The sequence below is a fragment of the Oncorhynchus clarkii genome, chromosome 30 (genome assembly GCF_045791955.1).
Source record: "Oncorhynchus clarkii lewisi isolate Uvic-CL-2024 chromosome 30, UVic_Ocla_1.0, whole genome shotgun sequence".
NCBI lineage: Eukaryota > Metazoa > Chordata > Actinopteri > Salmoniformes > Salmonidae > Oncorhynchus > Oncorhynchus clarkii.
The window spans coordinates 27,732,354-27,793,301 of record NC_092176.1 but is presented as its reverse complement, the minus strand read 5'-3'; the positions used below and the strand labels follow the sequence as shown (position 1 = coordinate 27,793,301).

Sequence of the window (60,948 nt, the reverse complement as noted above, 5' to 3'; positions counted from 1 at the left end):
TTACTGTTGTTTTTATTTCTTTACTTACCTATTGTTCACCTAATATCTTTATTGCACTGTTGGTTAGAGCCTATAGTTAAGCATTTCACTGTAAGGTCTACAGTCGTGGCCAAAAGTTTTGAGAATGGCACAAATATTAATTTTCACAGTCTGCTGCCTCAGTTTGTATGATGGCAATTTGCATATACTCCAGAATGTTATGAAGAGTGATCAGATGAATTGCAATTAATTGCAAATTCCCTCTTTGCCATGCAAATTACCTGAATCCCCCCAAAACATTTCTACTGCATCGGGGCACCACCAGTACAGAGCTTGCTCAGGAATGGCAGCAGGCAGGTGTGAGTGCATCTGCACGTACAGTGAGGCAAAAACTTTTGGAGGATGGCCTGGTGTCAAGAAGGGCAGCAAAGAAGCCACTTCTCTCCAGGAAAAATATCAGGGACAGGCTGATATTCTGCAAAAGGTACAGGGATTGGACTGCTGAGGACTGGGGTAAAGTCATTTTCTCTGATGAATCCCCTTTCCGATTGTTAGGGGCATCCGGAAAAAGCTTGTCTGGAGAAGACAAGGTGAGCACTACCATCAGTCCTGTGTCATGCCAACAGTAAAGCATCCTGAGACCATTCATGTGTGGGGTTGCTTCTTAGCCAAGGGAGTGGGCTCACTCACAATTTTGCCTAAGAACACAGCCATGAATAAATAATGGTACCAGCACATCCTCCAAGAGCAACTTCTCCCAACCATCCAGGAACAGTTTGGTGACGAACAATGCCTTTTCCAGCATGATGGAGCGCTTTGTCATAAGGAAAAAGTGATAACTAAGTGGCTCGGGGAACAAAGCATCAATATTTTGGGTCCACGGCCAGGAAACTCCCCAGACCTTAATCCCATTGAGAACTTGTTGTACATCCTCAAGAGGCGGGTGGACAAACAAAAGCCCACAAATTCTGACAAACTCCAAGCACTGATTATGCAAGAATGGGCTGCCATCAGTCAGGATGTGGCCCAGAAGTTAATTGACAGCATGCCAGGGCGGATTACAGAGGTCTTGAAAAAGAAGGGTCAACACTGAAAATATTGACTCTTTGCATCAACTTCATGTAACTGTCTATAAAAGCCTTTGACACTTATGAAATTGTCACGTTCTGACCTCTATTTCCTTTGTTTTGCATTTATTTAGTATGGTCAGGGCGTGAGTTGGGTGGGCAGTCTATGTTTGTTTTTCTGTGTTTTGGGTCAGTTCTATGTTTTCGGCCTAGTATGGTTCTCAATCAGAGGCAGGTGTCATTAGTTGTCTCTGATTGAGAATCATACTTAGGTAGCCTGGGTTTCACTGTTTGTTTGTGGGTGATTGTTCCTGTTTTTGTGTTTGCACCAGACAGGGCTGTTTTGAGTTCTCACGTTTCTTGCTTTGTTTTCGTTAGTTTGTTCATGTATAGTGTCGTCAATAAATACAATGAACAACCACCACGCTGCGCTTTGGTCCGCCTTTACTTCACAAGAGGAGAACCGTTACAGAATCACCCACCACAACAGGACCAAGCGGTGTGGTAATGGGCAACGGAGAAAGCAGCAGCAGGAGCAGCGCGAGGAGGTATGGACATGGGAGGAGGAATTAGACGGAAGAGGACCCTGGGCTCAGCCAGGAGAATATCGCCGTCCCAAAGAAGAACTGGAGGCGGCGAAAGCGGAGAGGCGCTGGTATGAGGAGGCAGCGCGGCGTCGTGGATGGAAGCCCGGGAGTCAGCCCCAAAAATTTCTTGGGGGGGGGCTAACAGGGAGTATGGCTACGCCAGGTAGGAGACCTGAGCAGTTGTCCTGTGGTTACCGGGGGGCTAGAGAGACCGGGCAGGCACCGTGTTATGCTGTGGAGCGCACGGTGTCCCCAGTGCGGGTGCACAGCCCGGTGCGGTACATTCCAGCTCCGCGTATCGGCCGGGCTAGAGTGGGCATCGAGCCAAGTGCCATGAAGCCGGCTCTACGCATCTGGTCTCCAGTGCGTCTCCTTGGGCCGGCTTACATGGCACCAGCCTTGCGCACGGTGTCCCCGGTTCGCCTGCATAGCCCAGTGCGGGCTATTCCACCTCGCCGCACTGGCAGGGCGACCGGGACCATTCAACCGGGTAAGGTTGGGCAGGCTCGGTGCTCAAGAGCTCCAGTGCGCCTGCACGGCCCGGTCTATCCGTCACCACCTCCACACCCCAGCCCTCCGGTGGCAGCTCCCCGTACCAGGCTGTCTCTCCGGCCCATCCGTCCAGAGCCTTCCTCCTCTCCAGCGCTGCCGGAGTCTCCCGCCTCTCCGGCGCTACCAGAGCCTTCCTCCTCTCCAGCGCTGCCGGAGCCTCCCGCCTGTCCGGCGCCTCTGCCGGAGCCTCCCGCCTGTCCGGCGCCTCTGCCGGAGCCTCCCGCCTGTCCGGCGCCTCTGCCGGAGCCTCCCGCCTGTCCGGCGCCTCTGCCGGAGCCTCCCGCCTGTCCGGCGCCTCTGCCGGAGCCTCCCGCCTGTCCGGCGCCTCTGCCGGAGCCTCCCGCCTGTCCGGCGCCTCTGCCGGAGCCTCCCGCCTGTCCGGCGCCTCTGCCGGAGCCTCCCGCCTGTCCGGCGCCTCTGCCGGAGCCTCCCGCCTGTCCGGCGCCTCTGCCGGAGCCTCCCGTCTGCCCGGCGCCAGCGCCGCCCGTCTGCCCAGCGCCGCCAGCGCCGCCCGTCTGCCCAGCGCCGCCAGCGCCGCCCGTCTGCCCAGCGCCGCCAGCGCCGCCCGTCTGCCCAGCGCCGCCAGCGCCGCCCGTCTGCCCAGCGCCGCCAGCGCCGCCCGTCTGCCCAGCGCCGCCAGCGCCGCCCGTCTGCCCAGCGCCGCCAGCGCCGCCCGTCTGCCCAGCGCCGCCAGCGCCGCCCGTCTGCCCAGCGCCGCCAATGCCGCCCGTCAGCCAGGGGCCGCCAGTGCCGCCCGTCAGCCAGGGGCCGCCAGTGCCGCCCGTCAGCCAGGGGCCGCCAGTGCCGCCAGTCAGCCAGGGGCCGCCAGTGCCGCCAGTCAGCCAGGGGCCGCCAGTGCCGCCAGTCAGCCAGGGGCCGCTAGAGCCCCTCCGCCCGGAGCAGCTGCCCCTCTGTCCCGAGCAGCTGCCCCTCTGTCCCGAGCAGCTGCCCCTCTGTCCCGAGCAGCTGCCCCTCTGTCCCGAGCAGCTGCCCCTCTGTCCCGAGCAGCTGCCCCTCTGTCCCGAGCAGCTGCCCCTCTGTCCCGAGCAGCTGTCCCTCTGTCCCGAGCAGCTGTCCCTCGGTCCCGAGCAGCTGCTTCACCTCTGTCCCGAGCTGCCCCTCTGTCCCAAGCAGCCCCTCTGTCCAGTGGGGTCATTGAGAGGGGTGGGCATGGGGAGTAAGCCACGGAGGCGGACAATACGGCGGACTAAGACAATGGCGAAGTGGGGTCCGCGTCCCGCGCCAGAGCCGCCACCGCGGACAGACGCCCACCCAGACCCTCCCCTATAGGTCAAGGTTTTGCGGCCGGAGTCCGCACCTTTGGGGGGGGGTACTGTCACGTTCTGACCTCTATTTCCTTTGTTTTGCATTTATTTAGTATGGTCAGGGCGTGAGTTGGGTGGGCAGTCTGTTTGTTTTTCTGTGTTTTGGGTCAGTTCTATGTTTTCGGCCTAGTATGGTTCTCAATCAGAGGCAGGTGTCATTAGTTGTCTCTGATTGAGAATCATACTTAGGTAGCCTGGGTTTCACTGTTTGTTTGTGGGTGATTGTTCCTGTTTTTGTGTTTGCACCAGACAGGGCTGTTTTGAGTTCTCACGTTTCTTGCTTTGTTTTCGTTAGTTTGTTCATGTATAGTGTCGTCAATAAATACAATGAACAACCACCACGCTGCGCTTTGGTCCGCCTTTACTTCACAAGAGGAGAACCGTTACAGAAATGCTTGTAATTATACTTCAGTATTGCATAGTAACATCTGCCAAAAATATCTAAAGACACTGAAGCAGCAAACTTTGTGAAAATTAATATTCGTGTCATTCTCAAAACTTTTGGCCACGACTGTACACCTGTTGTATTCAAATGCTGTACCTAATAAAGCACTGCTCTACCTTCTTGACAGCACTATCAACAAGGAAGGCCCTACAGGCCTTGTTTTGTCTCATCTAGGCTACTGTTCAGTCATGTGGTCAGAAAAGGGGACTTGCAATTGCAATTGGCTCAGAACAGGGCAGCACGGCTGGCCCTTGGATGGACACAGAGAGCTAATATTAATAATATACATCTCTCCTGACTCAAAGTGGAGGAGAGATTGACTTCATCACTACTTGTATTTATGAGAGTATTGACATGTTGAGTGTGCTGAGGTGTCTGTTTGAACTACTGGCGCACAGCTTTGACACCCATGCATACCCCACAAGATCAAATCAAAAGTATTTATATAGCCCTTCTTACATCATCTGATATATCAAAGTGCTGTACAGAAACCCAGCCTAAAACCCCAAACAGCAAGCAATGCAGGTGTAGAAGCACAGTGGCTAGGAAAAACTCCCTAGAAAGGCCAAAACCTAGGAAGAAACCTATAGAGGAACCAGGCTATGAGGGGTGGCCAGTCCTCTTCTGGCTGTGCCGGGTGGAGATTATAACAGAACATGGCCAAGATGTTCAAATGTTCATACATTACCAGCATGGTCAAATAATAATAATCACAGTAGTTGTCGAGGGTGCAGCAAGTCAGCACCTCAGGAGTAAATGTGAGTTGGCTTTTCATAGTCGATCATTGAGAGTATCTCTACCGCTCCTGCTGTCTCTAGAGAGTTGAAAACAGCAGGTCTGGGACAGGTAGCACGTCCGGTGAACAGGTCAGGGTTCCATAGCCGCAGGCAGAACAGTTGAAAATGGAGCAGTTGGACTGGGGACAGCAAGGAGTCATCATGCCAGGTAGTCCTAAGGCATGGTCCTGGGGCTCAGGTCCTCTGAGAGAGAGAAAGAAAGAAAGAATTAGAGAGAGCATACTTAAGTTCACGCAGGACACCGGATAAGACAGGAGAAATACTCCAGATATAACAGACCGATCCTAGCCCCCCGACACATAAACTACTGCAGCATAACTACTGGAGGCTGAGACAGGAGGGGTCAGGAGACACTGCCACAAGAGGTCTCTTCACAGTACCCAAGTCCAGAACAGACTATGTGAGCCGCACAGTACTACATAGAGCCATGACTACATGGAACTCTATTCCACATCAAGGAACTGATGCATGCAGTAAAATTAGATTAAAAAAAACTGATAAAAATACACCTTATGGAACAGCGGGGACTGTGAAGCAACACAAACATGGGCACAGACACATGCATACACACACACAATAACATACGCACAATACACACACATACACATGGATTTTGTACTGTAGATATGTGGTAGTGGTGGAGTAGGGGCCTGAGGGCACATAGTGTGATGTGAAATCTGTGAATGTATTGTAATGTTTGTAAAACTGTATAAACTGCCTTAATTTTGCTGGACCCCAGGAAGAGTAAGCTTTCAAGCTTTATCGTGTTATCCTTGATGATTCTCTTAAATTGTACGTGGAGCGCCCCTTATGTACATGTATGTATTTAATAAAGAAAAGTATAATAAATTCAATCAATCAAATAGGGCTCCCCACCTCCGAATCCACGTAGTATTCCATGCTATGGGTGTACTGTATATACTGCATTATAATGTTTATGGATTTATTGGCCCAATGAATTAACTCAGATATGGCATGGTCATGTAATAAACAAAGAACACCCTGTATAACTGGTTCTCAAACCCTTCCTACTGAAGGTATGCTGTTTTAATGTCAAGCTCATCGAACACAATTGCAACCACAACACAATCAGAGAAACTTGGAGGACGCACTGTTTCCATGTTTATGGAGGAACCTCGCTCTTCATTCAATTGAAGGTAATACTAGATTTTGGTTATGCCAATTGACTGATAATAAGGGACTTTTCGTTAGGTAATTCTATTAGGCTAAATTAAGATTGGAATTTTTTGGTCTTGGTATATCATCGGATTTGTAAACTGCTGCACCACTATACAAACACTAAAGCTTAGAATAATTACATTAACTGATTCAAAACATAATCCCGATTTAAACAAAAACTACTTATACTTCTACTACTACTACTAGTTATACTACTACTGCTGCTAATATTATCATCATAATCATTCAACACATTGTCACTGTCATCATCATTATTATGATCATCATATGTTTGTGAATCTGTGACTCTCAGCAGGACATCAAGTGCCTGATGAACCATGGGGCCGAGGCTCTCTCATGGCGGTTGGCTGTGGGTGTTCATGTCCCTACTGGGTGCTGCAGACTGCACTTACCACTGCCTCAGCAGCAGCAGTGACACACAACCTTTCCTCTCCTTGACCCAAACTCAGACTTGGCGGGTGGAAAGCGATGGTGGTTGCCTGAAGCCCCTGTATAACTTTGCCAAGCTTTTCCTTGAGTCAGTACAGCCAAATCCTTTCCCGGAAGGTAAGCAAGCAACATTGATGAGGCTTAGCCTTACACTGTCTGTTGCACAGGGAATTGGGGCAACATTTTGAAAGCCCACATTCTTAGAACACACTGTGAGTTCGTTGCACTGTGAGTGACTTATTGTAAGCATTCTAATAGCTGTCCTACATTCTGAAGAGCCATATGATGTTAACATCTGCTACTTCCCTTTATTGACCCTGAAATGATACTACTTAGAAGAAGTATTGTGACACAGAATCAATATAACAATGGTTAGATGTCTTAAAAACTACCAGTTTCCCTTGGCTTAGTGCAAAAACAAAATCTGTATGATTTCTATTTTCAGATATCATCTCTACAGCTTTAAAGACTGAACAACTAGATATTCCACAGGTATGTGCTTCCTATGGTCTGTCTCTATGGTGTTCCCTGGCCTTATGTCTTTCAGACATATTCCTGATTTATATGTTGCATATTATACATTCATGGACAAGATGGTCTGCTATGCCTTTACAATCATATCAGCTCGATCAGATCATTTCAGATTCTCTGTCCCACACTGGTAACATTACTGGTTTGTGCAGCTGATTTCCTCCTCCTACAGTTTTTTTAGCAGACACTCTTATCCAGAGAGACTTACGGTTAGGTGCCTTGTTCAAGGGCACATTGACAGATGTTTCAGCTACAGAGCTCAGGGATTTGAACCAGGAACATTTTGGTTGCTGGCCCAACTGCTTAACCGCTAGGCTACCTACTGCCTCTTACTCTAAGGGATTATTATCTCAATCAGATTTTCGTCAATGGATAACACCATTCTGAACTTTATGAAGTATTTGCTATTTGAAATGGTTGTTGCTTATGTTGTAATCTTGGCGGTTTTGTTTCTGCAAAATTCCCCTCTTCCCTCTCAACAGCTGGTTCGGTATGAGGCTGGATATATAGTGTGTTTGCTCTTGGCTGTACTTTACCTGCTCGTGATGCCAGTTGCCGGTGGAGTTCTTGCTTGGGGGCATTTCCATAGTAGGAAGGTAGAGGTGAACAACACTCAGTCATCATCATTAGCATCCCTCTACCATCAGGACATCGGTGTGGCAGCTTCTTCAGTTCTTGTCACCATTTTACTCCTGTAAGAAAGTATGCACACGCACGTATGCACACACACAGGCACACACACGCACACACATGCACACGTATGAAGTTGTATAACTACTGTGTATGACAGTGTATAGGTAGATATTGTGTGACGTGTGATTTCTTCCTTGGTGTGTGTGTTTAGGACAGGGGTGATCTTGGCTTTCACCGTGAACAGTCGAGTCAGTGAGAACATGCACCCAGGCCTATATCATGTAGAGACCAGCGCCAGGATCATTGAAGACTCTCTAACTTCAATTACACAGGTCTGGCCGGCCACCATAACACATCATAACACTCTGTCTTCCTGGAATTTGTTTTTGATAGTTGGTTTGTTCTGGGAATTAGCATTTTGGAAATATACAGTTGTAGCCCTAATGCACTCTCTTTGCTTACTTTTTTTCTGTACAGAAAATTAAGGTCATTATGGAACAGTACTCCATTCCCAAAGCAGAAATCTCAAAGGAAATGAATGGTAAATAAAGTTGATAATAAAATGTTGCCTATTTAAAAGAAAAATGTAAGTATGTGTACAATCTGTACTTTACAGATGCTGACGACATCATTGGTGCAACAATCATCTCCTCTTTCAACACTGATGTCGACGAAGATCTCATAGACTTATCTGTCTCCATCGAAGGTGTGTTTCGCTACAATATTTTAAAAAATATATTACTTCACCTTTATTTAACCCGGTAGGCTAGTTGAGAACAAGTTCTCATTTACCACTGCGACCTGGCCAAGATAAAGCAAAGCAGTGAGACACAAACAACAACACAGAGTTACACATGGAATAAACAAACATACAGTCAATAATACAATATAAAAAGTATATATACAGTGTGTGCATGAGGTAGGATAAGGGAGGTAAGGCAATAAATAGGCCATGGTGAAATAATTACAATATAGCAATTAAACACTGGAGTGATAGATGTGCAGAAGATGAGTGTGCAAGTAGAGATACTGGGGTGCAAAGGAGCAAAATAAATAAAATAAATAACAGTATGGGGATGACGTAGTTGGATGGGCCTAGAGCGTGACAAAATTCTGCCTCGGGGAGCAGGTAAACTGTACTTTTCCTGCTCCTGATGGTACTTGCTGGAGGAGTTCTTGCTTGGAGATCTTTCCATAGCAGGAAGGTAGAGGTGAACAACACTCAGTCATCATTATCATCATAACTCTACCATCAGGACATCAGTGTGGCAGCTTGTCTTGTTCTTGTCACCATTTATTCCTGCAAGAAAGTATACACACATGCCCATGGACATACGGACATACACACACACACACACACACACGCACACGGACATACACACACCCATTCATATCCTATTCAAATGCTAAATATTTTGCTGAAATGCATTGTCTTACGCCTGACTTAAGACAAGGCAATACACCTTGTCAACTATTGTGACAGATATGATTGGTAAATTCAGTTCATATGTAAACCTGTTAGATGTTTTGTAGTGATGAGTTAGTACAATCCAGGGAGTGCCATTGGCTTGCACTCTGGCATACTTTAGCTACCATGATCGCAGTTAGACAAAGGTATTCATTGTCTCTCATCCAGAGAAGATATGCGATTACATACACAAAACAAAGTCCTGAGTCATGTCGTCTCAACAGACACAAAAACCAGGGTCTGTATTCATAAAGCAACTTAGAGTAGGAGTGCTGATCTAGGATCATGTTGTTGTTTTTTTTAGATCATATTGAATAAGAGGGGGAACCTGATCCTAGATCTGCTCTGAGACACTTTACGAAAAACAGGCCATGGCCACCAGTCAAAATCAGTATCTGCCACCCAGTACTTAAGCAGACATTGTTTCTAATGTTTTATTCAAGTACAGGATCTCACTGAGTCTCAGTGACTTTCATTTCCTTCCCAATGGGCCTGTGTGTCTGTCTGTATGGACACAGATGCTATTGGAACCTTTGAGAACCTGCAGCTGTATCAGACGACCAGGACAGACCTGCAGGCCAATCACACAACCCTGCAGAACGGCATCCAGGGACTACAGAGCCGAGTGGAGAGTCTGGGGAAATGCCCCACCTGTGACGTCCCCAACCCTAGCAACCTGACTACTGTTGCTAACTACTACCTGGTATGAAAAATGGTACACTTTTTGATATTTAGTGCAGTAGTTTTTGAACAGGGCTCATTTGAACAGGGCATCCAATGTGTCTTTCTCCAATGTTGTTTTCTTGTCTGTCAAAACCAAGGATATGATGGAGATCGATATAAAAAAAAGAACATTTTCCCAGTGCATGTTGTATAATATGTCTGGTGCTGAATAATGTTACAGTGTCTATTCTGTGTTTGTCATTGTAGATCCCCAGTGTGGATGGCAAGTTGAATGATATGCCTCCTGCATCCAGCCTCGCAGGCCTCATTGAACAGGTGGGCATACAAACAGGATTAATTTAATCACATCAGAATGGAAATGTTTGCAAAACTATTCTTGATATGTTGTTGCATTGAACTGGAGAAAATCAAACTGAAATAATGTTTTTATCGGCTGTCTTCTAGGGGAACCTAACCTTCCATGCCATTCCACAAAAGTGCTCAGAGCAAGTGGCTCCCACAATAGCAGGTGAATTTGAAGACGGCCTTCTTGTTCTTCATCATTATTTGCGATACTTAATTATGTCTAATGACCAAGTAAATGGCTGCAAGGCATAAATGTGCAATTTATCAAAACCTCTCTCTCTCTCAAATCAAAGTTTATTGGTTGCGTACACAGTTTAGTAGATGTTATAGCAGGTGCAGCGAAATGCAGGTGCAGCGAAGTGTTACTAGCTCCTGGCAGTGCAGCAAAAATGTGGAAAAATACACAAATAATAATGAAAACTAGAAACAAGAAATCACAAATGTCAGTACGAATCCATGTAACAACCCAAATAACACTGTATCAGTAATCTAATACAATCTATGTGTATATATACCACAAATATATACTAAGAATGATATGCACGTCATTAGATATATTACAGTGAGCTATGTTGAGAATTCGGTGTATAAATAAACAGTGGAACAAAATGCAATGTACAGCAGTAGATATACTATATATACACAAGTATGTATCCCTTCAAATTAGTGGATTCGGCTATTTCAGCCACACTCGTGGCTGACAGGTGTGGCTGTCAGCACACATCCATGCAATCTCCATAGACAAACATTGGCAGTAGAATTGCTTTACTAAAGAGCTCAGTGACTTTCAACGTGGCACTGTCATAGGATGCCACCTTTCCAAGAAGTCAGTTTGTAAAATGTCTGCCCTGCTAGAGCTGCCCCAGTATGTGAAGTGAAAACGTCTAGGAGCAACAATGGCTCAGCCGCAAAGTAGTAAGCCACACAAGCTCACAGAATGGGATCACCGAGTGCTGAAGCGCGTAGTGCATAAAAATTGTCTGTCGTCGGTTGCAACACTCACTACCGAGTTCCAAACTGCCTCTGGAAGCAACGTCAGCACAATAACTGTTTATCAGGAGCTTCATGAAATGAGTTTCCATGGCCGAGCAGCCGCACACAAGCCTAAGATCACCATGCGCAATGCCAAGTGTCGGTTAGAGTGGTGTAAAACTCGCCACCATTGGACTCTGGAGCAATGGAAATGTGTTTTCTGGAGTGATGAATCACGCTTCACCATCTGATGGATGAATCGGGGTTTGGCGGATGCCAGCAGAACGCTACCTGCCTGAATGCATAGTACCGACAGTAAAGTTTGGTGGAGGAGGAATAATGATCTGGTTTTTTTTTTCATGGTTCGGCCTAGGCCCCTTAGTTCCAGTGAAGGGAAATCTGAACGTTACAACATACAATGACATTCTAGATGATTCTGTGTATTCCAACTTGGCAACAGTTTGGGGGAAGACCCTTTCCTGTTTCAGCATGTCCCTGTGCACAATGCAAGGTCCATACAGAAATGGTTTGTCGAGATCGGTGTGAAAGAACTGGACTGGCCTGCACAGAGCCCTGACCTCCTTTGGGATGAATTGGAACAACGACTGTGAGCCGGGCCTAATCGCCCAACATCAGTGCCCAACCTCACGAATGCTCTTTTGGCTGAATGGAAGCAAGTCCCTGCATCAATGTTCCAACATCTCATGGAAAGCCTTCCCAGAAGAGTGGAGGCTGTTATAGCAGCAAAGGGGGGGCCAACTCCATATTAATGCCAATGATATTGGAATGAGATGTTCACGAGGAGGTGTCCACATACTTTTGGTCATGTATTGCATATTAGAATGAGCTATGTGAAGAATCTCTCTCTCTCTCTGTGTGTCTCTCTCTGTCTCGCTCTCTCTCTGTCTCTCTTTCTTTCTCTCCATCTCTGTCTCTCTCTCGCTTTCCTTCTCTCCTTGTCATTACTCTATTTATGAAACCTCCTGCCCTCTGTGTCTGGTTAACGTAGCTCTCATGTCAGTGCTGAATGAATCCCAAGAAGAGTTGCTGAACACCAGCCATAGGTTCCCCTCGCTGGAGTCTCTCATTGAGGCTGTGTCTGACTGTAAAACCACTGTGAGACGCTTTGCAGACCCAGTATATTACTACGACTTTGTCAGGTAACATTTTGCTGAGTTCCAAATTGTACCCTATTGTCTATATAGTAAACTACTTTTGACCAGGGCCCACAAGTTGTGCACTATGTAGGGGATAAGGTGCCATTTGTGATACAGCCAATGACTATCATGGAACATTTATCACCAGAGTCATAAAATCATATCAATGCTGTCAGTTGTTAATCTCTTGTGGACAGACTACGTAAACATAAAATGTGCCATAGATTTGTACTGTTACAACGGGATGCATGAGATCAGCAGCATTAGTTCCAGTGCTTGGGTTTTTCATCACTGGTTATTCAGACAAATCACAATGTGATGTTAGCATCTTGCGAATATCTGAAAGTTAAGGGTAATTTGGCCCATAGACTTGCCTGTAACGTTCAGAGAGAAAGGGTGGAGCTCTTTGTTCCGGTTCCTAACCTCGTACTATCGCTCCGAATGGGCCCACAATTTAATTGAGCATCTGACCAATTACGTAAGATTTTTGTTCTGGATTAATCAAGATTAGTCACTTGTTAAAGGCCCAGAGCCGTCAAATACAATTTTCCTGTGTTTTATATATATTTCCACACTATGAGGTTGAAATAATACTTTGAAATTGTGAAATTATGGTTATGTTGTTTTAGTGTAAGAGCTGTTTGAAAAGACCGCCTGAAATGTAAGATTATTTTGCATGGGTGGGTATTTGGACAGCTTGGTGACATCACCAGGAGGTAGGAAGTGAATAGACAAATAACTAAGAGAGTTTCAAACCTCTCTGCCAATAACAGCTTCTGTATGCATCTGTCCCCCTTGTCTTCCCCTATAGGGTCACATATTTTTCCATCATTTATAAGATAACGACATGTTGACATACTTTTTGCGGAAAGACAATGAGGTGGATTGACGCCAGTATGCTCTCTGGCGCGCTCTCCAGGTGGGCAGTGTCATTGACACTCTGCATGGTGATGCTGGTCATAGTGGTTCTGATGGTGGTTGCTCTATCTCTGGGACTGCCTGTGTTCTTCTACCCTACGATTTACTCCACATACCAAGATGCTCGACTGGAACACACAGCAATTGGCCTGTATAGAGCGTAAGTGAAGTATACCCGATTTAGCATATCATGGCCAGTATTCATGAAACGCCAAAGAGCAGGAGTGCTGATCTAGGATCAAATGAAGCCCACCCTGTCCATGTAATCATATTCATTGTGGTGTTAAAGCAAGAACTGATCCTAGATAAAATGTCCTTATCTGAGATGTTTTAAGAATACCTGTATCTTCTCACAGGTTACAGATCCAGTCCTGTCCTCTTCTGACATGGACCTGTTTTCTCCTGACGGTATTGACTGTGTTTTTCTTTAATTATGTTGTTTTCTGTCATCATTCCACAGAGCTGTAGTAGCGAGCTTCGTGTTTTCCTGGCTTTTCATCCTCTTGGTCTTTATTGTGTTGTTTTTCGGGGGGAATGCCCACACCCTGGGCTGCCGGAGCTGGACCCATGGACAGCTCTTTGGGGTCAGTGAGGGCCCCTATGGAGCAAATGGGAAATATATGTGCATAGGGAATAATCTGTGTGTAAAAAGCTATTTTAAAAACCTTATACTTATTTAACTTAAATTAATACATACACAACTCATTAAAATGATTCACTCCCCTGTTGTCATTTCTATCACAGTTCTTAGACCAGCAGCAGAATATTTTCAGCAGCCTAAACAACATCAGTCAAAGCTTCAACACCAGTCAAAGCCCCAACACCAGTCAAAGCCCCAACACCAGTCAAAGCCCCAATATCAGTCAAGAGACCAACTCTGAGACCCAACAGATTCAGCCCAGCACCTCAGCAATATACCAGTGAGCTCTCAATTGCTGCTCGATGAGCATCTGTCCTTTCATGTGCTACTGCCCCTCACATTCCACAATGATGCTCAGTCACTATCACATTGTCTCAGACCGTTAAACTGGATAACAGCTTTTGTACCCTCTGTTTCTGGGTTTGGTCATACATTTCTCTCTCTGTCCTCTTTGTTTCAGTGGCTGTAAGAGTGGACAGTCATTGTTCCACAGCATGCACATGGAGCAGCACTTTGATCTGGAGGACTTCCTCAATGCCAGCAAGGTGTTGCTCAGTTTGTCATCTTCATATTTAATTTATTTTCTGTTCTTTCAAAAATCACCCTGTGTGACTAAGGTACTGTTACTACAGAACCTTTGATTACAGTATATTTACATTTTCAAATGGCATATAATAATGATACTGTCTGTGCCAGGTATTTAATATGTGCCTGGATGTTTCTCCTCTCATTTGTTGTAGTACTTGGATGGATTCAATGAGACTGCTCAGAATATGTCAGTCAACCTGGATGGCTTGAAACTGCTAACTGACAATGGCAGACAGGGCCTACTGAGCTTTAAACAGTGTGGGATAGACAGCATCAACTACCATGAGCAATTACTACTGGTATACACAGGAGCAGCAAATTGTGTGTGTGTGTGTGTGTGTGTGTGTGTGTGTGTGTGTGTGTGTGTGTGTGTGTGTGTGTGTGTGTGTGTGTGTGTGTGTGTGTGTGTGTGTGTGTGTGTGTGTGTGTGTGTGCGTGTGTGCGTGCGTGCGTGTGTGCGCTGAGACGGTATACATCATATCAAAACAAATGAAATACCGAAAGGTGGTAATTCAGGGCCGTCACAGTGTGTGCATGTGTGTGTCAGAAAGCTCCATATTTATGTTGTCCATTTATCAATGTATTGTCTCTGTAGCTAAGCACACCAGTTGTGAAGACAGACCTTGGAGTATTTGCCAATCGTCAGAAGGATTATCAAGGGTTAGTGGTAACGGAGCAACGGCAGAGAAGACTGCCATATTTGAACCCCAATCATGTAACTTCGTAGCTTCTGATTGGAAGAAATGCTTCTTGCTCGGATTGTATGGAAACCAGTAGCAATTGTGTGCGATATCAATCTGGACACCACTGAAGTACATGAAATCAATTCCCAACACGACAGGAAAAGCAAGGTTCTTGGTTTGTAGGATCACCGAAGGAATCATATAGGAGCGGTTACACAGGCGGAACTCTACCTCACTCCATCCAAGGGGTCGTTTAGCCTCACCATCCGCCAGATAGAGTGGACCTTCTGTCCACGGCTTCAAGTTGTATTGCGGACCTTTAACCTCCTTCCACAGTTTCTCATTGAGCAGTGTGTAGGATGACCCGGTGTCCAGGATGGCTCTTCCTGTCCATGGGCCTATGGACATGGGTAACACCAGTTGGTGCGGTATGAACTGAAAGGAAGGGGATGTCGATGGGGGGGCGTAGGCAGTGACTCTTGGGATTTCAGCTCTGGTTAAAGCACCCAGAGAAGGATGGTCATTCCTGCGAAGAGAGTTAGGTGTGTTGGCCTGTTGTGATTTGTGGTTTCTGGAAGGGTTTTCTTGATACGGTCTTGGACATGTAGCTGAAGAATGTCCCTTTTGGCTACATCTCCAACAGAACATGAGAGGGGTCATGGCTTGAGACTCTGGCTGTTGTTGATGGTCTGTCTTGGGTAACGGTTTGGGTGTCTGTTTCTTTCTTTGGTCATATTGCTGTTGGCATTCTCTGTCCTTCTCAAACTGCTGTCCCAAGCGAACCAGTCCATCGACAGTGGTGACTCGTTCTCGGAGTTGACTGGCTAGTAGTGGGTTGATGTTCTTCAAAATCAATTTAATGACCTCTTCCTCCTCAATGCCAGGTTTCCACCTTCTGCACAGGGAGTGGTAACCGTATGCAAAGTCACGGATACTCTCTTTCTCTCTTTGTACTCGATTCCTGACTCTGTCTGCCAACTCATCTGTGTAGTCCTCAGACAGAAATGCAGAGGAAAACTTGGCCTCAAAGTCAGCCCAAGAGGTAGTGGTGAGACGTGCCACATCCCACCAGTCTCGAGCTGTCCCATGCAACACATTCCTCAATGTGGCAAGGAGTTCTTCGTCAGCCAGGGGATTGAGGGCAAGAAAGTCACGACATCTTTCTAGGTACATTAGCGGATCAGGACTGTCATCTTTTTTCCCAAAGGTGAACATTGGAGAGTGGCAGTGAGTTGGTTTCGTTGGTAGTCAAACTGCCTGTCCATGGCACCAGTAATTTCCCGTCTTCCACTCTCACTGAGCTCTGTCAGCGTGTGGGTTAGAGTGCTCAGTGAGTTTCTGAATTCCATGGCACTCTGTGTGTGTGTGTGTGTGTGTGTGTGTGTGTGTGTGTGTGTGTGTGTGTGTGTGTGTGTGTGTGACCTCCTGTGGCCTGTGGTGTGTGCTCTGCCCAAATCAACTCCATTATCTCCATTCCCATTATGATTTGTGTTGTGTGTGTGTGTGTGTGTGTGTGCGTGTGTGCGTGCGTGCGTGTGTGCGCTGAGACGGTTCAGAAAAATTCAGGGCCGTCACAGTGTGTGCATGTGTGTGTCAGCTCTTACTAATTCCTCAACTACATCTAACTACATAAAAAGCTCCATATTTAGTGGTCCATTTATAAGAAGGCACACCAGTTGTGAAGACAGAAGTATTTTGAACCTGTAAGTCTGTCTTGGTTTAGGTAACAAATAAACCTCAGAACACAATGGACCATGTAAATTGCAATGCATGATTATTTTATTCACATCAGGCAAATGGTCAAATTAAGGAAGAATTGAAAAAAGAGGCAGAAACAACCAGATATCTGAACACCATCGTTAAGCTACAGCAGACAAATGCAGTGAGTTTTATTTGGACATTTATTATCATCCCAACCACAAGCATTTCTAAGTGTTAATGTTCCACCCCAAAATAAACACATAGAAATTGTAGCTCTAAGTAGATTTTCTTCCAGAACTATTCAGACTCGCTCAGTCCTAACATTGCAAAGTATTTTATTACCTCAAATTTAAATGTTTTCACTACTCAGGCAAAGATGAGCCAAATTGTGAGTGCCTTGAAGACTATCAGCACAGTCTACACGGTAGAGTACTGTCACTATCTGATGATGATCCCTTTGAGATAAAATAACCACTGAGTTGTGTCTGTGTGTGTGTTTTAATGTGATTATTTGAGTGTGGTGATCAATCCCTTAAAAACGAATTCATCTCACTCTAGGCTAATGTAGACAAAACACTGGAAAGTTTGACCCAGACAGAAGTGGCACTCCACAACCAGCTTCCTTACATTGTGGGAAATGTAAGACCAAAAGGAAATTGTTTTCCATTATTCTCCATGCACTTGGTCAAGGACTACATTACAATTCATTGTATACAGGAAAGTTGAACATAGAATAGCTCTGGTCCAGAACGTTTTGTGTGGCACGTTACCACATGTAACGCCCTGGACCAGAGCTAAATGTAGAGCTGCTGTTAGAAGTTATGATGAATGACACTGCCAAAACTTTTCAGGGGTCATGGTTATAATGGTTCTAGACTGAAGTGAGGTTTTTCTCTGCAGGTGTCTCAGTGTATCATGGAGAAAGGAGAACAATCCCTGCTTCGGTACGTAGATTGGGTCCGTCATGCGGTAAGTACTGTACTAGTATGCCATAGAATTACACAGAGATAATAATAGCACTTAGCAACAATGTGTAAATCAGAATGGGTACTTTGGGTAGGTAATTGCTGATGTCACTGTTTTATTATGGCCATGTTTTCAAAATGTACATCATTGTTATGGTGTTGATGTACAGGACTGTGCAATTATTACTAGCACAACAAATGTCATGCAGAAATAATTTCACTGGCAGGCACCATGTTGCTGCCTCTGAGCATTACATTTGGATACCACTACAGAATAATCTCTCCCCAAAGTGTTTGCAATAGTAAGATCAAAAGGACAATTGTTTCTATACCATGATTCTTGAAACAGTGGAATATTGTTTCATAATGTCATGCTGGTAGGGTGTCAATAGACGTGAGGACATCCCATGTGTTTGGTTTTAAAGAGGGTACATTGAGTAAGTGACATGACAAGAAACATATTGCTTTGATGGATTGGTTAATATAGCTCCTTTCATAACCATTCAATAACTGGCAATGTACATATGTACAGTAGCCTACATACAGGACACAAAACATCAGCATATATTACATCCCTTTTCTATGCACATTAGTCTCCACGGAGAACAATAGACTAGACCTACTCGATAATTGATACTGTATTTTCCCATGTACAGATCTTATATAAGGTCCTGGATTGCCATTGGCTTGCTGTGTCACTGGACAATGTGTATACAGCAGTCTGTCTCAATGTGGTTGATCCATTGGTGAGCGTTTTCTCTATTACTATATCCCAAACATACCATGCCATCTGATCTCACTCTCTCTCCCGCTGCCTCTCTTCCTTTCTTTTTCTGTCTTTCTCTTCCAATCAATCTGAGCATGTTACTCATCTCTGTCTGTCTGTCTCTCTTCATCTCTATGTTTTTGTTTCTCTCTGCATGAAGAATGCATTCTGGCTGTGTCTGGGATGGTGTTGTGCATTCCTGGTCCCTGGAGTGATCTTCAGTATCTATACAGCCAGGCGATTGAAGCCAGAGCCCACCTTCATTAGGTGAGAGAACCTTGCTCAGAACACTGATACAACGTTCTCCTCATATAACTAGAATGAATAGAACTAGAATATAACTTTTTCTAGTTTTGTGGTACTCCTTTCAGCTCAATGTATGAGTAGTGTCCATGTTAACCTGACTGCATGGCATGTGCTCCTAGTAATTATCTACTGTCTTTATTGGCTCCCACTGAATTGCGTCATGAGACAAATCTCTAACCATGTTTGCTCATACGTTGTGCTATAATACTAGTATGGTTGACGTCAGCTTTACCGCGCGGTGTTGTCACGTGGTTCACTCGTCAGCCCTGCTACTAAAATATAATACGCCCTTGCTCTATAAATGTAGTTCAACATAGCACTGTCGTTTTAATCATATATTGCTGTTTATATCTGCAGTAAGGATACATAAATCTTTCCTGAGAAGAAGACAGAGAATATGAAATGCCATACAGAGAAAGCTGCATCCAACAACTACATGAGCTTAGAAGAAGTCCATGAGATGAGCATTGTTTCTGAATACATCAAAAGCAAAAAAATGTGAAGACTAAGACACTTGAATTTAAATGCAAAAAAAGATGATACTATGTTGAAAGCAAAATGGTGGGGTTACCCCATATGGAATCTAATCTTGTCGATTATAGAAATAATTTGTGTAACATCTCCTGACATCCTGACAACGTTAGTTGTGGTATCTATCTCTATGTGGTCTCGGGTATCTATTCTTATTTCAACTGGGCAAGCCAGCCTCTATAATTCATCTGAAGCACATGCCTATTTAATCAAAAGCGAAGGCCTATGTAATCTGATAAATTGGTTTATTCGTTCCTATCAGTTTTTTTCTACTAAGTTGGTATAATGAATAAAAAACGAATACATGTATAATACAAATAATGGAATTACTTAAAGCATTGCCTGTCTCTTATTAGTATTATCACTGTATTTATCACTCATGTCATTAGCGCCGCTGGTGTAATGGTATCATGGAAGATTCCCATTCTTTCGACCCGGGTTCGATTCCCGGGCGGCGCACAAATTTTACTTATTTGTTCTCTCTAAATTCCAAACCAAAAAGTATTGTGAAGAAACCAAAATAAATATTGATTAATATATGCACTATGTATTTGGATGCTTTCATCTCACTTGAGAGCGAACCAAAGATTTTCAAAGGTCCAACTACTAAACCCACCCTGGCCCCACTCAAGGGAAGTTTGGATTTGCAAAAAAACACATTCCCAATTCACACTTGTATATTTGTGTGTAATAAGACAAATAGAAGCACCGACGAAATTATTATTGTAGAATTATTGCATTGTCAACCCCTATCTCTGACGCTAACGTTAGCTACAATGTTGCTGGTTGTGATCAGTCACGTGAGTTTCCAAGACATGTGTTATTTTTTGTTCATCACCATTTTTTTTAACATTTTTTTATTTACAATACAAAATAAACAATTTACATCGCTACATCAAACATGTCTAACAAAACACAACACAGGTATAAACAAGAACATATTAAATAAAATAATAATATATAAATAAATAAAACACAATTAGAGTGCAATTGTATTCACTCTGGAAAAAAATGCATTATAATGATTCAGGAAGATTATATTATATTTGTTATTCACTAGGGATAATGTCTCAATTCAATCAAAAATATTAGTAATTTTGGTATAGAATTCTGGAATTTTTGTTTGTGTATAAAGTATTTGGCAACAAGAATAAAACAATTCACAATCATTTCAATGGTCTTGTTATTATTGCAATAGTAACATATTATATCCTTCATGTCAAAAACATGGGTGGTGTTCAAAATGGTAAATAACTATTCTGCAATGCTTTCCCAAAAATCTATCACAGATTTACTTTCATAGAACAAGTGTGTTAGATTTTCACATTTTTCACAGAAAACGCAGATATCATCAATTGCCACATATAATTACATGGATATATCGTATATCTTATGTAGAATTTTAAAGTGCACAATATTTGTAAGGCATCAACCAAGTTTTTCCCAGACAGTGTCGGGATTTGTTCATCACCAGTGTCTTGGTAATGTCACTTAAAAGGTCGTCATTATAAAACTCAAGATTACAAGCAGATATGGTTTCGAAATAGTGATTTTACTGACGCCTGCAGCTGAAGTGTGTTACACATTATTTGGTCCATTCATTGCGCATGCGACCGTGGACATCCGCTCTTATTTTCCGCCATCTTCCACTTCGGCTGTGCACCCATTGTTCATACAAGCTGATCACGGCTGGTTTCCACAGTCAGCGACTGAGGTGATTTGTGCCCCTTTTTATAAATAAGTAAGTAAGTCTGCATGAACTGTATCAGAAAGTGCGTGTGTATCCCTCAAAATACCATACACTGATTACTCTCGCAGGGCGCGATATACGAAAACATGATGATGATGGACGACGAACAGCCCAAAACCCTGTAAGTAACTAACATTAACGCGGGCTGGCTAGCCAAATCAGTTCAGTAGCTAGCTACTTTACATTTGTCTATAATAAAGTGTGTTCCAGCATTTAAAAACGTCCATGTACTAATGTCTTGTTATCTGTCAATGTGTGACCATTATTGATGTAGATGGTGTAACTCAATCGGGCCAGTCCATGGCTCGAGATTTGTCAATCTCGTTCGCTTTCGCCGAAACGAAAACTAGTTATAGTTAGCTAACCAGCTAACGTTAGCTACCTACGTCTCAACAGACTAGCTATGTATATATCGTTCTAACCAGCTAACTACTAGCTAGTTACTTGATATTGATTTGATTAATATGTCCATAACAGAAATGAGCTACTACTGTAGCTACTACTACTACTTTTAACGTTACCGTCTTGTTAAAGCAGCAATCATTGGCTAACTTTCAGCTAACAACTTTACTTTCGTGGCAAATAAGCAGAGACAGGCGTGTCATCCACTAATTTGTGCCCTGGCGTCAGCCAATTTGCCCAGTATTACATTTAATCGGTAACCAAAATTTATGTTATGGATTTATTGAGTTTAATATGATAGCTAGCTGGCTAACTAGCTTACATCCACACATTCCAACAAGCAAGGGACTGCGCGAGGCCCAACTCCAAGCGTCATGCAATACATGCCTTTCTACCGGCTGCTGGGGATGATAGCCACGTAAACGAGAGTCAGATTTTTTGGGGGGGACGGCCAGAAGTTGTTTTAAACGAAATATGCGTCAAACGCAAGGGTTAGATAAGGTTAGTTGTCTCACTGGAGTAACTGTCTACTGTTCTGGCTAATTGTAAGTGCAGCAGTGCACCCTACATTTTGTTTCCCTGGAAGAAGTATCAAAATTTGCTTAGAACTTCCTAGTCACGTGCTTGTTTTTCCCTCCAGGTATGTAGGGAACCTGTCTAGGGATGTCACTGAGCCCCTCATCCTACAGGTTTTCACACAGATCGGCCCCTGCAAGAGCTGTAAAATGATTTTTGATGTGAGTATTCCTGGACCCAAGAGAATTTGTTTGATATTGATCGACAGTTCTTTACTGTCAATGGTGATTGGTAACTGTCTAATGAGAACATGTGGCTAATGCTGTTGACGGACCTTGCTTTGGATTCAATGAGTGCGGTTACATGCACACGATAATGTAAATATTGTGGGTAGTTGGATTAATATGTTAGTTGCTTGATTATATTCTTTTTGGGAAGTATATTTGCATGTGAAAACTTGTAAGACTCTTGTATTCAATTGTGCCGAACACACTCGCTCTAAAGAGGGAGGCTTGCTCGGCTGGTGCAAGCACATACACAGATCAAACACAGCAGGAATCCTGAATTTAAGGTGTTTACATGTCCTAATGATTTGAAAGATTGCTAAAAAAAAATACTGGTTTTAATCGCCGTATGCTTGCTTGGTTTTGACCTTATGCTGATTTAAGATAAGCAGAGTTTATGACTTGCATAATCTGCCTACTGCCATGATCAGTTTAATATGGTGTTATTAGTGTGCATGTAAACATACTCATTGTAACTCTTGTTATCTTACAGACTGCAGGCAATGATCCATACTGCTTTGTGGAGTTCTATGAACACAGGCATGCTGCTGCTTCGCTGTCTGCCATGAATGGGCGTAAAATTATGGGTAAGGTAAGCTATCGTATCTAAAAGTTGAGTTGGGATGGGTGAGTTATGGTTTTGAGCAACCAGTAGGCAAAAACTATGAGGATTAACTGTGTCAGGCAGTGAGTTTCTCAACCATGTTGAAATGGCAGTCATGAATTGATTTGCTTTGTGAGAATGGCTTATTCCGACTTCCCGTCCACAGGTAAGTACTTTGATTCCCCAGATTAACTGAGACTGAAAGATGTGATCTGATTCCAAATATAGGCCTAACTACCACAGTTGGTTCCAATGCTGACTACCAGGCATGTTCGTGTATAATATATATGATCCTATTGCTCCAAATATGGAGTAGGTTAGTTCTGTTGTATGGACATCAAGTGCATTTCTGTCTTAGTGGTTGATTGATTATATATTAGAGATTAAAATGTTCTTGACCCATCGCTGGTTTTGTAAAAGAAAGCAATCGGTATGCTTTTTTTCCCCCAAATATGTGTGTGTGTGTGTATATATATATTATTTTAAAAAAAATATAAACTAGGGAAGCCAGTTAAGAACAAATTCTTATTTACAATAACGGCCTACCTGAACCAAATTCTCCCCTAACCCGGATGACGCTGGGCCAATTGTGCGCCGGTTGTGATAAATCTAAAACAATTTCAGTACCTTTTCCAGACTCACAGCTTCACAATACATATAGGGTCTAACCTCAGGAGAAATATATATTCAGTGCCAATTATTTTATCCTCAACAGGTAATGAAGGACCATTTGAGGAGTAATACAAGTTGATAATGTCACTGGTTTGTAAGTCCTTTGTTACTTGGACCTTTTACTCAGTAGTTTATAGTCCACTTGTTTATGGAGTGCACAGTTCTTCCATGTTCTGTTCTCTGCTTGTCACGGCATTGAGATTCACTCTGCATTTGGTCAGGTGGCTCATTTGTTTCTCACAGACTGCACCACAGAAACTGAGGTAGTAATATAGCCCACTGTATCTAAATTATATAAACATCTAGCCTGCTCACTATCGCACTCTCACTTTAAGGGGTTTTATTGGCATGGGAAACATATGTTTACATTGCCAAAGCAAGTGAAATAGATAATGAAGAAAAGTGAAATAAAATAAAATGAACAGTAAAGAGTACTCAAGTCCCAAAACAATAAAGACATTTCAAATGTCATTATGTCTATATACAATGTAATGATGTGCAAATAGTTAAATTTGACCTGGCAACAGGTCACAAATCATTTTTGCTGTGATTGCACACTGGTATTTCACCCAATAGATATGGGTGTTTATCAAAATTGGATTTGTTTTCAAATTCTTTGGTCTGTAATCTGAGGGAAATGTCTCTAATATGGTAATTCTCTCTCTCTAGGAGGTTAAAGTCAACTGGGCCACAACACCAAGCAGTCAGAAGAAAGACACAAGCAGTAAGTGCCCAGCTCCCTTATCAGTCATTTCCATAGGAAAATAGTGAGGTTCTCTCTGTAAATGTGGTCTTCCACACCATAGATATACAAATACATCTCTATATGGGCAACTCCACTGTAACAGAATGATGCCGAGACTCAGAATTTTCACTTTAAAATATATGTATAACAAAAAACAATTATTGCAAAGTTAAACAAACCATACAATTCTATGCACAAGGACTACTTCGAACAATTTCCGCTGAATATTTGACTAAACTCATTTACTTGAACAGTGCAGATGCAACATTTGGTAAGAGAATTACAATTTGTGTGGTTTGTTCTGTCATTCTGTTACCAAACTTAGTTTCTGTTCTTCAAGTAGTGTTTTAGAAAAATGTTCAGTGATCATTGTTAAATGTAGTCATTGTGCATAGAGTTGTATGGTTTTAACTTTTGCAGTCATTAACTTTGCAGTCAACTCATCAAAAAAAGAAACGTCCTCTCACTGTCAACTGCATTTATTTTCAGAGAACTTAACATGTAAAAATTTGTATGAACATAAGATTCAACAACTGAGACATAAACCGAACAGGTTCCACAGACATGTGACTAACAGAAATAGAATAATGTGACCCTGAACAAAGGGGGGATCAAAAGTAACAGTCAGTATCTGGTGAGGCCACCAGCTGCATTAAGTACTGCAGTGCATCTCCTCCTTGTGGACTGCACCAGATCTGCCATTTCTTGCTATGAGCTGTTACCCCACTCCCCACCAAGGCACCTGCAAGTTCCCAGACACTTCTGGGGGGGAATGGCCATAGCCCTCACCCTCCGATCCAACAGGTCCCAGAAGTGCTCAATGGGATTGAGATCTGGGCAGAATACTGACATTCCTGTCTTGCAGAATATCACACACAGAACAAGCAGTATGGCTGGTGGCATTGTCATGCTGGAGGGTCATGTCAGGATGGGTACCACATGAGGGAGGAGGATGTCTTCCCTGTAATGCACATCGTTGAGATTGCCTGCAATGACAACAAGCTCAGTCCGATGATGCTGTGACACACCGCCCCAGACCATGACGGACCCTCCAACTCCAAACCGCTCCAGAGTGCAGGCCTCGGTGTAACGCTCGTTCTTCAAAGATAAACGCGAATCCGACCATCACCCCTGGTGAGACAACTGCAACTCGTCAGTGAAGAGCACTTTTTGCCAGTCCTGTCTGGTCCAGCGACGGTGGGTTTGTGCCCATAGGCAATGTTGCCGGTGATGTCTGGTGAGGACAGGCCTTACAACAGGCTTACAAGCCCTCAGTCCAGCCTCTCTCAGCCTATTGTGCACAGTCTGAGCACTGATGGAGGGATTGTGCATTCCTGGAGTAACATGGGCAGTTGTTGTTGCCATCCTGTACCTGTCCCGCAGGTGTGATGTTCGGATGTACCAATCCTGTGCAGGTGTTACACGTGGTCTGCCACTGCGAGGACAACCAGCTGTCTGTCCCGTCTCCCTGTAGCACTGTCTTAGGCGTCTCACAGTACGGACATTGCAATTTATTGCCCTGGCCACATCTGCAGTTCTTGCAGATGAGCAGGGACCCTGGGCCTCTTTCTTTTCTTTTTTTTTCAGAGTCAGTAGAAAGGCATCTTTAGTGTCCTAAGTTTTCTGTGACCTTAATTGCCTACAGTCTGTAAGTTGTTAGTGTCTTAACGACCGTTCCACAGGTGCGTGTTCATTAATTGTTTATGGTTCATTCAACAAGCATGAGAAACAGTGTTTAAACCCTCTACAATGAAGATCTGTGAAGTTATTTGGATTTTTACAAATTGTCTTTGAAAGACAGGGTCCTGAAAAAATGACATTTTCTTTTTTTGCTGAGTTTATGTTTTAAAGGGAAAACTCAGTCTGCATCATTCTGTTAACATGGAACTGCTCATATCTCTCAATTTCTTCACAATGTGCTGCATCCAGCAAGGAGTCACAATTGTTGTCTCATGTCCTCCCAACAGATCATTTCCATGTCTTTGTTGGAGACCTCAGCCCCGAAATCACAACAGATGATGTCAAAGCTGCCTTCGGCCCATTTGGGAGGATATCGTATGTACCTTACAAACATTAATGTATATCTGCTCTATCACAGGGTTACATTGGATAGCTTAAGTCCTGAAGAGTAATTGGTGTGATATCAGTCAGTAATTTGTTTACATGGTCACATTACTCCTTATTGAGTGAATGGTGTGTTTCTCCTCAGGGATGCTCGTGTGGTCAAAGATATTGCCACAGGGAAATCTAAAGGCTATGGTTTTGTCTCTTTCTTCAACAAGTGGGTAAGTGTTACAGATGGATGTAATCACTTATGGGGGGGTCATAATAACTCATAATGGAAGAGTTTCCTGTAAATGTAGTCACCGTTATCCTTTGTTATTTGGGTATGTAGATGGGTCATATGATGAATATCTCTTTTACTACTCACAGGATGCAGAGAATGCCATTCAGCAGATGGGTGGCCAATGGCTAGGTGGCAGACAGATCAGGACCAACTGGGCTACTAGAAAACCCCCAGCCCCTAAAACCACCTATGAAAGTGAGTCCAGACAAGATAGTCATTGGTTTCCAGCGCATTTGTCATTGAGAAGAAATGTAAGATAACAACTATATTATCCTCTAACACTGGTTGAGTTCAGAGGACAATGTCATACATTTTACTCCATTGTGTGATCAATGGAGCCCCTAAGATCTTCTTATTTTGTTGAATGGTAATGTATTAACTTTCATTCTCCTGTTCCCAATAGCCAACACCAAGCACCTGGCCTTTGATGAGGTAGTGAACCAGTCAAGCCCCAGTAACTGCACTGTGTACTGTGGGGGAGTCAGCACCGGTCTAACAGGTTGGTAGTCTGTCATTCAACTGTTTACTTTCTGTTGTGTGTGTGCGAGAGAGAGAGGGGTCTTTGACATGCCTCCCTCCTGTTTTCTAGAACAATTGATGAGACAGACCTTCACCCCCTTTGGACAAATCATGGAAATCCGTGTGTTCCCAGACAAAGGATATTCCTTTGTGAGGTAATTCATGAGATGAAAAATTGCTAAACCTCTTAGTATCATTGAAATACAATTTTCTGCATATGTTTCTCAGTACCTAGTACCATATTCTGACTCCTCTCTGTTCAGGTTTAACTCTCACGAGGGAGCAGCCCATGCAATTGTGTCTGTGAATGGTACTTCGATAGAGGGACATATGGTGAAGTGTTACTGGGGTAAAGAGACCCCGGACATGATTAGCTCTATGCAGCAGGTTCAGCAAGTTCCCCAGGTATGAAGCAAGAGCCAGAGGCTTCCACTCATCGGCAAAGCTTATGCACAGCTTACGCACGCATGCATACACAGGCACACACTCTTACACTGTTATCCTCTCTCCCCTGCAGCAGAACAAAGTGGGCTTTGCAGCCCAGCCCTATGGCCAGTATGCCCAGTGGTACGGCAATGCCCAGCAGATTGGCCAGTATGTCCCCAATGGGTGGCAGGTACCCACCTATGGCGTTTACGGCCAGGCCCAGGCCTGGAACCAGCAGGGTTTTCAGTAAGTACACAAGGACATCTGCAGGGCTCCCCTCCCCTCCAGCAACAAGGCTGCAGCTGAGTGTCTTTGGCTGGGCTTCCCAAGGACAGCTAGGCTCCAGCCCAGTCGCCTGCAGCTCTGGCCAGGGGAAGGAAGGAGCCAAAGATGTCCTCCAACCTTCACCCTCGCCACCATATCCAGCTTATGAGGACAAAGACAAAAAAACGCATTTAAAAAAAAGATATAATCAAAGATTTAATTTGTGATTTATTGGTCAAGATAACAGCAATTTCATCCTTTTTTCCCCATCTGAGTTTGATCCTTTTTCTTTTTTTTTTATATATAAAAAGTGCATTAATTAAAGTCCTTTTTGGCCTTTCAAAATGGCCACTATTCTGGGTCTAATTGGACTTGTCGCCAGATGTGAGTGTCCGCTCAATGAACTACATCGTCCTAGACAGTGAGGAAACTGGGATTGTTGAATACACAGAAAGGGACCTGCTGCCCTCTGAAGCTTTTCCCAGTGCAGAGGGATACATCTTAGTGTGCACGTGTCGCATCCACATTATTATTTTAAGTGCCATGTCATCTTTTGTTACTTCATGCACACTTGTTTTTACTCTGAACTTTAATTTGCCCTTATTTGTTGAATATGATTTTTTTTCTCCTGAGTTAAAAGACATTGCTACTTGAAATGGGATGTTGTATGAATTTGTGTTGGTAGATTATAGCTACATTTGACATATGACTAGTCATTTGCTTGTCTCAAATTTGGTAGAATTGGGTTTGACAAATCCTGTTAACTGCTCTTATAACAGGAGAAACATTGATAATGAGTTTACCACAGCAGTTTTTTTTAGTTCTTGTTTTTCTCTAATCTAGAGAACCAAAGAGTGGAGTAACTTGGAATAATTTGCTGAAATCCTAAATCTTACTGTTTTGGAAATAGAAATTGCAGAGTTACTTAACTAGATTGTATGTAAACATCCCACCAAAATTTTGTGAGAGTCCATGCAAATATTCTTATGAGGAAATATTAGACTACAAAGAAATAGTTAAGCAATAATGCCTGGGAATTATAGTTGACAACTCCTGACTAGGGCTGTTCTGAGACTGATTTTAGGATTTAAAACGATCTGTCTGAGCTACAGGCTCCCCCAACTCTTACTATGTTGAAATCATCAGTCACTGTTGCCAATACCCGATGTACTGACCGTTCAAATGTTAACTTTTCCCTTCAGGTATTTGTTTCATACTGGATGTTGCTGAAGATTTGATCAGGAAAACAAGTCATGAATGGGGTTTTGGCATGAAACAGTCACATTTTTGTTATTCATTTGCAGTGTTACAGGATTCAGGGAAGAAGTTTAAAATTCAACTTCAAAGCCAAATTTAAACGCAGCTAGTCCCACTTCAGCCCTTCTCTGCAACATTGACCCATTTCAGCAACTTCCGGTTGGATACGAGGAGTCAAGACGCATGCAAACATATTTTATGTAAAGCTACACCAGTTGATCATAACTTATGTAATACACTGAGCCTATGCTCTGTCTGCATGCCCACACTCACAAATACCATCCTTCGCTCTGTTTCCCTTTTCAATATCAAATCCCTTTCTCTCTCTCCCTAACATATTTTCTGCTGTCTTAGTTTTGTGCTGATCCTCTGACATACCCTGACCCTCGTGTGCTCGCACATTCTGTCCTCAGCTGGCGCTTGCTCAGTTTATTTGTTGTGTGTGCTGTCTGCTTGAGTCCCAAATGGCTCCCCTATGTAGTGCACTACTTTTTCAGGGCCCTGGACAAAAGTACTGCACTATAAAGGGAAAAGGGTGCCATTTGGTATTAACCCTGTCTTGCTTTCGCCTCTTTAACCTGCTGGTGTTTTTCTTTCCCTCCCTGTTTGCAGTCACTTACTGGCCAGTGCTGGGTGAACAGGTGTGAGTGCCCTCAGTAATGGTGGGGTTATGGAAGTTACACAGATTGAATGGGAGTATGCTAGCAAACCAGGCCAGTATGGGAGCACCAGGATACCCCACACACTGATGATTGGGGGGGGGTAGTCAACTTCTTACTGGCTACTGGAGCAGCACAGGGATCTGTGTTATATCCCTGCCTTTTGTGGCAGATTAAGACTTGTTGGTACATGGAATTTGAAGGGGAAGTTTAACCTCTGCTTAGGCTCATGAAACTGATTTCATAGGAGGTTAAGGGGAGCCAGGGAGGACTGGAATAAACCACACGTATTATGCTGCCCTTGTTAGACGGACTGTACATGGCCAGTGCTGTACCATTTTAAATTAATATCACTTAAGGAGAGACTTTAGGATTTGCGCCATTGTTGGTATGTTTACAGTGTCTCAAACCCATTTTCATAAGGACTTAAAGTCAAAATAAATTGCTTTTGATTTAAGATGAATAATACATTTAGAGTTTGATGCAATGAATCATGTCAAAAGTAATTCACTTCACTTTTTTTGGTTTGAAGTAATAAAAGGGGTAACTTTTTTTTTTTTTTTTCTTGCATTTTGTTTTCAATTCAGCCAATTGCAGGGATAGATGCCACTGCTTTCTTTCTGTAGGGGCAGACAAATATTGCACAGTATTCTCTTGTTTTTACAAATTTGATTTCCTAGAGGTTTCTTTTTGCATTCCACCTTTCCCCTTTATATATTTTGGATGGCCTCAACATTTGCTTAATGTGTAAATAACCATACCTTGATTTCAAGCTGTATGAAGGAAAATCCAAATGTTCACTAAGGGAGCTTGTTTGCTTTCTTTGTTTCGATAACTGAAGCAATGAAACATTATCAGTAGCAGCATTATCAAATGCATATCCATGGTAACTGGCATAGTGATACATGTACATCCAGGAAGGGAAAAGACAGCATTGCTATGCAGTGCAAAAATGAACACAATTTTTACTTTGAATAGTAATTATGTGCATAAATTGAGTTTTCTGCCATTTTCTATGAAGTAAGATCAGTATTTTTTTATGGAAAAACCTGAATGAATCTGAAATGTGCGCTGTTGCCCCTTGAACATGTTTTAATACCAGAGGGACCAGACCCATTGTGTTGCCTTAGAGTTGATTGCTTTTAATGGACACAATATCATTAAAGATTAGGCAGTGCCTACAGACATGTTCAAAACTTTCGTTTTGAAAAGTGTTTTACTCTGGGGTTTGATAATGTTTCTGCTACTGTAATAACCAATGTGTTCTTGCTTTGTCCAATTAAATTGCTGATGTGCAAAAACCATTTTCTGTCCTGTGTGATTAGTAGAGTGGAAAATATTCAAACAAGTATTCCAAGTGCCTATAAAAGTTTGTTTTATTATAGAAATTGAAGTGTGATACGATCATTACAACCAAATCACACATTGAGGGGTGTAAGGGGCATGGGGAACAAACAACTTGAATATTTGCTTTCTTTTGTTGTGGTTCTTGTAGTTGTACCACAGAACAAGGATATGTGTTTCACCAGATGTATAAATCTGAAGCATCAGGTTGAAATTTCTATTCCTCACTAAACATGGTTAGGAAAGAGAGCCATTGATTTGGGTTTATATGAATCATTGGAAAAAGCCCAGTTCTGGCAGTGGGAGAGAATGGAGCAAGACGGAGCTGGGCTGACGACGTGCTTATTTTCTCAGCGAAGAAAAGCCCGATTTCAGGTTTCTGTACTCAACTAAAATGTGTTTCTAACAGAGTGCACTAAGTTTTGTAGACATGAACCGTTGCCAAAGTTTCTGAAAATGTTGTTTACAAGGAGTGCAAGGGGCAAATTTAGTTATTCAACAGGCACACAGAAAGCGTTCCCAAAAGAAAATATACAAGTACATGACAATAGGAACTTGCTTGCTCACCTCCTTGCTTGTTCTGACCACTATTTTGTTTATGTAACTTGGCAAGTCAGTTAAGAATATTGTAATTAACAATGACAGCCTAGGAACTGTGGGTTAACTGCCTTGTTCAGGGGCAGAACCACAGAATTTTACCTTGTCAGCTCAGGGATTCGATCTAGCAACCTTTTGGTTACTGGCCCAACACACTAACCACGAGGCTACCTGCCGCCCCACTATGCTTAATTTGCTCCCATTGAAAACGACACAGATTAACCATCTTGGGTTAGTTATAAATATATTTGGTTGTACCAAATATTTTTTATAACTAACCCAAGATAGACCAGAGCCTGTTGGAGTAAATTAATCATAGTAGGCAGAACATGCAAGGAGGTGGGCAGAGCCAAGCATGAACTAGTGAGATCCTATTGATGTGTTTTTGTCCATTAAAATAACATCAAATTGATCAGAAATACAGTGTAGACGTTAATGTTGTAAATGACTATTGTAGCTGGAAATGGCAGATTTTTAATGGAATAGGCATACAGAGGCCCATTATCAGCAACCATCACTCCTGTGTTCCAATGGCACGTTGGGTTAGCTAATCCAAGTTTACCATTTTAAAAGGCTAATTGATCATTAGAAAACCCTTTTGCAATTATGTTAACACAGCTGAAAACGGTTGTTCTGCTTAAATAAGCAATACAAATGGCCTTATTTAGACCAGTTTAGTATCTGGAGCATCAGCATTTGTGGGTTCGATTACAGGCTCAAAATGGCCAGAAACAAATAACGTTCTAATGAAACTCATCAGTCTATTTTTGTTCTGAGAAATGAAGGCTATTCCATGCGATAAATTGCCAAGAAACTGAAGATCTTGTACAACGCTGTGTACTACTCCCTTCACAGAACATTGCAAACTGGCCCTAACCAGAGTAGAAAGAGGAGTGGGGTGCACAACTGAGCAAGAGGACAAGTACATTAGTGTCTAGTTTGAGAAACAGACGCTTCACAAGACCTCAACTGGCAGCTTCATTAAATTGTACCCACAAAACACCAGTCTTGGCTTTTTCTTTGCAAGTAACCCCCCCCCCCCCCCCCCCCAGACGCGCTGGTCCGTACCCCTCCCAGTCGATGAGGTACTGGAGACCCCCCGCCCGGCGCCTCCAATCCAGGACTTCACGAACTGAGTACGTCGGACCTCCCTCGATGTCCAGAGTAGGAGGCATGGCGTCACTGGGCCCAGCCTCAGCGAGGGGACCTGGCACCACTGGCCTGAGGAGAGACACATGAAAAGTTGGGTTAATGTGGTAATCAGCAGAGAGTTGCAAACTGTACGTTACCTCATTAACCCTGCTCAGGACTTTAAAATGGCCCCACAAACCGTGGGCTCTGCTTCCGGCCGAGCAGGCGGATGGGCAGGTTCCGGGTGGAGAGCCAGACACGGTTGCCTGGAGAGAAGACAGGCGTCTCACTGCGGTGGCGGTCGGCCTGTTCCTTGTGCCGATGCACACATAGTTGGACGCTGAAGATGAGTGTGAGCAGCGTTTCAGGTCTCCGCCCAAAACCACTCGTCCATCACAGGGGCCTCGGTCTGGCTCGGATGCCAAGGTGCCAGGGCCGGCTCATACCCAACACGCGGAATTCTGCGCACACTAAGCCCAAGGTAGAAAATCCGCCCACTCCTCAGCCGGTCCGGACAGTAACACCTCAACAACCTGCCCACTTCCTGATTGACCCTCTCCCCATTCCCATTAGCTTCAGGACAGTACCCGGAGGTGAGATTGACCGTGACCCCCAGGCGTTCCATGAACGCTTTCCATACGTGATCTGACACAATCTCCTCCATGATCTCTTAGTGCCGGAATACGTGCGTAAAAAGAAACTCCGCGGTTTGCATGGCCGACGGGAGCCCAGGCAGAAGGAGGCGACAGGCTTTGGAAAACCGGTCACAACGACAAGAACGGTGGTGTTCCCCTGGGAGGGGGGAAGGTCAGTGACAAAGTCCACCGAGAGGTGAGACCAGGGTCGTTGTGGAACTGGCAGGGGAAGGAGCTTTCCATAAGGGAGGTGTCTGCATGTCTTTGACTGAGCACAAATGGAGCAGGAAGAGACGTAAACCTGGGCGTCCCTAGCCAAGGTGGGCCACCAGTACTTCTCAGTCAGGCAGGCAATGGTACAGCTTATCCCAGGATGACCCGACACAGGCGCCGTGTGCACCCAGGTAAGGCACCGTGTGCATCCGTGCCCCTGTTCTTCGGGCACTGTGCAAGTGCAGTATGTCGGCAGCCACGTCACCACATCACTGGTGCGATGATACGGGACGGAGGGATGATGGGGGTCTTCTCTCCCTCCCTCTCCTCTGCGTCATAGAGGTGAGACAGGGCATCCGCCTTCACGTTCTTCGAGCCTGGCCTATAAGAAAGCATGAATTGGAACCTGGTGAAGAATAGAGCACACCTGGCCTGTCTCGGGTTTAGCCTCTTCACTGCCCCGATGTACTCCAGGTTGCAGTGGTCCATCCACACCAGGAAAGGGTGTTTGGCCAGTGCCTCCATGCCTTCTGAGAATTCATGACTGCCAAGAGTTCCCGGTCCCCTATGTCGTAGTTCCTCTGGGCGGGGCTCAGCTGCTTGGAGTAAAAGGCGCAGGGTCACAGCTTTGGAGGGGTTCTGGTGCGCTGGGACAGCACAGCTCTGACTCCTACTTCGGAGAAATCCACCACCATGATGAGGTGAGGGGTTGGGATATGCCAACACGGGAACATTGGTGAAGCGTGCCTTCAGTGTCTCGAAAGGCCTCTCCGTCTCCGTCCAATGAAGCCGCTGGTGACCTCCTCTCAGCAGGGCCACAAGCAGGAAGGTAAGAAGTGCGACCACAGTGCTGATGCCCTGGATGAACCTCCAGAAATAGTTGGCAAATCCCAGGAATCGCTGGACTGCTTTCCCAGAGTTGGGGATGGGCCATGACCTGACAGCACTGACGCATTGCTCCTCCATCTCTACTCCCTCTGTGGATATGAGGTAGCCTGAAAATGACACGAACTGCTGGAAAAACAAACACTTCTCTTGTTTAACATATAGATCATGCTCCAACAGTCTTCACAGCACAGACCTGACTAACGAGCACAGACCTAAACCACTGTGCCCCGTCCCAGCATGTCCCGAAACACTCCGTTAAGCATTAGATAGGCCAAAAGGCATCACGAGATACTCGTAATGGCCCGTGATAGTGCAAAGGCCGTTTTCCATTTGTCTCCTGCAAGAATGCGCACCAGATTGTTGCCGCTCTTCAAGTCCAGTTTTGTGAAGTACTACATTTGTTCGATGATGGTTGGGTTGAGGGGTAAAGGATAGTTGAACTTAACGGTGGCTTTATTCAGAGGTCGATAATCAATGCATCTAATAACAAAAAAATAAGCTAGAGCAGGCTGGTGACGTTAGAGGGGCGGATAAAACCCAGCTGGAGGCTTTCAGGTATGTAGGTCTCCATGGCCTCGGTCTCCTCATAGGAGTGGGGATAGACGTGTCCTCTCGGGAGGGCTGCGTCAGACAGCAGGTCAATGGCACAGTCCCAGGGGCGATGAGGAGGCAGGCGTGTAGCCTGGGTCTTAGAGAAAACCCGGTGCAGATCCTGGTATTCCTCCGGTAAATCCACTTGAGGGGCGTGGTCCGGACTTTCCACAGTAGTGATGTTGACACCACGAGATACCTCCCTTGACACTTCTGCGACCAACCCAGCAGTCTCCCCTCGGACCAGAAAATAACAGGGTTATGCCAACTCAACCAGGGGAGACCTAAAACAACAGATGTGGGTGTCAATAATCAAAAAGGTTATCTGTTCTAAATTAGTGTCATGGGTCAGCAGAGAAATGGGAACAGTGATGTATGAGCCCTGTCCCTATTGGACGATTATCCAGCGCTCGAACCGGAATGGGTGACTGTGGGGGAACCAAAGAAATGCGTAATGCAGTGGCCCTTGCGCTATCTAAAAGATTCCTGGCATCTCCGGAATCAATCAGAGCTAACGGGAGTGAGGCGCTAGGGTATTCAGGGAATTTAATGGGAAAACACACTGGTTGAGTTGACAGGCAGTTAACCCACTGTTCCTAGGCCGTCATTGAAAATAAGAATTTGTTCTTAACTGACTTGCCTAGTTAAATAAAGGTAAAATAAAAAATAAAAAGAAGGGAGGGGAGATTGCATCCTACCTGGGTTAGAGCAGGAGAATTCCCTGGCTTGTCACCTCCTCGCCTACGATCTGCCTCGGGCAAACGTGCAGAGCCCACCTCCATCGGCTCTGGCCACGGAGCAGGTGTAGCCATGGGCTCCGGATTCCGCGTAGGTCTTTTTCGGGACCGCAGGACGTTGTCCAAACGAATCGCCATGCTGATGAGCTGGTCGAGTGACAGGTTGTCATCACGGCAGGCTAACTCCATCTATACCTCCTCCCGCAGTCCGCTGCGGAACAGGTGACCAGAGACGACTCGTTCCATCCGGTGGAGGCCGTGATGGTCCGGAACTCCTTAGCGAACTCCGAGGCGGTCCTAGTTCCCTGGCGTAGTCGGAGTTGGCGCTCACCCCCCTCTCGGCCCTCCACAGGATGATCAAACGCCGAGCGGAAGGGGAGGGTGAAGCGCTCGTAGGACTCGACCTCGGGTCCGCCCGTTTCCCAGACCGCGACATCCCAGTCCAGGGCCCGTCCGGTTATGACCATGGCAAACCCTGTCTCTGGAGATGACCATGGCCACCCTGTCTCTCCCGAAGACTGCCTCGGCGTAGCAAGTGAGGTACATTCCACATTGCAGAAGGAATCCCTTGCAACTCGCTGGCGCTCTGTCAAAGTATTCCGGGAAGGACAGGGTTATTCCACGGACCGGCTCAGATGGGATGGAGGCAGGTAGTGGTGTGGGGACTGGTGCCGGAACCGGTGCTGGAGACTCGAGGGACTGCACATTCCCCTCCAAATGCAGGATGGTTGCTAGCACGCTGTCCATGGCGCTGCCAAGTCTGAAGAGACAGTCCTCTTGATGCTGGACTATCTCTATGAATATTGACGCTCCGTTTCTCCTGCTGTCTTTAGTTAGTGGGATGGTTATTATGTCATGTTGTATAATGATAGGATACAAGCGCAGGAATAGGTAATAGTTTTTAAAATTTCTCCACCCAAACTAAGAGCGAGATGTAAACCTCTAAATAATACACGGGACGAGACCCGTAAAACAAGGGCACAATAACACGTAGCATGGAAGCCGATACAGCATCACAGGTGCTCACAAGACCAACGGACCTGGTAACAATAACCGACAAGGACAATGGGGAACAGAGGACACATACTAATCAGGGGGAATCGACTCTATCCAACATGTTACTGGGCCCACCCATAACCGCAGCCATACTCTGGACTTAGTTATTACCAAGTGTCTTCCTATTGACATATCTTCTATTGTTGTTACTTTATCTGATCACCACTGTGTATTTTTTACTACCTTGTTGCCCATAGCACAGGGTAATACTGAACGCAATTATTAAGAAACGCTATCTTACCTTTGAAGTTGCTCCAGATTTGTATCAGTGTATAAACAATACACCATCATCTTGTGATCATTTAGTTGATAACTTTAATAGCAAATTAACTTTAATAGCAAATTCGGGGCAACCATTGATGCTTTAGCTCCAGTAAGGTTGAAAGAGGATCCAAACGGAGAGAAACTTGGATGAGAAATTCCAGAAAGTAATAGCAGTGGAGAAAGTCACATTTGCAGGTCAATTATGATATTCTGAGAGAGTAACTTGGCATATACAGTTGAAGTCGGAAGTTTACATACACTTAGGTTGGAGTGTGGTGGTTAATTTCTTTACTATCAAATGGGGAGAGACAAACTTGTCACACAGGTCAGAGTTATACTTACACTAAATCTTTAATCACTTATTAATAAGGGAGCAGGTCAATACAACGCACACATATAAAGTGAATCGATTGGGTGCTCTACGATAATGATGGCTGGTCATGGCTGGTCGACGATTCACGATCAGATGATTTGTTGAGAGCCCCGAGACAAAAGTACAAAGGTATTTTTTAAAGCAGAAAGGGACAGCACAGGGGGATATAGAAATTATGGTGGCCTAGACAGGACTCCATCCCCTGTCACCAGGCAGTATGACAGGGTTCCGGTGTAGCGCAGCGGTCTAAGGCACTGCATCTCAGTGCAAGAGGCGTCAGTACAGTCCCTGGTTTGAATCCAGGCTGAATCACATCCGGCCGTGATTGGGAGTCCCATAGGGCGGCGCAATTGGCCCAGCAACGTCCGGGTTTGACCGGGGTAGGCTGCCATTGTGAATACGAATTTGTTCTTAACTGACTTGCCTAGTTAAATAAACTGCTATACCAGACTCACACACAGTGTGCTACTTTTGGTCAGAGCCCAAATAAGGGCATAGGCAATTACTGCCCACTGAATCTCTGTTGCCATTGTGCTCAACAGCAGAATGGAGACAGCTGGCAGAATCTGTAGAGAGAGGGATTCTACAATGAGATATACACTTCGCTCAGGCCAGCAAGTCAGTCTGTCTGTCAGCTAGTGTGGCGCCATAGTTATAGAGAGACATATGATCTAATCAAATAGCCTAACTGACCTCGTCTGTCAGTCAGTCAGTCAGTCTGTCCGTCCGTCCGTCCGTCCTTCTTTCTTTCTTTCTTTCTGAAGCTGAGGTTGTTGTTGATTAGGATTGAGTATCACAGTGGAGACAAATAATTCAGGTAAGCAACTACTAGTAGTATTAACAATAGTAGTGGCGGTAGTAGCAGCAGCGTAGTAGACAGATTTATAATGCTTATTTCATTATTTGACACATTGACTGTGGTTTTGTGGAGGGCTGTTGCACGCCTGTTAAAGATGTTTTGTTGTTTGTCAGTGTGTTGGTGAATCCTCCCAGCCACATCAAAATAAAGCTGTGGACTCTGGGTTTCATCATAGCCAGCAATGCCAAAAGGTACAGTACCCCCTTTTGTTTAACAGTGCTGTAACTCTACCACCCTAATATTAGCTCATTAGCTAGAGCCTTGACTCAAAGTTATCAGTATGAATGGGAGTATTCACGGTAGTCACTTTTGTGTTTGTGTGTGTTTGTTCAGGGCGAGTATGCACTGCTCTGTGTGTCACAGCGACATCAAGGATTTGTCCAGGATGCGACCCTGCAGGTGCACTGAGCAGTGACCCAAAACAAGCCTTTTCATTACTAACCTCCTTTTCACAAGAAGCATAGCAATGGAGACAAGACTCTTGAGAGGTGCAGAGAGGGTGCAGCCTCCAATTCCTCCTCTAGGTGGGGTCCTCATCCCACATGTTTCTCCACTGTGCTGTCCTCGAGGCAGTTGAGCACCAAGTCCCTCTGTCTGTCCTGTTCGCCTCATTACACCACTCACACAGGGCAGAGAGACTCAGAATGGCTGTCTGTCACCATGATCCCTCTGTCTCATATGAACCCATGAGGGTTTCTGACCTGCAGGACTGTCTCTCACCTGTGTATTTCTCAACTCTGTGTGTGTGTGTGTGTGTGTGTGTGTGCGTGCTTGCTTGCGTGCGTGCGTGCGCCTCCCATCAGTCTCAAATCAAATGAAATCAAATGTATTTATATAGCCCTTCGTACATCAGCTGATATCTCAAAGTGCTGTACAGAAACCCAGCCTAAAACCCCAAACAGCAAGCAATGCAGGTGTAGAAGCACGGTGTCTAGGAAAAACTCCCTAGAAAGGCCAAAACCTAGGAAGAAACCTAGAGAGGAACCAGGCTATGTGGGGTGGCCAGTCCTCTTCTGGCTGTGCAGGGTGGAGATTATAACAGAACATGGCCAAGATGTTCAAATGTTCATAAATGACCAGCATGGTCAAATAATAATAATCACAGGCAGAACAGTTGAAACTGGAGCAGCAGCATGGCCAGGTGGACTGGGGACAGCAAGGAGTCATCATGTCAGGTAGTCCTGAGGCATGGTCCTAGGGCTCAGGTCCTCCGAGAGAGAGAAAGAAAGAGAGAAAGAGAGAATTAGAGAGAGCACACTTAAATTCACACAGGACACCGAATAGGACAGGAGAAGTACTCCAGATATAACAAACTGACCCTAGCCCCCCGACACATAAACTACTGCAGCATAAATACTGGAGGATGAGACATCACACATCTCTTGAGTCTAGGCTTCAGACGGCCATCACTGGGAGTTCTGCTCTTCAGGTAAGTAATCAAACCCTTCTAAACAGGAATAGTTTCATTTTGAACATGCTGAAACAGGAATAGTTTCGTTTTGAACATGCTGAAACAGGAATAGGTTAGTTTTGAACATGCTGAAACAGGAATAGGTTAGTTTTGAACATGCTGAAACAGGAATAGGTTATTTTTGAACCATGCTGAGACAAATACTTTATTTACCACTTACCATGATATATTTACACACACACACACACACACACACACACACACACCCCTAGTGTGTGTAACATCAGTGTGTCCTGTTATTAGTAGAGGCTGCTTAGTGCAGGCAGGCAGTAAGGTCCTGGACAGCTAAGCACAGTAGAATAGCAGGCTGTGATTGACAGGCTGATAAATGGGCCAGCCCCCCAGAGAGAGAGGAGAGAGAGCTGTCAGGAGATGAGTTAGTGAGCAGATTACAGCTGAAATAAATCAAAGTACTCTGCTCTCTCTCTCTCTCTCTCTCTCTCTCTCTCTCTCACACACTCCTATCTCAGTCTCCTTATCTCTCTCCCTCTCTATCCTGTCTCCCCACCCTTTCTGTCTCTGTGATCTGTGATTTCACTACCGTAGTGAATACGTTTCCTCTTCCTCTTGTGCTCTTGACATCCACAGTGGTTGGACAGTGTGTGTGTGCCTCCCATGTTCTCTCTCCCTCAACCCTCTCTTCCCCACACTTTCTGAGGCTTGTGTGTGTTTTCTCTCTGCTGTAGCCCAGAGGGAGAGACTCTTCGAGAGAGGGAGTGTGTGAGGCAGCAGCAGCAGCTGGAGGTGGGGCTGGACTCTGCAGGCCAGTTCCCCTGCAGGACATCTCTCTGGTAAGACTGGGACATCGAGACAATTACTGTCGACACACACTCACCTTCTGAAACACTAGCACTACCTTACTAGAATCTAGCCAGCTAGAACTTCCTTAGCCAGATATTAAACATACATGTAATAATAACATAATACACATCATCAGTCATGTGTGTGTGTCTATGTGTCTATGTGTGTCTATGTGTGTGTGTGTGTGCATGCCAGTGCGTGCCAGTGCGTGTGTGTGCGTGCATGTGTGTGTGTGTCTGTGTGTCTATATGTGTGTCTGTGTGTGTGTGTGTGTGTGTGTGTGTGTGTGTGTGTGCGTGTGCGTGCGTGCGTGTGTGTGCGGGCCTGTGTGGGTGTGTGTCTGTGTGTGTGTGTGTGTGCGGGCCTGTGTGTGTGTGTGTGTCTGTGTCCTCTCCTCAGACAGACAGAGTGCGAGTACCCTGGCGCTGCAGGACCACGTAGTGTTGTGTGTGTTTGGGGATGGGGGATCCAGCTTGCTGGGTCTGGGGGACTTCATGATGCCTCTGAGGGCCAGCAGCCTGACGGCCCCAGAGCTGAGAACTGTGGTCTTCCTGGGAGACCCACATTACTTCAGAAGGGAGTGGCCCAACATACAATACTTCCCCAACATCTACTGTGAGTCTCTGGACATGTTGGAATACCCTAGAATACCCATCCCTCTCCCCCAGAAAGAAAGAAAGAAAGACAGACAGACAGACAGACAGACAGACAGACAGACAGACAGACAGACAGACAGACAGACAGACAGACAGACAGACAGGTGATGAGAGAGACAGATGGACAGGTGGTAAGGGAAAGTCCTGAAGACTCAGCAGAGGTGCCCTGGGAATTGTGAGTGAACAGAGTGTGTGTGTGTATGATGCCAGCGTGTGTGTAAGCAAACGTTTTTTGTGTGTGTGTTTGAGCAAATGACGTGTGTGTGACTGCCAGTGTTTGCGCCGACAGCCTGCCGCTGAGGCTGTCAGAAAATAAACATGTTCCAGTAATTAACCTTGACAGGATCAATGTGCCGCCAACAGCAGAAATGTGCTAATGACACAATTAATCCATAATTAAGGCATGCTTTCTCACTGGAGACACATAGCAACTGGACCAACCCATCTGGGCTGCCTATCAATGACAGTCTGTACGATGAGAGGGGATGTGTGTGTTGATGTTGATGTTGTTATTCTTTGTTTGAGACATTAGTGCATAATGTCACAGTTATACACTAATACCCAAGATGTTGACATGATTTGTGACACAAAACTCAGTGTTATAGAACACAAATCGTGTTATACAAATGCTTTTGGGGATCTCATTCCTTTGAATGTGTAACATCATTGTATAGACGAAGAAGATATAGTTTGTTTGTATAGTTTACATAGTTGTACTTTTCAGTGTGTACCATTGTAATGGTGTGTTATGCTTTGTGCTTTGCAGACTCCTCCTAAATTGCTATGATACCTGAGAAGGTGGAGATCACCCCTGCTCACAGCACCGGCACCACGTTCCCTCTGCTGGTGGAGGTGGGTATTGCGACAGCTTCACTTCCTAGCACTGTGCTACATCAAAACTGTGACGGGAGTTTTTTTCAGAAATTCATGGTTAAGTCACATAGTCAGTAAAAAACTTCTGGCCCTGAAGAATTCAAGATAGTCCAGTAAAAACCATGTAGTTTTAGGTGGATGGTGACAATTTGTTATAGGAAAGTGCTGTAACGACCCTGGGTTTATAAGCGCGGAAATCGACTCTGCCGCTGGAGCATGCTTTTACGGCACAGTCGATAGCGCGCCGGACCTCGGGCTCAAAGGTCGAGGGTTCGAGACCTGCACCCTGCTGTTTCATTACATTGGTGTCAGAAGTGATCGGGTCTTGCATCCACGACAGTGCGTGTGCTTGGCTGGTGAGCGCGTTCCAAACAAATGATTCTCCTCCCTCATCTTAAACGGCACCAACCACCACTGGTATGTACTGTATATAGACTACTAACTATTCCCTCTCTCCCATGCAGTAAACAGCTCTAATGTGTGCTATGTGAACTAGGCAGACAGCCATGAGGACCTCTTCAGCCTGACTGAGGCCCTCTCTGTATGCTCCGTCTTCTCGGTTGACCTGCTCGACTCTCTCATAGCAGTTGTGCGTACACAGGACATCACAAGACTGGATCTAACATAATGTTAATAAACTGTCTGGCCATCACACAATGTTTACAATGACATTACCCGATATTCCTTAAATAGTAAATCAGTTCTGCTTTGTTGCTTATACTTATGCTATAGTTCATGGCTTGAAAGTATTATTTTACGCTTGGGAAGCATGATAATAGTACTGTTGTACTTCTTCTCTACTCAATGCTATAAGTTCATGTATCTGGAGCACCAAAGATGGTGGACGATTGATAGCCTCCGCAAAATAGCTAGCTAACCAGTCAACTAACTTTTGAAAAGTCGTTACTAGTTATTGGCCGCTAGTAGAACACACAGTGTCACTGCAAACTGAGGGTTAGCTATCCTAACCAATGCCTAACCTAATCAAACATAAACTGACCTAACCTTACATCTGTGTGGTTGTCTGTCTATTGTCTATGTTGTGGTGTATAGACATACTTCAATGCCAATGTGCCTGGTCTTATCTGTACGCTGGTCACGGGTGCAACACCCTCTTACTGAAGGCCTAGCTGTGAGACGACAACCAGCTGCGAGGAGGAGATATGTCCCTGAAGATGTGGGCGCTGCGCCAACGCTCCAAACTGGCGTAGCTGGCACTACAGGACGAGCTCCTCTGCTGCCTCGCTGTGAGAGTTTCTACTACTAACACACACAGACACACACCTACAGTGGGGCAAAAAAGTATTTAGTCAGCCACCAATTGTGCAAGTTCTCCCACTTAAAAAGATGAGAGAGGCCTGTAATTTTCATCATAGGTACACTTCAACTTTGACAGACAAAACTAGAAAAAAAAATCCAGAAAATCACATTGTAGGATTTTTTATGAATTTATTTGCAAATTATGATGGAAAATAAGTATTTGGTCAATAACAAAAGTTTATCTCAATACTTTGTTATATACCCTTTGTTGGCAGTGACAGCGGTCAAATGTTTTCTGTAAGTCTTCACAAGGTTTTCACACACTGTTGCTGGTATTTTGGCCCATTCCTCCATGTACAGTGCCTTGCGAAAGTATTCGGCCCCCTTGAACTTTGCAACCTTTTGCCACATTTCAGGCTTCAAACATAAAGATATAAAACTGTATTTTTTTGTGAAGAATCAACAACAAGTGGGACACAATCATGAAGTGGAACGACATTTATTGGATATTTCAAACTTTTTTAACAAATCAAAAACTGAAAAATTGGGCGTGCAAAATTATTCCTTCCCTACATCGCCCCTCCACCCTGGACCTTCCCTACACCGCCCCTTTACCCCTCCACCCTGGACCTTCCCTACACTGCCCCTTTACCCCTCCACCCTGTACTTTCCCCTACATCGCCCCTCCACCGTGGACCTTCCCTACACCACCCCTCCACCCTGGACCTTCCCTACACTGCCCCTTTACCCCTCCACCCTGGACCTTCCCTACACCGCCCCTCCACCCTGAACCTTCCCTATATCGCCCCTCCACCCTGGACCTTCCCTACACTGCCCCTTTACCCCTCCACCCTGGACCTTCCCTACATCGCCCCTCCACCCTGGACCTTCCCTACACTACCCCTCCAACCTGGACCTTCCCTACACTGCCCCTTTACCCTAGACCTTCCCTACATCGCCCCTCCACCCTGGACCTTCCCTACATCGCCCCTCCACCTGGACCTTCCCTACACTGCCCCTCCACCCTGGACCTTCCCTACACTGCCCCTTTACCCCTCCACCCTGGACTTTCCCTACATCGCCCCTCCACCCTGGACCTTCCTTACATCGCCCCTCCACCCTGGACCTTCCCTACATCGCCCCTCCACCCTGGACCTTTCCTACACCACCCTTCCACCCTGGACCTTCCCTACATCGCCCCTCCACCCTGGACCTTCCCTATTGCCCCTCCACCCTGGACCTTCCCTACACTGCCCCTTTACCCCTCCACCCTGGACCTTCCCTACATTGCCCCTCCACCCTGGACCTTCCCTACACCGCCCCTCCACCCTGGACCTTCCCTACATCGCCCCTCCACCCTGGACCTTTCCTACACTACCCTTCCACCCTGGACCTTCCCTACATCGCCCCTCCACCCTGGACCTTCCCTATTGCCCCTCCACCCTGGACCTTCCCTACACTGCCCCTTTACCCCTCCACCCTGGACCTTCCCTACATCGCCCCTCCACCCTGGACCTTCCCTACATCGCCCCTCCACCCTGGACCTTCCCTACGCTACCCCTCCACCCTGGACCTTCCCTACACTGCCCCTACACTTACCCCCTCTACATCGCCCCTTGGACCTTCCCTACATTGCCCCTCCACCCTGGACCTTCCCTACGCTACCCCTCCACCCTGGACCTTCCCTACACTACCCCTCTAACCCTCCACCCTGGACCTTCCCTACACTACCCCTCCACCCTGGACCTTCCCTACATCGCCCCTCCACCCTGGACCTTCCCTACACCGCCTTTCCAACCTGGACCTTCCCTACTCTGCCCCTCTACCTCTCCAACCTGGACCTTCCCTACTCTGCCCCTCTACCTCTCCAACCTGGACCTTCCCTACATCGCCCCTTCACCCTGGACCTTCCCTCTGCCTCGGACACCATAAGGTTAATGATTCCACAGAGGACACAAGCAATTGGTTTACGGAAATCTTATGTCCTTATAAATCTTTATACATTTTTGAATGGAGATTCATGGAAATTCTTATTGTTGCTGACACAGCACCCAACCCCAACACCGTGTTTTATATTCCTGACTGATTTACACTGAGAGTACAAAACATTAAGGACACCTTCCTAATATTGAGTTCCCCCTTTTGCCCTCAGATCAGTGTCAGTTCTTTGTGACATGGACTCTACAAGGTGTTGAAAGCGTTCCACAGGGATTCCCATGTTGACTCCAATGCTTCCCAAAGTTGTGTCTGGTTGGCTGGATGTCCTTTGGTGGTGGACCATTCTTGATACACACGGGAAACTGTTGATCGTGAAAAACCCAGCAGCATTGCAGTTCTTGAAAAACTGGTGCAGCCTGGCACCTACGTGCCATACCCTGTTCAAAGGCACTTAAATCTTTTGTCTTGCCCATTCACCCTCTGAATGCCACACATACACAATCCATGTTTCAATTGTCTCAAGGCTTAAAAATCCTTCTTTAACCTGTCTTCTTCCCTTTATGATTGTAATGGATTTAACAAGTGACATTAATAAGGGATCATATCTTTCACCTGGATTCACCTGGTCTGTCTATGTCATGGAAAGAGCAGGTGTCCTTAATGTGTTGTACACTCAGTGTATAGTTCTATACAGTCATGGTTTGTTTAAGTCAACATAGAAATGACTATATTTCAACTTCTGTAAACTGTGACAACCTGTTCGACACACGCGCACGCACACACACACACACACACACACACACACACACACACACACAGAGAGAGAGACATACTGTGCTGTATTTGATTTGGTTCAAAGGCTGTGTGTGTGTGTGTGTTTGCCAGTGTTCCTGTCAATGTGTGTGTTTGTCTGTGGCGGTGGCGTCAGTGTCTGTCAGCACAGGGAGGCTAAGCACTGACAGGTGTGTGTCACCCCATCAGTTACCTGTCAGCACTGTCTGCCTGCCCAGGAGGAGGAGGAGAAAAAACGATGAAGGACACCAGTCGTCTGTCGCTCCGCTCAGCCTGACCCACTTATTTTCTCTGGGCTCATACACACACACCTACACATCTGTCCGTCTGTGTGAAAACACACACATACACTATATAACCAAAAGTATGTGGACACCGTCTCATCAAACATCTCATTCCAAAATCATGGCCATTAATATGGAGTTGGTCCCCACTTTGCTCGTATAACAGCATCCACTCTTCTTTAGGCTTTCCACTAGATGTGGGAACATTGCTGCGGGGACTTTCTTCCATTCAGCCACGAGCATTAGGGAGGTCGAGGCACTGATGTTGGGCGAATAGGCCTGGCTCGCAGTTGGTGTTCCAATTCATCCCAAAGGTGTTCGATGAGGTTAAAGTCAGGGCTCTGTGCAGGCCAGTCTAATTCTTCTACAACGATCTCCACAAACGATTTCTATATGGACCTCGCTTTGTGCACAGGGGCGTTGTCATGCTGAAACAGGAAAGGGCCCTGCCCAAACTGTTTGCACAAAGTTGGAATCACAGAATCATTGTATGCTGTAGCATTCAGATTTCCCTTCACTTGAACTAAGGGGCCTAGCCTGAACCATGAGAAACAGCCCCAGACCATTTTTCCACCAGACTTTACAGTGGACACTGCATTGGGGGAGATAACGTACTCTTGGCATCTGACAAACACAGATTTGTCCGTCGGGCTGCCAGATGGTGAAGCGTGATTTATCACTCCTGCGAACGCGTTTCCACTGCTCCAGAGCTCAATGGCGGCAAGCTTTACACCACTCCAGCCGATGCTTGGCATTACACATGGTGATCTTAGGCTTGTGTGCGGCTGCTCGGCCATGGAAACCCATTTCATGAAGCTCCTGATGAACAGTTCTTGTGCTGACGTTGATTCCAGAGGCAGTTTAGGTAATAAATGTTGCAACTGAGGACAGACAATTTTTACGCACTTCAGTGGTCCCGTTCAGTGAGCATGTGTGGCCTACCACTTTGCTGCTGAGATGTTGTTATTCCTAGAACTTTCCACTTCACAATAACAGCACTTACAGTTGATCGGGGCAGCACTAGCAGGGCAGAAAATTGACAAACATACTTGTTGGAAAGGTGGCATCCTATGAAGGTGCCACGTTGAAAGTCACTGAGCTCTTAAGTAAGGCCATTCTACTGCCAATGTTTGTCTATGGAGATAGCAGGGCTGTGTGCTCGATTTTATAAACCTGTCAGCTGAAATGGCCGAATCCACTAATTTGAAGGGGTGTCCACATAGTTTTGTATATATAGTGTACATGAACACACGCACAGCAAATTAAAATCCCTCCATCTGACTTGATTCATCGCTAATCACCACCAGATGAGATTGTGGGCCCTTTTGTTTAAAGAGTAGATGTTCAAATCCCTATTTCCCCACCCAACCAAAAGCAGAGTAGTGGGGATCACTTGCCAAGCCAGCCCCAGTTCCTCCGACCATGTGTTTATGTACTTTGTCACTCAGAATAATTAGATGTGCAAATCCATGCCAGAAACAGGATATTTCTGACAGTGCTTCATGCTTGAGTTTTTCCTCCTCACTCCGCTCTAGATGAACTGGTGACAGTTGTATGGCTGTACTGTGCTGAAAGAGAGAGGCTAATGGAGAGGGAGAGAGAAAGAGAGGGAGGACAGCTGGAGGGTGATAGAAGAGAGGGAAAGAGAGAAAGATGGTGAGAGAGTGGACGATGACAACACAGACGCTGTTCCCAGAACACACACTCGTCAGAAACCTTGACAAAGTGTTCAACCATGCAGCAACAGCAGGGGACCCAGCTATGCTATGGCCAAGGTCCATGTAGCGCGTGTTTGTGTGTGTGTGTGTGTGTGTGTGGACGTGTTTAATTATACTTGTGGGGACCAGTAATCCCCGCAATGCTATTTCTAAGAGGTTTATGCTTAAGGTTAGAGCTAGTGTTAGGGTTAGGATCTAGGATTAGATTTAGGGTTAATAAGGTAAGGGTTAATAAGGTAAGGGTTAGGTTTATGGGTTAGGGAAAATAGGATTTTGAATGGGACTGAATAGTGTGTCCCGACAAGGTTAGTTAAACAAGACTTAGTTTTTATGTGTGCAGTGGCTTTGCATTTGGAGTATGTTTTTTATGCGTTTAGAGGCTGTAAATACAGCTTCTCTTAAGGCCATCAGATTGTTAAATAGCCATCATTAGCCGGCTTCCAGGTTACGCAACCCTGCTGTCACATTGCTGTCACATTGCTGTCACATTCGTTGAAATGAGCGGACCAAGGCACAGCGTGCATAGAGTTCCACATGTTTATTAAAATGAAACTCACCAACAAAAACAATAAACAGCAACTGAGACGTAACAACTGGCGTGCTCACAGGCACTACACAAAAACAACATCCCACAATCTAAGGTGAAAAAGGAAAAAGGCCTAGGATAGACAGCTGCCTCTGATTGGGAACCATACCCGGCCAACAAAGAAATAGAGAAACTAGAATGCCCACCCAAATCACACCCTGACCTAACCAAATAGAGAAATAAAAAGGCTCTCTAAGGTCAGGGTGTGACACCTGCACCTTAGAGGCTGCTGCCCTATATACAGTATATCACAAAAGTGAGTACACCCCTCACATTTTTGTAAATATTTGAGTATATCTTTTCATGTGACAACACTGAAGAAATGACACTTTGCTACAATGTAAAGTAGTGAGTGTACAGCTTGTATAACAGTGTACATTTGCTGTCCCCTCAAAATAACTCAACACACAGCCATTAATGTCTAAACCGCTGGCAACAAAAGTGAGTACACCCCTAAGTGAAAATGTCCAAATTGGGCCCAATTAGCCATTTTCCCTCCCCGGTGTCATGTGACTTGTTAGTGTTACAAGTGTCTCAGGTGTGAATGGGGAGCAGGGGTGTTCAATTTGGTGTCATCGCTCTCACACTCCCTCATACTGACTGGTCACTGGAAGTTCAACATGGCACCTCATGGCAAAGAACTCTCTGAGGATCTGAAAAAAATAATTGTTGCTCTACATAAAGATGGCCTGGGCTATAAGAAGATTGCCAAGACCCTGAAACTGAGCTGCAGCACGGGGGCCAAGACCATACAGCGGTTTAACTGGACAGGTTCCACTCAGAACAGGCCTCGCCATGCTCGACCAAAGAAGTTGAGTGCACGTGCTCAGCGTCATATCCAGAGGTTGTCTTTGGGAAATAGACGTATGAGTGCTGCCAACATTGCTGCAGAGGTTGAAGGGGTGGGGGGTCAGCCTGTCAGTGCTCAGACCATACGTCGTACACTGCATCAAATTGGTCTGCATGGCTGTCGCCTCTTCTAAAAATGATGCACAAGAAAGCCCGCAAACAGTTTGCTGAAGACAAGCAGACTAAGGACATGGATTACTGGAACCATGTCCTGTGGTCTGATGAGACCAAGATAAACGTATTTGGTACAGATGGTGTCAAGTGTGTGTGGCGGCAACCAGGTGAGGAGTACAAAGACAAGTGTGTCTTGCCTACAGTCAAGCATGGTGGTGGGAGTGTCATGGTCTGGGGCTGCATGAGTGCTGCCGGCACTGGGGAGCTACAGTTCATTGAGGGAACCATGAATGCCAACATGTACTGTGACATACTGAAGCAGAGCATGATCCCCTCCCTTCGGAGACTGGGCCGCAGGGCAGTATTTCAACATGATAACGACACCAAACACACCTCCAAGACGACCACTGCCTTGCTAAAGAAGCTGAGGGTAAAGGTGATGGACTGGCCAAGCATGTCTCCAGACCTAAACCCTATTGAGCATCTGTGGGGCATCCTCAAACAGACGGTGGAGGAGTGCAAGGTCTCGAACATCCACCAGCTCCGTGACATCGTCATGGAGGAGTAGAAGAGGACTTCAGTGGTAACCTGTGAAGCTCCGGTGAACTCCATGCCCAAGAGGGTTAAGGCAGTGCTGGAAAATGATGGTGGCCACAATTTGGACATTTTCACTTAGGGGTGTACTTACTTTTGTTGCCACCGGTTTAGACATTAATGGCTGTGTGTTGAGTTATTTTGAGGGACAGCAAATGTACACTGTTATACAAGCTGTACACTCACTACTTTACATTGTAGCAAAGTGTCATTTCTTCAGTGTTGTCACATGAAAAGTTATACTCAAATATTTACAAAAATGTGAGGGGTGTACTCACTTTTGTGATATACTGTACATGGACTTGGAATCACTGACCACTTTAATAATGGAACACTAGTCACTTTAATAATGTTTTAATAATGTTTACATACTGCTTTACTCATCTCATCTCATATACTGTATTCTATTCTACTGTATTTTAGTCAATGCCAGTCAAACATTGCTCAATCTAATATTTTTATATTTCTTAATTCTTTTACTTTTATATTTGTGTGTAATTGTTGTGAATTGTTTTTCTGCACGGTTGTAGCTAGGAACACAAGCATTTCACTACACCCACAATAACTAAATATGTGTATGTGACCAATAAAATTTGATTGATGCATTTGTGCGTGCAGTGGCTTTGCATTTGGAGTGTGCTATTCATGCATTTTATAGCCTTTGTATTTACAATATTTGTCTAGGTGTGTGTTTGTGTTTGCATGTACTGTACAGTATGTTGAATATGAATACAGAGTGCAGTGGGTGCAAATGTTTCGGTAGTGTGTTATAGGTATTCTATATGTATATATACAGTATACACTGAGTGTACAATACATTAAGAACACCTCTTTCCATGACATAGACCAGGTGGAATCTATGATCCCTTATTGATGTCACTTGTTAAATCCACTTCAATCAGTGTAGATGAACGGGAGGAGACAGGTTAAAGAAGGATTTTTATGCCTTGGGACATGGATTGTGTACAGTACCAGTCAAACTTTTGGACACCTACTTATTCAAGGGTTTTTCTTATTTGAACTATTTTCTACATTGTAGAATAATAGTGAAGACATCAAAACTATGAAATGACATATGGAATCATGTAGTAACCAAAATATCAATAATAAGAATTTCCATTCAAAGACATATACATACGTTAATACATATATCCCGGGCCCCTGGGCCTCAGTAGCTGTGCCACTCAGTGTGACATACACAGGGCTGACAGCGCCCGTTTACACGTGTCACTCAACGTTACCCACACACACAGAACGGAGTGGACCAGAGAGGAGCCAGCTTCCTGCTTCTGCCTTCTCCCTGCCTCCCTCCTGCACACATTCAAATGCAACTTAAATCTCTCCAACTACAGTCTCTCCACCTTCAATCTCTCTACTTTCAGTCTCCTCTCCACCTTCTGTCTCCTCTCCACCTTCTGTCTCTCCACCTTCAGTCTCTCCACCTTCAGTCTCTCCAACTACAGCCTCTCCACCTTCAGTCTCCTCTCCACCTTCAGAACCCTCTCCACCTTCAGAACCCTCTCCACCTTCAGAACCCTCTCCACCTTCAGTCTCCTCTCCACCTTCAGTCTCCTCTCCACCTTCAGTCTCCTCTCCACCTTCAGTCTCCTCTCCACCTTCAGTCTCCTCTCCACCTTCAGTCTCCTCTCCACCTTCAGTCTCTCCTCGCCACCTTCAGTCTCTCCTCTCCACCTTCAGTCTCTCCTCTCCACCTTCAGTCTCTCCTCTCCACCTTCAGTCTCTCCTCTCTACCTTCAGTCTCTCCTCTACCTTCAGTCACTCTACCTTCAGTCACTCTACCTTCAGTCACTCTACCTTCAGTCACTCTACCTTCAGTCACTCTACCTTCAGTCACTCTACCTTCAGTCACTCTACCTTCAGTCACTCTACCTTCAGTCACTCTACCTTCAGTCTCTCCAACTACAGTCTCTCCAACTACAGTCTCTCCACCTTCAGTCTCTCCACTTTCAGTCTCTCCAACTTCAGTCTCTCCAACTTCAGTCTCTCCAACTTAGAAGGTGGAGAGACATAAGTTGGAGAGACTGAAAGTGGAGAGACTGAGTGGAGAGACAAAGTGGAGAGACAGAAGGTGAAGAGTCATGTCTCCACCTTCAGTCTCTCCACCTTCAGTCTCTGCACCTTCAGTCTCTGCACCTTCAGTCTCTCCACCTTCTGTCTCTCCACCTTCTGTCTCTCCACCTTCTGTCTCTCCAACCTTCCACCTTCAGTCTCTCCACCTTCAGTCTCTGCACCTTCAGTCTCTGCACCTTCAGTTTCTCCACCTTCAGTTTCTCCACCTTCAGTTTCTCCACCTTCAGTGTCTCCACCTACAGTAAAACCACTACTGTAGCTGTCTGAAGGACACGGCCTCTTTGCCTTACTAGAAACCACACTGGCTTATTAAGTGCTGTTATTAAGTGGTATGTGCTCTCTGGGCAATATACTGTATGTTTGCATTCTATTAATGAGCTCTATTTTCTGGAGGCTCTAGTATTCTTTTGTTATATTTACTAGGGTCCGGTTGCACCAGCTGGGTGTAAAACAGTTTGCCTTCAATGCTAAGTTGGATGTTCTATTGGTGTTTATTGGGTGTTCTAAAGGAATATTCTCTGCCTCTATGTTTTCTGTGTTTTCCCTGTTGTTTGGGTGTTCTGTGGTTGAACACTGTGATTTGAGGAGCTTGGTTTTGTCTGTGTGATTGGAGTTGTCAGATCTCAGATCTCGTGGTGGATTATGGGAATGAAGCCCACATGTTTCTACATGCCCAGTCAGTCTGCCAGGGGCGCCACATCGCCACATCGCCCCCCCGTTGCCCTGTCCTGTCCTGTCCAGTCTGTCAGCCCCTATCGGGTTGGGATCAGTCCTCTCAGTTCCATTTCCTACTGGTGTGGTGAGTGATACAACAAAAACAGTCACACACACACTCACAGACTCTCACAGTATGTGATTATGAATGTCTCACTCAAACGCTTGCACACATTTTGTGCTCACACACACACACACACACACACACACACACAGAGAGAGAGAGAGACATACTGTGCTGTATTTGACAACCAACCCAGTAGACACTAACCCTATCTTCCGTGTGGTGGTGTGTGGCAGAGCAGAGTGACATCTGGCCAGACAGGGAGAGGTATAAAGAGATGCCTGTGGTCTGTGGATGTGTCCCAAATATGGCACCCTATTCCCTAAATAGTAATGCACTATTTAGGGGATAAGGTGCCATTTGGGACATCCTGTCTGTCAGAGCAGAGGGCATGAGGCCCAGGCAGCCAGGACAGGAGGGCACGGAGTCAAGCATTCTGTCAACAGGGGAATGAACCCACACATCTAGACACACTTAACAATTACTGACTGACTGACTGATACACACACAGAGGGAGTGGGAACATACAGGGTAAGGCCAGACAGGGAAGGAAAGTGTACTGTTTGTGTGTGTGTGATTGAAGATGTATGAAGAGATATTCTCTCAACCCTGTCATATCTCTGAATAGGGGGAACAGAGAGAGGGGAGGGGGTGACAGGGAGAACAGAGAGAAAGAGAGGGCAGATGGATAATTGAGCATGCAGGACAGAAAAAGAATCACCCGCAGAGCTCACCCACAGGGAGATCCCCCACACACACCGACACACACACACACACACACACACACACACACACAGAGAGGCTAGGAAGGAGGGAGGGAAGGACACACATGAAAGAGAGAGCTGCACCAAGGCTCTGTGCTAGTCATTCATTCTCTATGTTTCTGTGTGTCTTCGTCTCTATAGTTGCCGCTCAATTTTAGCCTTGTTTCTAGCCTCTGGCCCAAACACTACACTACGCTACAGACAGACTCCACCAAACACAAAGATCCTTGGGCTTTTGAGAAGGGGAGTTTTGCATATAAACTTTAGCTGAGGCTCGAGAAGCTTGCTTGGCTGCTGTTTAGTATTCTAGTATTCACAGCCCTTTCTCGTCCTGGGTTGTGGTTTAGGGTTTTGATGAATTATCAAGGCGTTGATCGTCCCTTGTACAGAGTCTGACAGAAGTGCTTTAGGAGTGTGATTGATGAGGAAGTGTGTGATCTGTATGTCTACTAGCTAGGAGTATTTGTATTTCTTAGTCTGTCCTTCGTCTGCATCAGCAGAAAAAAAACTAGTTTTCAGAGGCAATTTCATCTGCTAGTTGTCATGAACTGTCTGAGAGCGAGAGAGGAGGAGTAGGGATAGACGGAGATATAGATTGATGGACAGCATATTAAGTGGGTATTTTACTCCAGCATGACTGCATCTTGACAGGAGGATTATTATTTGACATGCAGCTGCCTATCCAATTCTACTGAGTGACACATGTCTGTGGTATTTGTAAAGGCTTTACCAGTGTGGTTGAGATAAGTCAATCTCACAGAATGAGATTAAAATGTGTACCTGACATAGTCAGAGTGAGATGAGAGCAGCAGCCCATCTTATATGACCCTTCCCCAGTAATACTTCACCATGTAAGGTACAATTCAAAATGAGAGAACATCTATGGTCCATATGCTAGGATATAAGGTAAAAGGGTGTATTCTTATTTATCTGGATGCCTACACCTCTGCTGTTACTACAGTAGGTAGCAGCATAGGCCTCTCCAACCCAGCTCCTCTTTAAATAGAACATTTCTCATTTTTTAAAGTGTAGCTCTTGTGGAAAAAACACGTCTGCTGACATCTATTTAAAAGACCAAGAACCTTATCCCATGTATTCAGTATTCAAGATGCAATCAGGCACTAGGGACCAGTTTGCCATACTGAGATTGAGCCTATATTCCTGGAACAGAGGAGGCTGGTGAGAGGAGGACGATGTCACGCGGGACTAGGTGGGTGAGGAAGGAATCAGGCGCAGAGAGTTCCACTGGGAAAAGGTGCACTTTAATGTGGCACAACATTTTTAAAAAGCCCACAACACAGGGCGCGGACAATAATGTGGACCACCCAAAACACAGGGTGCCAAGTCCAGAAACACGAACACCTCTACCTAACGATCCAAACGTAACACAAGTACAATCCCGCACAAAACAAGGGCGGGTACACGTACTTTAAATAAGGAAGCCCATTAAGCACATACAACAGGATACAGGTGAAACTAATAAGACAAAACAAACAGACAACGAAAAAGGGATCGGTGGCGGCTAGTAGGCCAGTGACGACGACCGCCGAGCACCGCCCGGACAGGCAGGGGAGCCAACTTCAGTGGAAGTCGTGACAGACGGCTCATTAAAATGTACAGAATGGAATAAAGGAATGGTATTGAGCACGTGTTATGATGTGTTTGAGACCATTCCATTCATTCGGTTCATGGTGAATCTCCTTTGACAGTGCTAATAGACTGGTTTCCTTGGGCTCCAGGAAACCAACCTAGAATTTGCCTTTCATGAAAGTAACATAGATTTTAGCAGATCCGAACCTTCAAGCTTTATGTCATGATCTTACATACTTATCTCATACTTATCTGTCTTTTTTAAACTGGCACAAAACCATTTCTCTTTCTGGGACAATCAAATTAAGTACATTATTACTGTTGTTCCTTAGGGCCTAGGGCTGTGTGTTGACTGAGGTATAGGTCAGAGTGGAGGGCTCAGAGAGGTTGTTATCTGTGCTGTTGGGATGTTGTCCTGATCCTTGGCATGCTGTGTTTGGGTGTTTGACACAGCCGGGTGTGTGATCTCATCTGACCCAAACACAACACACAGAGACCTGTCTGTGTACACTGACCACCAGACGAGATCAAACTTGAACACGCGTGTGCACAGACACAGCCCTCAGCCCAGGGCCAGCTGCCACAGGTTATCTCACAAGCTAGCCTGTCTACATGGTCTTATGTGGTCCCTATGTGATCTATGTGTCATGTTTAGGGTCAATTCAATCAATTCAGTAAGGGCTCTATTCAAGCAGTGTTACAGATTCCGCAATAGTAATGTAAAGGTCATTTCAGATTGAGCCAACATATGCAGCATTTATGCGGGAACATTTCTTTAAATTTAAATCACGCTGTAAAGCTGAACTACCCCGGTGCGGATTGAATAGAGCCCTAACTGAAATAAATAATGTGAAAAGTCTCATAGAAAACAAAGGGCAGTTTTCAATTCACTTCCTGTATGTTTTTCTATGTAGTTTTTCTATCTGTTTTCAACCAAGATCTCAGCGATCACTGCCTGCATCCGTAATGAGTCAGTGGTCAAGCAACCTCCACTCATCACTGTCAAACGCTCCCTGAAATACTTCAGCGAGCAGGCCTTCCTAATCAACCTGGCCCGGGTATCCTGGAAGGATATTGACCTCATCCCGTCAGTAGAAGATGCCTGGTTATTATTTTTTTTTAAATGCCTTCCTCACCATCTTAAATAAGCATGCCCCATTCAAGAAATTTAGAACCAGGAACAGATATAGCCCTTGGTTCTCTCCAGACCTGACTGTCCTTAACCAACACGAAAACATCCTATGGCGTTCTGCATTAGCGTCGAACAGCCCCCGTGAAATGCAACTTTTCCGGGAAGTTAGAAACCAATATACACAGACAGTTAGAAAAGCCAAGGCTAGCTTTTTCAAACATAAATTTGCTTCCTGCAACACAAACTCAAAAAGGTTCTGGGACACTGTAAATTCGATGGAGAATAAGAACACCTCCTCCCAGCTTCCCACTGCACTGAGGATAGGAAACTCTGTCACCACCGATAAATCCACTATAATTGAGAATTTCAATAAGCATTTTTCTACGGCTGGCCATGCTTTCCACCTGGCTACCCCTACCCTGGTCAACAGCACTGTACCCCCCACAGCAACTCGCCCAAGCCTTCCCCATTTCTCCTTCTCCCAAATCCAGTCAGCTGATGTTCTGAAAGAGCGGCACACTCTGGACCCCTACAAATCAGCCGGGCTAGACAATCTGGACCCTTTCTTTCTAAAATTATCTGCCGAAATTGTTGCAACCCCTATTACTAGCCTGTTCAACCTCTCTTTCGTGTGGTCTGAGATTCCCAAAGATTGGAAGCAGCTGCGGTCATCCCCCTCTTCAAAGGGGGGGACACTTGTCCCAAACTGCTACAGACCTATGTCTATCCTACCCTGCCTTTCCAAGGTCTTCGAAAGCCAAGTCAACAAACAGATTACCGACCATTTCGAATCCCACCGCACCTTCTCCACTATGCAATCTGGTTTCAGAGCTGGTCATGGGTGCACCTCAGCCACGCTCAAGGTCCTAAACGATATCTAAACCGCCATCAATAAGAAACAATACTGTGCAGCCGTATTCATTGACCTGGCCAAAGCTTTCAACTCTGTCAATCACCACATCCTCATCGTCAGACTCGATAGCCTTGGTTTCTCAAATGATTGCATCGCCTGGCTCACCAACTACTTCTCTGATGGAGTTCAGTGTGTCCAATTGGAGGGTCTGTTGTCTGGGCCTCTGGCAGTCTCTATGAGGGTGCCACAGGGTTCAATTCTTGGGCCGACTCTCTTCTCTGTATTCATCAATGATGTTGCTCTTGCTGCTGGTGAGTCTGATCCACCTCTACGCAGACGACACCATTCTGTATACTTCTGGCCCTTCTTTGGACACGGTGTTAATTAACAACCCTCCAGACGAGCTTCAATGCCATACAACTCTCCTTCCGTGGCCTCCAACTGCTCTTAAATACAAGTAAAACTAAATGCATGCTCTTCAACCGATCGCTGCCTGCACCTGCCCGCCCGTCCAGCATCACTACTCTGGACGGTTCTGACTTAGAACATGTGGACAACTATAAATACCTAGGTGTCTGGTTAGACTGTAAACTCTACTTCCAGACTCACATTCGCAACAAAGCATCCTTCACTCATGCTGCCAAACATACCCTCATAAAACTGACCATCCTACCGATCCTCGACTTTGGCGAAGTAATTTATAAAATAGCCTCCAATACCCTACTCAATAAATTGGATGCAGTCTACCACAGTGCCATCCATTCTGTCACCAAAGCCCCATATACTACCCACCACTGCGACCTGTACGCTCCCGTTGACTGGCCCTCACTTCATACTCGTCGCCAAACCCACTGGCTCCAGGTCATCTACAAGACCCTGCTAGGTAAAGTCCTCCCTTATCTCAGCTCACTGGTCACCATAGCAGCACCCACCTGTAGCACGCGCTCCAGCAGGTATATCTCTGGTCACCTCTAAAACGAATTATTCCTTTGGCCGCCTCTCCTTCCAGTTCTCTGCTGCCAATGACTGGAACGAACTACAAACATCTCTGAAACTGGAAACACTTGTCTCCCTCACTAGCTTTAAGCACCAGCTGTCAGAGCAGCTCACAGATTACTGCACCTGTACATAGCCCATCTATAATTTAGCCCAAACAACTACCTCTCCCCCTACTGTATTTATTTAGCTCCTTTGCATCTCTACCTTGCACATTCTTCTACTGCAAATCTACCAGTGTTTTACTTGCTATATTGTATTTACTTCGCCACCATGGCCTTCTTTACCTCCCTTATCTCACCTCATTTGCTCACATCGTATATAGACTTATTTTTCTACTGTATTATTGACTGTATGTTTGTTTTACTCCATGTGTAACTCTGTGTTGTTGTATGTGTCAAACTGCTTTGCTTTATCTTGGCCAGGTCGCAATTGTAAGTGAGAACTTGTTCTCAACTTGCCTACCTGGTTAAATAAAGGTGAAATAAATAAACAAAAATGTTTTTCTATGTAATGTGTGGTATGTGTGGTCTATGCGAGGCCTATACACCCCATTCTCGCACCCTTGCTGCTTGTTCCAACTGTCATCCATCTTTTTCTATCACCCTCCACCTTTTACCAAACCTCATCCCTCTCTCTATTTTTATCTCCTCTACCCCTCACTCTCTCTTTCCACCCTCCTTACTCTTCTCACCATCCCTCCTTGGCTCCCTCCCTCCCTGCCCTCCTCTCTGTGGTGTTAATGTGGGAGTGATTGAGGAGGGTTGTGTGTGCGAGGTGACAGTGCTCATCTTTGCCTCTGATGCATGGTCACTGGGTGTCCCAGCAACCCCATTACACGCTGATTAATTGGCCCTGTTTAAGTCAATAATTAATCTGTTAAAACAAGTGCTCTGGCAGGGAGGAGAGCAGGGGAAAGAGGACATAGAAAGAGGCAGAAAGAAAGGACAGAGAGAGTGGAGAGATGGGAGAGAGAAAGATTGAATTTGGAGAAGGGAAAATAGATGAGAGCGGATGGGAGGATGATAGTGAATTCTCTCTGCAGGGACTGTACTGTGAAACTTTGTCCCCTTTGTTTTGTGTACAGTCAGCGCCTGATGAACAATGGCTAGCATACAGACATTCAGCATAGTACATTTGACTGGTGAACTGCAGTAATATAACAATATATTAGGACTAGTGAACTACAATGCCCTAACACAGAGTTAACCAGAGAATTCACTCTCATTTCCCCAGACAGCCTTAGTGTCCAGTAGCTCTGTGTTCGCAAGGCAAACCTCTGGTTGTGTCAGACAGTGTATGAATCCACTAGGCTTTTCTCTCCTTATCTCTGTTTCCTGCTCCCCCAGACGGCATCCACGGCATCCTTGAAACCAGATTACAATGTAATCAGCATAGACGTGCAAATCACTGTGCCAATCAAATAATGCCTACGCTGCAATGTCAACACACACTGGGACCGGCTATGAAAGCAGCCCTTTATCTTTGTTATGGTTTGGGGGCTGACATGTTTGACAGAAGCACATGTAAGTAGCAGTGTTAGGACATGTCTGAGCACGATGCAATGGGCCAGCCTCAGCTATGTTCTCAAAGTCATAGTTGACCTCAGAATGAGGCGTACGGTAGATAGCCAGACGGCACGTTACTGAATACTAAAGTATTCACATTCTTCACCATTTTAAGATTTGTTAGTGTGTGTTTTTGGTGTGTTTGGTTGTTATCAGTTATCCAATCAACTTCACTTCCTGATATGGGGCTCAGGTAGATAACATAGAGAGGCTGGCTCCTTCCTTCTAGCCAGATAAATATGCTCTCAAACATACACATGCACACACATATACACACATACGGATTGCATCGGCAACATTGTCCCCACAGTGGAGGTTCGCTACTTTCCCAATCAAAAGCCCTGCGTTAAGCTAAAGGACAGGGCTACCGCACACAGGGCTATCGCAGGCAACCCTGAGGCTACGGCTGAGGACAGGAACAAGTACAAAAAGTCCCACTACGACCTCCGCAGAGTTAAAAGACAGTATAGGAATGAAGTGGAACCATATTACACCCATTGCATATGGCAGGGGCTTCAGTCATTACAGATTACAAAGGAATACCCAGCTGTGATCTGTCCAATGATGCCCCTCTACCAGATGAAGTCAACTGATTTTATGCATGCTTTGACAATAACAACACCATACCGTGCATGAGTGCCCCCACCGACCCAGAGGACTGGGTGATCTCGCTCTCAGAGGCCAATGTGAGTAAGGTCTTTAATCAGGTCAACATTCACAAGGGTGCTGGAATGGACGGTTTTCCAGGCCACATTTTCAAAGCATGCGCAGATCAGCTGGCAGGTATATTCACTGTAATGTTTTCTCTCTCCTTGTCCCAGTCTGTAATCCCCACGTG

The 60,948-nt window shown here is 45.2% G+C and overlaps 3 protein-coding genes and 1 non-coding gene across 6 annotated transcripts; all 4 read left to right on the top strand.

The window, feature by feature from the left end:
* Nucleotides 1–5,850: 5,850 nt before the first annotated feature.
* On the top strand, nucleotides 5,851–15,044 carry LOC139389520 (prominin-2-like). Its single transcript, XM_071136340.1, has 17 exons — nucleotides 5,851–5,909; nucleotides 6,245–6,498; nucleotides 6,827–6,873; nucleotides 7,395–7,606; nucleotides 7,757–7,877; nucleotides 8,023–8,086; nucleotides 8,162–8,251; nucleotides 9,532–9,716; nucleotides 9,944–10,012; nucleotides 10,142–10,205; nucleotides 12,024–12,174; nucleotides 13,091–13,249; nucleotides 13,550–13,673; nucleotides 13,834–14,009; nucleotides 14,190–14,274; nucleotides 14,470–14,616; nucleotides 14,913–15,044. The coding sequence occupies exons 2-17, from the start codon at nucleotides 6,270–6,272 to the stop codon at nucleotides 15,042–15,044; spliced, it is 2,055 nt and encodes a 684-aa protein (XP_070992441.1). The 5' UTR covers nucleotides 5,851–5,909; nucleotides 6,245–6,269.
* Nucleotides 15,045–16,798: 1,754 nt separating this feature from the next.
* Nucleotides 16,799–20,406, top strand: LOC139390019 (prominin-2-like). The gene is made up of 7 exons (XM_071137125.1): nucleotides 16,799–16,882; nucleotides 17,072–17,125; nucleotides 17,260–17,340; nucleotides 17,602–17,670; nucleotides 18,323–18,412; nucleotides 18,593–18,699; nucleotides 19,096–20,406. Exons 2-7 carry the CDS (start codon nucleotides 17,078–17,080, stop codon nucleotides 19,106–19,108), a joined length of 408 nt encoding a protein of 135 aa, XP_070993226.1. The 5' UTR covers nucleotides 16,799–16,882; nucleotides 17,072–17,077; the 3' UTR covers nucleotides 19,109–20,406.
* trnag-ccc (transfer RNA glycine (anticodon CCC)) lies at nucleotides 19,658–19,728 on the top strand. Its single transcript has one exon. It is a non-coding gene; the product is annotated as a tRNA-Gly (tRNA).
* A 469-nt stretch (nucleotides 20,407–20,875) lies between the features above and the next one.
* On the top strand, nucleotides 20,876–31,016 carry LOC139389307 (cytotoxic granule associated RNA binding protein TIA1-like). Of its 3 annotated transcripts, none has more exons than XM_071135937.1 (12): nucleotides 20,876–20,983; nucleotides 21,088–21,140; nucleotides 22,062–22,158; nucleotides 22,715–22,813; nucleotides 24,167–24,221; nucleotides 26,210–26,297; nucleotides 26,452–26,527; nucleotides 26,676–26,784; nucleotides 26,993–27,088; nucleotides 27,179–27,263; nucleotides 27,372–27,513; nucleotides 27,626–31,016. In XM_071135937.1, exons 2-12 carry the CDS (start codon nucleotides 21,106–21,108, stop codon nucleotides 27,782–27,784), a joined length of 1,041 nt encoding a protein of 346 aa, XP_070992038.1. In that variant the 5' UTR covers nucleotides 20,876–20,983; nucleotides 21,088–21,105; the 3' UTR covers nucleotides 27,785–31,016. The 3 variants fall into 3 exon arrangements, with proteins under 3 accessions (XP_070992038.1, XP_070992040.1, XP_070992041.1); XM_071135939.1 differs by having other exon boundaries at nucleotides 20,888–21,010; XM_071135940.1 differs by lacking the exon at nucleotides 21,088–21,140 and having other exon boundaries at nucleotides 20,895–21,010.
* Nucleotides 31,017–60,948: the final 29,932 nt, after the last annotated feature.

Coding starts and splice junctions, on each gene's coding strand:
- LOC139389520 (XM_071136340.1), top strand. CDS start 6,270: ATGGGGCCGAGGCTCTCTCATGGCGGTTGGCTGTGGGTGTTCATGTCC. Junction 7,878..8,022: donor CTCTAACTTCAATTACACAG/GTCTGGCCGGCC, acceptor TTTTCTGTACAG/AAAATTAAGGTCATTATGGA. Junction 8,252..9,531: donor CTTATCTGTCTCCATCGAAG/GTGTGTTTCGCT, acceptor GTATGGACACAG/ATGCTATTGGAACCTTTGAG.
- LOC139390019 (XM_071137125.1), top strand. CDS start 17,078: ATGAGCCAAATTGTGAGTGCCTTGAAGACTATCAGCACAGTCTACACG. Junction 17,126..17,259: donor CTATCAGCACAGTCTACACG/GTAGAGTACTGT, acceptor ATCTCACTCTAG/GCTAATGTAGACAAAACACT. Junction 17,671..18,322: donor TAGATTGGGTCCGTCATGCG/GTAAGTACTGTA, acceptor TCCCATGTACAG/ATCTTATATAAGGTCCTGGA.
- LOC139389307 (XM_071135937.1), top strand. CDS start 21,106: ATGATGATGATGGACGACGAACAGCCCAAAACCCT. Junction 21,141..22,061: donor GACGAACAGCCCAAAACCCT/GTAAGTAACTAA, acceptor TTTTCCCTCCAG/GTATGTAGGGAACCTGTCTA. Junction 26,298..26,451: donor GGCCCATTTGGGAGGATATC/GTATGTACCTTA, acceptor GTTTCTCCTCAG/GGATGCTCGTGTGGTCAAAG.